Genomic DNA, 71,040 nt, shown 5'->3' with positions numbered 1-71,040 from the left:
CGGGAGGCACTCCAGGCTTTGAAGTGGCTGAATGGTGTGTGGCAAGTCCCCGTCATTTGAGCTCTCCTTCACGTCCCCACTCCTGGAATACTTCTACTCTAGGCCCTGTGGGGACACTCCGACTCGGGCAGGGGAATGTGTGGTTAAGGGAACAGACCCTGGGTCTGCAGAGAAGGACCTCATGCCAGGGGCAATGGAGGAGCAGGAAGGGCCGAGGGAGAGGCTGGCCTGGTGAACAAGGTCGAGGGATGTCCCCCTGGGGACACGGCATCTCTGACTGCTGTCACGTGCCGTCAGCTCACTGGAGCTTCAAAACAAACCCCCATTTTGTAGAGGTCAACATTGAGATGCAGAAGAATAAAGGGGCCAGCTGGGGTGGTGAACTCTGCCCCGCAAGGGCTCCTGGGGGATTTTACACAGGCAGCACCAGGGTCTGCTTTCACCCTTCCAGGAAAGCCTCCCTGTGTGCCTGGGGAGGGGGTGGCACCAGGTGTGGGCAGCAGGCGGCAGGGAGGCCTGGCCCGCTGGGCAGTGATAACAGGAGGGGGAGAGCTGAGGTCGCTGGATCCAATGTTCTTAAAGGTCCCTGGGTAGCAGGTTTGGGTGCTGGGGATAGAGTAATGGGCTAAACTTTGGTGGTCCTTGTCCTCACAGTCTTCCTGCTACAAGTGGAGACACCATGACAGGTGGAGCTTGTTAGATGGCAGCAGGGGAAGGAAGTGCCGTAGGAAAGACACTTAGATAGAGAAGCCCTAGAGGCTGCAGGGAGGGCGACAGGTCAGCAGAAATCAGAGGAAGACAGCCATCTGGGCAGATACCTGGGGACAGAAATTCCAGGTGGAGTGCCAAGGCCCTGTGCAGGCGAGTGCTGGGTGGGCTGGAGAGACAGATGGATTCCAGGGAGAGGGGGAGAGGGGGAGGAGGTGAGGATGATTCTGTGACCGTGGATGTTGGAGATGGTAGAGATGGAGACCGCAGGTCTAGATGGCCCACACCACCTCTGCATCCCTGGCACCTCGCTTGGCACACAGGAAGTGCTCGGTGACTCTTTGCTGAGGGAATGACTGATGTGATCTCGCAGGCGTTCCATGGGTCTGTGGGTGGGCATGTGATTGTCCAGGGCCAGTAGGAAGTCAGAAGTTCCAGGGACTTTGATCAGACACACTAATTTTGTAAGAACTGCATTCACTGCACCCGGGCAGGGGCTAACTCCTGGGGCTACAGGACAGGTTCCCGAGCAGTGGGATCTTTTCTCCTGTCCTAGGAAGCTCTTTACGTTCTTTTCTAATATTAGAAGAGCATTCCCTGGCAAGTGTGGGTAAATCCTGCAATGTGCGTCCTTGACTGAACGCAGGAGTGAGTGAATTCAGGAGGCGGGTACAAAAGAGGGTGAGAACAGTGGGCAAGGGGTGGGCAGGACGCCCTGAAGTTTGTCAATAGGTAACTTGGTCCTGATACTAGAAAAGGGATCCAGGTGTGTGAGATCTCTGCAGCAAGGAGACCTTCTGTTTCCATGCACCATCTGGCCACAAATGTGCACCACTGGATGGTTGAGAAGTTACTGGGTCTCCATGTTGCTTTAATTTAGCTTGAGTAGCCAGGAGAGTGCAGGGTGGGCTTGCAGGGCAGATGGATTCCAGGGAGAGGGGGAGAAGGGGAAGAGGTGAGAGTGATTTTGTGACTGGTGGATGGTGGAGATGGTAGAGATGGAGACTGCAGGTCTAGATGGCCCATACCACCACTGCATCCATGCCACCCAATTTCCTACCATCACTGTGGCCCAAACCGAGGGCTTGGTTTCCTATCTATACCCATCAACCTGCCCAACTGCAAGCTGGAAGTAGGTCCTGTCATCAAGGGTTTAGAGAAACTTGATTCAGGGCTCAGACACACCCAAAGAGACACACATAAGAGTTTATAGCATTGAAATATGAGAGAGAACCCCAATATGTGCCCACCAATAAGAGAGGGCAGACTGAGCAAATGATGGCACCCATTTATAATGGAATATTATATAGCCATGAAATCACGTTTTTCAAGATTTTTAATAACATAAAGACTTTCAGTATAATTCTAAAAGGAAAAAAAAAAAGCCCAGGATATTTAAAAAACAGATTATAGAACTGTGCACACAGCATGATCCTTACTTTGTGAAAGAAAAATCCCTAGAGAATATATTCATACATTGCAAAAGATTAGAAAGGAAATAGAATATACTATTCACAGTTACTGTGCTCTCTGTGTGGTGGTGAGATTAAGGAGGATTTTTATGTTCTTTATATTTTTATAATATTCCCAGTTTTCTATAGGGAATACATATTACTTTTATAGTCTAAAAGATCATTAAAATGAAGATTTTGGATAAAATCTTTTGTGCTAACAAAGTAAAAGGTAATGAAGTGATTAAGTCAGTGTTAGTTAACTCACTGAAAAATTTAAATGCCTTGGAACTTATCATTTGTTACTGAAGAGATTTTTAAAGTGAACTTGACTTCAAATTTAATGATAAGCAGTTTTGTTAAAATATTAGAAAAAAATAGTCTGCATCATTTTTAAACTCAAGCTACCCCCAGTCCTTGAACAAGTCATATTTGCCAAAGATTTGAGAGAATGGTTTCTTTCATAAACTGTAATGTTTTGTTTCCAATAGATCTATATGCTTGGCAAAAATAATAACAATAACAGACTTTGTGTTTATAAGACACTTTATAATTTGCAAAGCACACCAAATGCTAACTATCATTCATTCTAGGCTCTGGGGACATCATAGTGAACAAGATAATCATAGGTCCCTGCTCATGTGATATTAGCAAAACAAGACAACAAATATATGAATAGATCTATACATATTAGGGATGTTGAGGGCTATTCAGAGAAGGGGTAGAATGAATGGAGATTGTACTTTAATTTGATCAAATCAATTTGATTATTGTTTGAATAAAAAAAATAATGATGTCTCTAAAAATTCTATAGCCCCGTGGACAAGGAATATATTCTTCTTCAGTTCCCAGGCATAAAACTGCTGACGATCTCCACTGAGGCATCATCTCAGTAACTAATTACATGTCCTCGAAGTTACGTGTGTTAATTTTTCAATTTTAAGAACTCGTATAAAATTATGATGAGTCACAGTGAAGTGTGAGTATTCTGCATTTAGCTAGAGCTAGATGGCCCTTAACCTTTCCAACCTCAGGGTTCTCTCTGACAGAATGGGGACAGCTAGAGGACCCCAGGATTCCTGTGGACTCCCTTCCCTACCCCCACCGCATCAAAGAACTGTTGTCAGAATTCAATGAGTAAATGTTTATGTTTAGGAAACAGTGTATGCTTGATGCGTGTTCACGATGGAGACAGGGCAGGGCCACTGGCAGAGGGCCACTGGACATTTTGACAAGCTTCCAATGCATTATTTCTTCAGTCCTCACAGTTATCTTGGGAGACTGTGTAAGACTTAGTCTCCATTTCAAGATGGCACTGAGGCTCTGAAAAGTTTAAGTCACCATCCAGAATCACATGCTGTAAACCCGGAAAGTCCAGCTCCAAATAGCTGGGCTCTGGGCCACAACTCTGCCTTGTGATCACTGGCCGAGGGGCTCCTGAAGCCCTCTGGCCTCAGTTTCTCCTTTAGGAGGCTGAGCAGATTTTTTGCTGTCCGCCCCTCACTTTGTGCTCTGGATACTTCCACGGCAAGAGCTTCAGGTAACAGTCCTCTAAGGGTGTCCTGCTAACTATTCCAGACAGACAATCACACCCCTAGCCCTTATCATGTTCCCTATCAGCTGTGTTCCAAATACTGTGTGAACCAGGAGACACAAACCTAATTAGCTTCTAATTAACTCCTTTGGGAAGATGGGGAGTGAGGATTATGGAAGATGCAGAGATGTGACACCCTAATGGGGAAGGGGGTGGGCCATAGAGGAAGAACAGGAGAGGGGAGTCTGTGCAGAAGGAGTGCTGAGAAGGCAGCCATTCTGTGGGTCTCACCAGGTCCCTTCCTGGCAGCAAGTGAGTATGTTTCCTAAACCTGAAATCACTCTCCACCCCTGTTCTGGGCAGCCAGGCCATAGGTGGCCAGGGACCAATATGAGTGTCCACACACTGGACTTCTACTTTCTTTACATCAATGCTACTGATAACCTATACCATCCGTGTCAGCCCAAGGACCCTAGAATCTTCCTTAAGCCCTGGACATCTGTCTACTCTACTTTGGGTCAGAGGTACCAGTTGCAAGAGTGGGGCAGATCCCTTCCTGGGGACCATCCTACTCTGAATCTTAACCTCTCCTTCAGTCCCTGGGTCCACTTCTTTCCTCATCATTTCTGGGAGCCTCAGGACCTAGTCAACTGGAGGAAGACATCATAGTCAAAAAGAGTACAGGCCGGCACCCCTTAGCCCTCCTGGGTGGGTCTCCCTACCTGGGTGGCTCCCCCTGTTACTTCCTGCTGCCTGTCTGAATCATCATCAATGGCAAATCCAAAAGCCATCTGACAGCCAGACCGCTATCCAGGGAAAGCAATCTCCCCTGTGCCCCTAATTCTGGAGTGGAGGGAGGTGTGTAAATTCCCTTCTACAGAATATGAGCAATATGTGGGGCCCCTCTGCCTGGAACAGCAGACCTCAGCCTAAGACAAAGAGGGAAAAGTACCTCTAATGGTCAGGTGAGCCTTTTCCAACCTGGAGGGGGATGGTAGGCAGGAAGGGGAGAGCTGGTCTGGGCAGAGAGCCCTAAGGGAGTGCCTGAGAAAGTGTGAGTTTAAGGAGAAAGTTTTGCTTTGCAATAACATGCTAACAGACCTTAGGGGATTCAAAATCGGAGAGGTGGGGGTTAAAGTGCTCATCATTTCAGGGATATTTACTTTGTCTCAGCATCTACTGGTGCTGGGCATCTCATAAAATGACACCTGTAGCCAAATGCAATTGGGTATTAGCTGTGTGGCATGCACCCCTGGGAATTATCTTATTTAATCCTCCCAATTCACTGTCCCCCAACCCTTGGGAATTATCTTATTTAATCCTCCCAATTCACTGTCCCCCAATTTCAGGTGGGGAAACTGAGACTCAGAGAGGTTAAGTGTCTTGCTTAAGGTCATACAGCTAGTAAGTCACCTAGACCTCCCTCTGGTTCCAAAGCCTTTAAATACCTCGCTCATAATAGAATCCTGCCTACTTTTCAGAGGAGGAAATTGAGGCACAGGGTGGTGAATTCACTGGTTCCAGTTGGGATGTTTGAGGAGAGAGTCCAGAGGGGTATCCTCTTGGCAGGTGCCCTGGGACTACATGGATCAAGACCCAGACTCTGCTATTCAGGCCAAGCCCTTGGAGCCATTGCTTCTCGCACCTGTCACTTGGGACCTCCTCTTCCCATTCTGGACCTGGCCACCTATGTTGGCATCTTAGAAGACCAGGAGGGCAGCCTGGGTCCTCACTGCGCAGCCAGCCACCAAACCACAGAGCCCCAAGGAGAGAAAGAAGGCCGCGCGACTCAGCCGGGGGTGGGGTGGACACGACAAGGTTTTGGAAGGCGACAGGAGAGGTGGCTGTGCCGCTCAGCACCACGCGGCCAGCGGATCTGCCTCCTGGGTCTCAGACTCGGTCCCTCTTGCGGCGCACAGTAAAGTCTGCCCTAAAAGGGGAGAAGGTGCGGCGGAGGAAGCTCCCTCTCCCACCATCGGTGCTGATACAGACCAGAGCAGCTGGCACCGAAGCAGGGGCATGGCCCGGGTGACTCGCCCGTCGGAGGGTCAAACTTCCCGGCTCAAGGGAGTGGGAGAAGGGTTCAAGCTCAAACTCCACAAAACCCTACTTCCTTTCCTACTCCCGCCAAGAGTGTGCCCTAGTTTTCCCTTCTTAGGTGGGCTGCTCATGGATCCCCCAAACCTAGAACTTGGGGTCGGGGAGACCGCCTTAGGTCCCCCCACACTATCTCCCCCGGGGAGATGTTGGTCCCGGGCTTCGGTCAGGTAGGGAGACCTCGCCTTCCCCGCCGCCCGAGGGCGTGCTCAGGGGCAGCTTCCGCGCCAGTCTCCGGTCGGCCTGTCTGGGGGCGCGGGAGCCGGGGCGGGGGTCCGCAGGAGTCCGGGATCCCGCTCCGTTCCGAGCGCGCTGCAGTTCCGCTCCGGACCGCGCATCCACCCGCCTGGCGAGCAGAGGCTCCGCGCGGTGCGCCCCCGGGTGTGTGCGTTCGCCGGTGCCGCGGCGGAGCGCGGGGGAAGCGGGCCGGGACCCCTCCCCGCCCCCCAGCGCCGCCCCCGGCCCCACGCCCCTTACTCGGCTTGGCTGCCGCGCTGCGCTCCGTGCGCCGCAGTGCTGGCTCCAGCTTCGGCTCCAGCTCGGGTTCCCGCTCTGGCTCCGGCTCCCGCTCCGGCTCCCACTCGGATGCCGCCGCTCTCGGGCTCGGGTTCCGGCTCCGGCGTCGCGGGGGGCGCGCCGCTCCTCCTCGGCCTGCTCGGTGCGCAGGGGCGGGGCGGGCCAGGCGGCGCGGGGTCGGGCCGAGCAGAGCTGACCCGCCGCCCGCGATCCCGGCCCAGGAGGCGGCGGCGGCCGCCCAGGACCCGGTCCCGGCCCTGCCCTGCCGCAGCCCCGCCCGGCCGCCCGTCGTCCCCGCGCCGCCGCCCACGCCACCGTCACCCGCTCGAGTCCCCCTCGGCGGTGGCGCGGCTCGCGGGCCTCAGCACCGCTGCGCCGCGGCCCGGGTCATTCCTGAGATGGGGGACGCGGGGGAGGGGGGAGGGCCGAGCCGCGCCCCTCTGCGCACAGCCAGCCCGACACCCACACAGCGGCAGGCGGGGCAGGGCGGCTGGGAGGCCTGGAAATGCAGGGAGGCCGGCGCGCCAGCCAGACCTGAGAAGGGAAGAACAGACATAGAGACGGGGACAGAGGACAGATATACAGACACGTGCAGGAAAGTGTGGACCGACCATACCCCAGTGAAGAACGTAGCCAGGCACAGGCTGGGCACTTGGGCAGGGAAACCCTGTCACAGGCGAAGAGCAAAGGGCAGAAAGGAGGGGTGAGGGGGCAGGAGGGACACAGCATGGCCTGTCCATTGGGAGGGACCCTAGGAAGGAATTCTGTTCCCAGATGCCTGCCGGGGAGTTCTCGGATGCCAGGCCGAGGCCTCCACTCTGAGTGATGAGCTGGCTTATTTCCTGCGCAGCCCACCCACTCTATGCCCTCTGCCCTGGAAGGTCAGCCCTGGCAGATGCAAGCCTGTCCCCCGAGCCTCCAGCAACTGTTCTGCCGGTGCCCTACTTTGGGGCCTTGGACAAATCCCAGCCCATCCCCCAGGACTCCTTTTCTTCATTAACCCCATTTATTGCATCCTTGCTATGTTGGGGTGCTTCATAGTTACTTATGGAGTCCTTTTAAATCTCGACTTGCCTGGGAGCCTCTTAAGGGCAACATCTGGGTGGAGCTGCAGGGGTCTGAACACAGGGTGCCCTCCTAAATTTGATGAATGAATTGATGAGATACATTGTTGCCAGCCCTGTCCTAACCCCACATTTTATTGATAAAGGAACTGGAGCTTAAAGAGGCCAGGGGATTGGAAGCCAGGTTTGTTTCAAAACCCAAAGGTCTGCCACTGCTGGGAAGTGTTTCTCAAAAATAAAACAGGCCAAAGAGCTGAGCCTGTCGATGCTAAACCCTGGGGAGGCAGAGGAGCCCTGGGGATGCTGTGGAAGGAAGTGAGCCATCCACAGGCTCTGCAGGGAGGGTGGGGGCAGAGCAGGCTTCCAGAAGAAACAAACCTCATTCTGCCCCAGCTCTGCCAGGCATCCCCTCTTGGGCTTCCCAGGGGAGGCAGGAGCAACGGGGTGGTCTGGGGCCTCAGTGGTGAGGACCCTCTGGGCCTCCTTTGGCAAGCTCTTCATTCTGGCCTCTGCCTCTAGCACTGCTTCCCTCACCCCTCCCAGGACCCAGACTGGAGCATCCCAGCTCATCTGGGGCCGCCATGGGGACATCTCCAGGTGTAGGGGATGGGGCCAGAATGGAGGGAAGCTTCTCTCAGAGTCCCCAGAAAAGGGCCCTGGAGAGGCTTTTTTGTCCAACCTATGCATTTATTTTGTATATTTACAAATAAAAAAATCAGAGAAAAAAGAGCACAGGTCAAGGCCACAGAGGTAGGGTTAGAGGCTATAAATCTCCTAGGCCAAGGCTCTGCTCCATCTGCAAAGGTGACCTTGATCTCTCTGAGCAGAGACTCACTAATCCTTACAGGATGGGTACTCTAGTTATTCCTTTGGATTGGTGTGTGTGTGTGTGTGTGTGTGTGTGTGTGTGTGTTTGTAGTGGGGGTGGTATGGAGTGGTTCACTTAGAGTGAGTCCTTAGGGAAGACATCAGCCCTAAAAAGTTCATTCTCCTCCATTGGGTGCTTTAGTATCACTGATCTGCCAAGGCCAGCCTGTTCCTCAGACCTAGAACTGTCTTCCCTGGGTCTAGCCTTGGAAGTTGGATTATGGTTGTTTGCCTGCCTGCCTACCTAGATTAATCTTTTTCTTTCTTTTATCTACTATCCATCCATCACAAATATATATTGTATAGGCCACTTGGAAAACTCCAAAGGAGAAAGAAGAAAATAGAATCCAGCCATCACTGAGCCCCTTCCTTCCTTCCTTTCTTTCCAACTCTACAAGTATCCTTAAATGGAGCGGCCTTGCTAACTAAGACATTCCCTCTCTTACCTTCCATTACATTTTGAGGCTATCTAGCACTGTACCAGATGGTTCTACTATGTTTTATTTAACTAATCCCCTATCGCTGGGCGTCTATTTTGTTTCTGTTTTCCATGCTTCGAGACACACTGCAGTGGACATCCTCATGGGTAAGTTTCTGCATGTCCCTGATTATCCTTTATGTCAATGTTTATGTTCATATATTATTGAGGTGTTCTTCTCTATGGGTTTCCATTTGAAGGAAGAGCATCCTCTGGATACCAGACAAGCTCAGTGATTTCCAGTATCTTCTTGTTCAACGGTCAATTAGGGAGGCTAGAGAGGGGACCCTTTAGGAAATCATCTGGCAGTGCTGTGGTTTGAATATGTACCCCAAAGTTCATGTGTTGGAAACTTAATTCCAACTGTAATCATGTTGAAAGGTAAGACCTTTAAGAGATGAGTAGCTCATAAGGGCTCTGCCTCAGAGATCCATCAGTGCCATTATCAAGGGAGTGCTTGTTGCCAGAGTGGGTTCCTTGTGAAAGGTTGAGTTCAGTATTTCACTCTGTCACCCATGGGTGTCTTCTTCTACCATGTTATGATATAACAGGAAGGCCCTCGCCAGGCACTGCCCTTGATCTTGGTTTCCCAGCCTCCAAAACTATAAGCCACATACATTTTCTGCTTATTATAAATCACTAAATCTGTTGCATTCTCTTATAGTAGCATAAAATAAACTAAGATAGGTGACAAATCGGGACTTTGAGATGCCCTGAGAGGCCCCAAGTGCTAGGCTGTGGGGACTCAGCCTAGAGTGTGCTTTATATTATCCCAGTTACTCACAGGGAATCCCCAAGAATGTCCTTTCTGTTTGTAAATAAATGAGGGGTCCATGATGTCATTCATCCCAAACAGAATCCATGGGATGGAGTTGTTGAGCCTCCTGGGCCTGTCCAGCTTATCTCCTACCATCCTTCCTCCCTTCAGACATCTTTGACCACCTTGCCCCTTGGCCCAGTGATGGCCAACTTAACAGTATTTTCGTTGGGGCTAGGAATTGTTCCATACTAAGGGTGGGTGAGGGGAAGGAGGAAGGACTTCAGGGTGGCCTGGCCTCTGGGTGGGATATCTGTCTAAAGAATCCATAAGGCCTTTTGGGAAGATGTATCCCCCTTGCAGGTGTGTCCCTTTTACAGGAGGGTGGTGACTGTCTTCCTAGTCTTGATTTACATTACAAAAGACTTGGTCTTCTCGGTTGCCTTGACCTTGGGGGTGGGGAACAGGAAGGCAGGAAAGTCTACCCCACCAGCTTTGTGACGAGTTTTCCTCTTTCCACCTGATTTTTACCAAAGGTGCCCTAGAGCATGTCCTGATGGTGCTGAGTGGAAGAGACCTTGCTTGGAGGGAGGTGGCGAGGATGGGGAACTGGCACAAGCTAAAGTGCAGGAGCTGAAGCAGAATGAGGAAATACTTGGGACAGAGAGAGATGCATAGTCCTAAAGCAGCTCCTGTCTGCTGAGAGCTTGGAGGGATTTGTGCTTTTGCTTCCATGTTACAGATGATGAGAAATCCCTCAGGATTTAAGCGACTCTCTAGAGATGTAGTGGCTAAGTAGTGCCAGGTATAAGATTAGGATTCTTTTAAAAATAGGCCAAAGAGATTACCAGGTGTCCTTTTAACTGCATATTAGGTATCCTTTTTTTTCTGTGGGGGTTTGTTCCTGTCATGATCTCTGAGCTATGTTATGATTCTGTACATTCTAGAAAACTGGTCATAACACTAACAAAATAGTCCATTGAAATGCAAATGCAGTTTTTCAGGTATATGTCAGTAGATAGCTTGTGGGGAGAGGTGGGGCTTCCATTGTCCACGTGCGCAGCACGCTCTTTGGAGTCCTCTTTGAATTGTGTACATCTTACTGGTTCCCTCATTAGTAAGTTAAATCAAATCCTGGACATGAATGTATTGTATGACATTCATGATTGTATCCTGTAGAAACTTTATCCCTTGACAGTAGTAAGCTTGAAATTTCATCTTGGGCCTGTCTTCCATCACAGATTGGTCCTTTGTTGGAGATCTGAGGGCTTTGGGACCTCAGGAGAGAGGGAGGGAAATGAGTGGGATGGGTCAATTCTAAATGCCTTTCTGGAATAGGAGATGCAGAGAGTACAGAACATTTTCAGAGTGAAACCTGATGAGGAACTGGGCAGCACAGACAACTGTTGGAAAATGAGAGTAATAAAAATCAAAGTGTCCCCCAGGATCACTGAGAGGGAGGAGTGAAATACCGCACACCAGGGTTGAGAACAATAGTTCTTGACACCCAGTAAAGTCTCAATGAACATTGCCTACAAATGTTGAATGTCTACTTGTGAAGGAGCAAAGAGAAACATTTTTTTTTTCTTATGGCTTTTCTATTTGTTTTTTTTTTTTTTTTTTTTTTTTTGCTCTTCTCGCCACACGGCTGAGAGCTCTTTAGTCACAAAAATAGATTCCAGTGTTCAAAATACTGTCAGCTGCCAGAGGCTACATTTGAGTCTAATTTAAAAGTTTAGGAAATAATACTGGCATCTCCTGAACTCAAGCACTTAAACAAATTTTTTTTTTTCAGAGTTAACTCAGATAAAAATACCATGTGCAATCTATGATACTATTTATTTTCCCATCCAAGAATGGATGGACCTGCCCAACTGCAGCAGAGTAAGTGTGGACGAGTTGGATGATGGGATACTCAACACAGTGAGAACAAACCTATTACAGCTACAGGCAATGACACGGGCCACTCACAAACAGGGTGGAGTGACAGTAGCCAGACACCGTTTACTTCCATTTATATCAAGTCTCAAAGCATGATGTTGGGAGTCTGGGCAGTGTTTACACTGGGGGTGATGGAGTGGCAGAGTGGGGGCTTCAGACGCCCTGGGATGCTGTTTTTTTGATCTGGGTGCCAGGTACCCAGGGGTGTTTTATTTGTGCAAATTCTTTGAATAACACCCTATGTACATTTAAATGTATGTGGATTCTACTTTAATAATAAGAAGAAAAGGATGTTCAGTCATTGTGCATGTGCCCCACCGAGGCAAGAGAGCTAGAACCCAGCTTGAAAGTGGAAGAGGAATTTGGGATTTCAAACAGGGCCAGAGGGAAAGGAATTGATATTTATTCAGTCTGTGGGAGAACTTGCTTTCCAGGCTCACTAACAAAAATAGTTTCATTTCTTCTGAAAAACAGTTTGCTTTTTTGTTTAAAATACTCCTCAAATATGGTGACTCTTAAAACAAAGGGCCTCCTTCTGCAATCCCTGCTACTTAAAGTTGGTTTTGTGGGGCCACCCTTTGGCAAGTGTGGGACTTGTGCCTTTCAGGGTCATCTAGAGCTTTTTCTTTTATTTCCTATCCTTATTTTTCCTTTGTCCCAATTCACTCACTTATATTTTTCAAAAAGTTGTAGTGGGTGTGTTTCCTTTGTCCTGATTCACTCCTGATTTTTTTTTTTTTAATCGAGATATGTGTATATTTTCTTTGACCAGATTTACTCGCTGGTTAGAGAAAACATGTTAGTGCATGTGTTTTTAAGCGGCTTTGATTCTTTTGGAAGGAGATGGTGTATAAATAAACAAAACAGTGCAGAAAACATCCATAGAGAGCTTATGTGTGGGTGTGTGTGAGAGAGTCATTTCCAGGGTTCATTTGAGAGCATAAATGGAATAGGGTCACATTCAGGAAGGGTAGAGGCTGGCCTGGTACACAGATGGTGTCCACCCTCGTGAGGCATTGGCCAGCTGAGAGATAAATTCAGAAAGCACAGAGATATGCTCTCAGGGCTGGCTCAGGAGCTCAGGGTTTGGAGCCAGGATACCTAAGTTCAAATCTCCTCTCTGCCACTTACTTATTTGTGTCCTGGGGCAAATCACTTGTCCTTTCCTAATTTCCATCCAGCCGAAAGGGTCTCACTCAGGCACCCCCTGGGACCTGTGTCCCTCCCCCGCCCTACCTGTAGCATCTTCAGACTGTGGCCCCCTCTGCTAGAGTGGCTGCTGGGAAGGGGACTTTTGACCTTGCCTCTTCTTTGTGTTCTGGCCCTCTCTCTCAGAGCTCCTGGTAGTTTGGGGGGAATGCCTGAGAGTCACACTGTCACCTGCACACATCCATGACTCAGAACAGGGAATCCCAGAACCCAATGTGACACAGGGGACGGTGGTGGGGGGGGCATGCTTCCTCTTCAACAGACTCCTAGGAGAACTGCCTGAGTCTGTCTGCCATTCATTTTTTGCTTATTTTTTTTAGTTGTAGATGAACACGATACCTTTACTTTATTAATTTATTTTTATGTGGTGCTAAGGATGGAACCCAGTGCCTCACACACACTAGGCAAGTGCTCTACTACAACCCCAACCCTTGTTTTCATTTTTAATGGACACATGATAATTGTGCATATGTATAGGGTACCCTGTGATGTTGTGATTACCATTCATTTTGAACTGACAATAATAAACTTGAAATGCTACCGAGGGAAATTTTTCCCTAGAAGAACCTTAATGGTGTCACCTGATTGCAGTATAGTGGGTGACCAATTTACATCCTGGACAAAGCAGCTGAACTGCAGGTGGGATGAGGCAGAAAAGACTTGAATTTGGCCTCGTGGCTAAGGACAGCTTTTCTGTGTGGATTATTTCCTTGGTCCTTTGCAGTGTCACACATGTGCTGTCCTGTAACAGGACCTGGACTCAATATCACCTCTCCGTGACTCAGACACTTGAAGGGAAGATACCTCCCTGCTTTGCAGCCTGGGGAGCTTCCTTCTGCCCAGCCCTGAGCTTGATGGAGCCCTTCAGGAGCTTCCCATTGCTGCAGGATGGAGTCCCTCAGCCCTGGGGCAGGAGAGTCCCTTTCTGACTTGGGCTCTGCCCGTTTCTAGTTCCCTCCCAGCCACTGTCTTCCAGTCTGCACCCCTGTGCCGTATGCAAGTTGCACCTGTGATATCCCAACACTCCCTCCTTTGGAGACTTCTCTGGCCTGGCCTTTCCCCAGGTTGAATAAACAGCTATTTCATCTGGGGACCCACAACACCCTTTAGGTTAATTTTCTATAATTAGACAAAATTATAGAAATTGTGAAAGCTGGTTGTTGTTTTTTTTTTTTTTTTTTTTTTTTTTGAGTTTGTGAATATTTGCTGCCAAAGACAGAAACTGAGTCTGGTTCAACACAGTGTGCTCAGTCCAGTTTTATGTGGCCCAGGCCTCCATAAACCTCAGTTGCATATTTGGAGCTGGGTCATAAAGACACCAGCAATTATGCTGGAACAGGGTGTGGGGCATGAGGCAGAAGGTGCTCTGAAGGCTCCCCAGGTGGACAGGCCAGTCTGCCCGGGCACAGGTCAACTCAGAACTGCCTCCTACTACTTTCTCTATCCCTGCCACCAGGCAATTATGTCCCTTCCAGCTCTCTTCCTCTGTGTGTTTGGGACTTCTAAGCTCCTAGGTTTCTTGAGAGAGCAATATACATGATTGAGAAATAAAGATACTATGTTCATGAACAGTCCAGTGAAGCAAAAACAGGTTTGGTGGGAAGGAATTTATTCTTGCCAGGATGTTGCTGGCTGCATAGTTCTTTAAAAGGCAAACAAAACAGCCTTTTAATTTTATTTTTAATAATTTTACACTTACAGGAAAATTACAAAAACAATATGGAGAATTCATACATGCCCTTCATCCATTTCCCCTCAATGCTAGCAATTTAGCTAACCACAGTACAAGGATCAAAATATTGTGCTGTATGCAAGTTGCACTGGTTTTTCTCTAATGCTATTTTTCTGTTCAGAATTTGACTCAGGATTTTGCATTGCTCTTTGCTGTTGTGCCTCCTGGTTCCTTTTTCTTCTCTTGCAGTTGTGGCCTTGACTCCTCTGGTGGGAATTGATCACTTCCATAGAAGCTTTTTTATTTATTTCCGATTCCTGGTTGGTTTCCAGACAATTGAAGTTTCTGGAAGTTTGCCCTAAGGCTGAGCTCTGAATAAGTGCTGCTTTTTCTTTCCTCCTCTCATCCTCCTTGCTTCCCTTGGGATTTTTCCGGAGCAAGAGTCAGTTAGACTGAAACACATTAGAAGGAGGTGATTTGTGTTTCTTGACCTTGTTCGTTCCTCTCCCTTTTGTAGCTAGAGCTCCTGATGCCTGGTGCAGTTGATTTTGTGATTTGCTATGCACATTGACCTTGGGATTAATGCTGACTCCCTGCTCCACCTCTTTTTCTGCATATCTTCATCCAATTCCCCATCTTTGCTAACTGATTGGCAGTGGTAGGTCTGCAGGTCTAGTAAGTGGGTACATCCACTTCCTAGGAGTCGTGGCACTCTGGGACACCTGCCAGGCCTGCAGGAGGAAATGAGCAGTGGATTTGGAAAATGGGGCTGTTTCTATTGCCCCAATGTATTTGCTGATGGGGTCATGGGCTCCATGGGGTTAGGGACAGGAGCAGTGAACTGAGCACAAAATGTCAATCAGTGCAGCATCCCAAATTGCGAACTAAAAGTAAGACTCTTTTCTTTATACATTATCAGGCTTTGGGCATTTTTTTTATAGCAGCAGAAAATGGACTATATATCATAGTAGGGAGAATGAAGTGGGCCCAAACTAAGGGTAGAAAAGTAGAGAAGGAGAGAAGAAGGATTCAAGGGGTGTCAGGAATAGAATTAAGGGAGTTTGGTTGGCACGTTCTTCAATAGATATTTAGGAAAAAAAATGAGTGAATGAATAAGTGAGAAAGTGTGCCTGAGCTGGTGTACCGATGAAATCACCAATAAATTGATCATTTATAAAGTAAGCTAGACCCGATTAAATCTCTCTCCATTTTTAAAAAGTTTTTGTTGGCAATTTTTAAAATTAAAATCATACAGGAACATTCAGTTTTGGAGTATGATTCTCTGATATTGATAAATGTATAAACTTGTATAACCACAACTACAATTAAGATATGAAATAGTTCCATCACCCCAAAATTGTCTTATGCATTTTTTTGGTCAAATTCTCTGTCTTCCCCCAACACCTGGAAATCCTGATCTGTTCTCTGTTGCTAGTTTTGCATTTTTAGAATGTTGTATGAATGCATTCACACTATATGTAGTCTTTTGAGTCTACTGTCCTTCACATAGCAAAATGCATTTGAGATTCACCTAAATTCTTGTATCAGTGTTTTCTTCTTTTTTATTGTTCAATAGTATTTCATTATGTGGTTTTGCCAAAGTTGGTCTGTGCATTTGTATTTTCCATTTGGACTCTATAATAAAATGCCATGGAGTAGGAAGCTTATAAACAGTAGGAATTTATTTCTCATGGACATAGGGGCAGGTAATCCAAGGTCAAGGTGCTAGCAGATTTGGTGTCTGATGAGGGCTCACTTCCTGGTTTATAGATGGCACCTTCTAGCTGTGTCCTCATGTTATGGAAGAGGATCCTCCGGTCTCTTTTAGAAGGCACCAATCGCACTCATGAGGACTCTGCCCTTATGACTTAATTACCTCCCCAAATCCCCACCTCCAAACACCCTCATGTTGGGTTTCAGGTTTCAGCATGCAAATTTCAGGGGACAGGGACATTCAGACCATAGCACCTTTTCTCAGCTGAGAAATATTTGAGTTATTTCTAGTTTTTGTGTTATAAATTCAGCTGATATAAACATATGAATTCAGATTTATGTAATTTTGGGGGGTACTTTACCGCTGAGCTACATCTGCAGTCCTTTTATTTTTTATTTTGAGACGGGATCTCACGAAGTTGCTGAGGCTGGTCTTACTTTAACTTGTGATCGACCTGCCTCAGCCTCCTGTGTTGCTGGGATAACAGGTGTGCACCTCTGTGCCTGACTCAGGTTTATGTGCTAAAGAGGTCATTTCGCTTGAATATTCATTCGGATTGCTGGGTCATGTGGTTAAGTGTCTAACATTATAAGAAACTTCCAAAGTGTTTTCTAAACTGTTTCTAAATTTCCAAACTGTACCATTTTGTATTCCTCAACAACACATGAGAGTTCTAGTTGCTCTGTATCCTCAGCAACACTTACCAGTATTTTCCCCCATTCTAACAGGTATGTACTAGTAGCTTATTGTGGTTTTTTTTGAAAAATATTTTTAAGTTGTCAATGGATTTTATTTTATTTATTTTTATGTGGTGTTGAGAATTGAACCCAGTGCCTCCCACCTGCTAGGCAAGCGCTCAACCACTGAGCCACAACCTTAGCCTTCATTGTGGATTTAATGTACATTCCTCAATGACTAATGATGCTGAGCATCTTCTCCTGTGCTTATTTACCATCCATATATATTTTTGGGTGAAGTGTCTCTTTATATCTTTTGCCCATTTTAAAATTGGATTGCTCATTTTCTTATTTGGAGAATTCTTGGAGAATCCTTTATATATTCTGGATGTACTTTGTCAGTATGTGACCCATGGTAGCTTATCTTTTGATTCTCTTAATAGTGTCTTTCATAGAGTAAATATTTTTAGTTTTAATGAAATCCCATTTACCATTTCTGCCTCACCTCAGGTCATGAAGACCTTGCCTGTTTCCTTCTAGCCATTTTAAGGTTTATATGCTTTACATTTAGGTCTATGACTCTTTTACAATTAATTTGTCAAAATCCAGTTGATCACATATGTGTGGATCTAATTCTGAACTCTCTGTTATGTTCCATGTAGATACATAGATAGGTATACATGAGAATTATCTACACACACACACACACACACACACACACACACTCTGCCAATACTATGCTGGCTTAATGGCCATAGCTTTTTATAAAATCTTGGAACCAGATGGTTTGAATCCTTCCCCACCCCCCTCCTCCTCCTCTTCTTTTAAGGTTGTTTGGCTGTTTTAGGTTCTTTGGATTTCCATATGGATGGATGTTAGAATCAACTTTTCTGTCTGTCTATCTTTCTTTCTATAAAAGGCCTGTTAGACTCAACGCAATCACAATCAATGTTCATGTTGAGTCTATAGATCAACTTGGACAGAATTTACATTTTAATAATTTTTGAGTCTTCAATCATGAACATGGTATATCTCTATTGATGTATGTCTTCTCCAACATTTTCAACGGTATTTTGTGCTTTTCACATACAGATCCTGCACATATTTTCTTAGTTTATAAAACTCAGAAATATCACCTCATGAACTTGCACCTCTCTAGTCTTAACACTTCATCTCCTGACTTGTCACCAAAAATATGTCTTCCTTGGTGAGTCTTTTCTTACTGTAGAATGCTCACTGCAAAGGGAAATTATAACTCTTGCAAAGGACAACCGATTTCATGGGGTTGATGAGAGTGTTTTTGGAGAATTACTGTAATCCACACAGCCGGTGATAAAGGAAAGTCCAGATGAGTTGGGCGAATTAACAACAAAGAGAAATTCGACAAAGAAGATGACAAAAAGTGACTTTAAGGGAGAAAACTTTGATCATCAAAGGATTATGAGATATCTTTGGGAAAACTAATGAGCCTGAAATATTTGTACAGAATTGCTCTGTGTAAATCAAAGATATAATATAAGGAAGCTACATATATACATTTTCCTCTGTATTTTTTGCTGGGAAAATATCATTTTCTAACTTTAGTTAGAAATGGTTGTAGTTAAAGCCTAAATTCTCTTAAATAAAATATGAAAAAATTTTCCATAATTTTTATTTTCATTTCATCCTTCTCTCCCTCCCTTTCTTTCCTGTTAACACTGAATGATTGCTATGTTCCATATTTGATATCTCTTCTCTTTTTCAAGATTTATTTCCTTTAAATTTCACAAAACCTCTGAGAGTGGGCATTGTATTACCTTGTTTTATTTAAGGGTAAGGAAACCAGGGCTCAGAGAAGTTAAGAAATGTGACTCTGTAAGTGGCAGGTTCTGACTCCTGTAGGGTTACCAGCTTCTAGAGCTCTGGCTCACAACTGCCCCATAACCTGGCCTGGGACTGAGAGATTTTCCAGCACTCAGGATTTTAGCTAAACCCAGGAAAGTCCTGTGTAAGCCAGGCTGGGTTTGCCACCTTACAGAACTATCCCAGTAAGGCCCAGAGAATGGTGTCTGCAGTGTTCTGCTATAGATGGCTTTTCCTTGCTCAAGTCCTGCCTGATGCATGCTGATGTTTCCCTTCAGCACTGTTGTCACCAAGTTATGGGTGTTGGTCAGCAAGTGCACCAGATCACTTTGCCAGCTTCCCTGTGCTCTGCAAAATGTTGGCTGCATCATGTGGTACTCCAGGCAGGGCTCTACTAGTTCCTGCTCACTGCCCTGTGCCTATAGCTCTCTCTCTACTCAGCCAGGAAAAGTGTTCTCTGGTTCTTTGAGTTCAGAAGTAGAGTTTGGTTTGCTTGGTAGATTCAGTTCCTGCCCCCTTGCTCAGCACAGCTCCCGTGTAACATCATTGAACATCCTCCCAGCAACCATCGCTCAGGAACATCATAAGTAAACTGCACATCCTATACTCTAAGCTATAAAAGCACACTGCAAAGTCCTGCAAGTCTCTGAGTGTTGGTGGATTCCCAAATTTTCCAGACATCCCAAATGACCTCTGATGAGCTGAAAGAAATTGGTCCTAGCTGTTTCTCTTATGGCCTTGAGACAGAGGAACATTAGGAATTTCTATGCATTGCAGAATCTGTGGGGGTCATCTGCCTGGAAACCAGCTTTCCCTGATCCCATAGATCCAGAAAAATGAGTGGAAATTTTGAGGTTAAAGAACTCTAAAGGGGACTGGGCACTGTGGCGCTTGCCTGAAATCCTAGTGACTTGGGAAGCTGAGGCAGGAGGATTGTGAGTTCGAGGGCTTACTCAGCAACTTAACTAGGTCTTGTCTCAAAAACCAACCAACCAACCCCCTAAAATCCGAAGGCCAAGAGATTTTGATCCTACAGACTAAGTTCTCTAAGTTCTAAATTCTCTCCAACAACAGTTTTTCTGTTGTTTTTCCAAAGTAACAACTTCATAAACAATTTAGTTAACTTAATAAAGGCTTTGTTACATTATTAGTGAACTCAAAACATTTTATGACAAAACTTTCAATATTAAAAATGTAAACTAGGGACAAACTTTGCTTATCAATTCACTGTTTTTCACTTGCAAGCATACTTAAAATGAATGTGTTTTAGTCAGCTTTTTCACTACTGTGACTAAAACCTGATAACTTTAAGGAGCAAAAATTTATTTGGGGACTCATGGTTTCAGAGGTCTCAGTCCATAGCCATCCAGCTCCATTTCTTGGGGCTCAAGGTGAGGCAGAAGTTCCTGGTAGAAGAGTGCGGTGGAGGGAAGCAGCTCACATGAGATTAGGAGAGAGGGGGTAGGGGTGGGGGACTTCACATATCAGATACAAAATACATATTTAAAAGGCACACCCATAATGACCCTCCTCCTTCAGCCACACCCTACCTGCCTTCAGTACCACACCCCACCATCCAGTTAATCCCTTCAGGTGATTAATTCACTGATTAGGTTAATGCTCCCATGACCCAATCATTTCTCCTTCTTACATTGTTTCACACATGAGCTCTTGGGGGACACCTCACATACAAACCGTAACATGATGTTAAAATAACTTCTCTGATCATAAAATTACATGCGGATTATAGAAAACTTGGAAATGCAAATAAGAAGGAAAAGAAAAATTATTCACAATTCCATATCCTAGAGGTACATATCTACTAGAAAAAGAAAATTGTTGGGATCTGACTGTAAATAATGTATTAGGTTTTGCTTCACTTTTTTTTTTTTTTTTTTTTTTTGCTTTACCTTGAATTCAGTTCAAGGTGATCATGTCACATGATGTTTAATGGCTGCCCAGCACTGTTTTATGACTTTGCCATAATTTACCTAACTAATCTTTTATTGTGGGACATTAACATTGTTTCCAGTTTTTTGCTTTGTGAGTAATACTGAACTTAGCATAGAGGCAGATACATCCGTGCTAGCCTCTGAGGCTAATCCTTAGAAGGGGGATTGCTGGGCAGCCTGGAATTGGGTTGTGAGGATCAGAAATTCAATGGGTCACCTCTAGGACAGTGGGATTTAACATAAGGATTCTTGATCTGGGAGGTTCCTAGAACTGAGACAGGTAGGGACTTCAGCTGTTTCTAGCCCAGAGTCGACCCTCCAGGACCGGCTTGGGACACCCCAGAGGGGCAGAACAGCAGAGTTGGATGTGGACCCCGAGGCAGGGGCCCCTGGGGCGGGGAGGGCTGATGGGGGTGGGCTGATGGGGGTGGGCTGGGACTATCACAAGCCCAAGGTCCCAGCGTCCTGGGCCCGTTACTCCTGTGACTTGAAATTCTCCGTGTTAGCTGCAGGAGACCTCAGTACCCCATCCTCTGGAGAGGGATGGGTGACTAGGTCCTGCCTGTCTCTCCCCAGTTAGAACCTGGCACCAAGGAGGAGCAGAACCGGAGCCTAGGCGGGTTGGGCGGTTGGACTCCGCGGCCACCTCTCTGATCCGAGTTGTCTGTCAATGTCCAGGACCCCTAGAGCCTGCAGTCTGTCAAGATGTCCCGGCATAACCCTAACGGCATAACGCAGCTGCGGGAGGAGTAGGAGGTGACTCTGGAGCGGAAGGGGAGGGTTGGTGATGTGGTTCAGGGTTGAGCATTTGTGGACACAGCTCGCCCCCTAGTGGTCATTTCCCCATGATAAGTGCGCCGTGTGCGGAGGGTGAATACTGGTCCAGCCTCCAGCTCCCAGGTCTGGGGAAGCCAGGAGGCCAGATCCAGCCCCAACTCGACTCTAACTTACTGGGTGGGTCTGGCCACATCACACCCATCTCTGGGTCTCATTTTGGTCATCTGTGAAATAGAAAAAGTACTGTCTGCCTTATAGATTTGGCCTGGGGAGGGGAAGGATTCTAGCTGCCATTCCTCTTTGTCCATTGTGATCAGCCTGGGAACCCCGGCATGGTTTGAGCATGCATGTGCTGAAGATCCTAGAGAGCACTGGGTTTGGGCTCTGCCATGGTGCTGGCTAAAGCCTCCAGACTCAGGGTGGGCCCTCAGCCTCCATGAGGATCTCTCCTCCTGCCTCTGGCGAAACAGGAGCCAAACAGAGGAGACGGATGGAGTGGCCAAGAACTCAGAGCCAGGCCCCACGGGAGGGTTGGAAATGACAGGCACTGTCTCATTCGGAGGTGACTTAGGGCCTGGGCGCTTCTGATTTGAAGTTCATTTGATGCAAACAGCCTTTTCTCTTTGGGCATTTGTTGAAAACAATCAGTACTGACTGCTTAACAAGATGGCTGTGTCAGTCAGGGATAGCAGCTGGGCGAACAAGGAGCTGACCAAAAAATTTAAAAGGAAAAGTTGAGGAATGAGCTGTCCATGGAGGGTTTTGAAAACTTTGGCATATTCTTAGGACTCTAGAAGTCCATATATGTGTAAGACTGTGTGTGTGCTAAGGAAAGGCCCTGCCCTATTTGCCAATTGCAAGTGGTTTTGCAGCCCCGGGTACCCGAGGCCTTGCCTTCAGTGTAGACTGTGAGCAGGAGGGCTGGGGTGTGCATAGGGGGTAGGGGAGGGTGGTGGGCAGAGGAGGCTGGACTCAGTGTCCCTTGTTATTTTCTGTGCAATCCATTTTGCAAACCCACTAGGTTCCTTTGATGATGGCGGTGGCAATTGTATGTGTACCCGTGTATATGTATGTGTGCAAGTGTTCATATACGTGTGTGCACACATGTGTATTTGTTTCACATGAGCTCTCCCAGCTTTAGAAATAGAAGAAATTCAAGATTTTTCTTTATTTAGGTATAAAAAAAATACAGTACGTTTCATTCACCAGTGTGGCCAATATATAGTCATTATCTGTAGAGCAATTACTACAATTACAGAAGATAGAAGGTTACAAGAATTGTTTATTCAACTAAAAATCCTGAATTAAAATTGTTAACCTAAATAGCGACCTGCTTATTATGCAAAAACCCTATTCTATATGTTTGTGAGGGCTACGAACTTGTAAGTATTATTAGTAAAATAATCATGAAAAATTAATCATTGGTTTAAAAAGACGTCAGTGTTACCTACAGTGCCTGGCAGTGAGGGGACTTACAAGGGAAGGCGGCTTGATCTGTGATGAAGGGTGAGCTGGAGAGCTTGTGTCCTCCCTTGTCCCTCTCCTCATCTGAACGCCACTTCCACAAGGCATGTTTGCAGTGAAAAGTTCCACACGCAGCTTAAAGTGGGCAATGCTCAGGTGCTGCCAAGCTCGGGCAGGGCAGGGGCCTCGCCTTCCGCAGGGTGTGCCTGGGGGTCAGTTCCCTGAGATGTGGCAACCACGAAGCGTAAAGGCAAACGGCACGGCTCTGTCATGCACTCACATTTGGGTTTGGACATTGGCCAGACTTGTTGAGGGCCCCACGTCTTGGTTGCCTCGAAATCAAGAGATAAGTAGATGGAGAAAATAAAGGGGGAACTCGAGTGACCTGTTGAGGCAGTGACAGGGAGAGCTCGTAGGCTCCAGAAACATCTGCCCCCTCACAGGCAAGCCTGGGTGGGTGTGGATGAGTGTCAAGTTGGGGTGTCACCTACACCAGATGCCCTCCGGAGATGGTAGGTAAATGGAGGTGGCCCTCACCCTATGATCTGTCAATCTTAGTCTTCACTGTCTCTCCAGGATGAATTCACAGTTGCTTCAGGTTCAACAAGCCACTTCCCTGAATTTGGCTGACCGGGTCAATGCTCTGTACAGCACAGTTACTGGAGTGGCAGGCCAGTGAGGTCACCTCAACCCAAGGTCAGGAGCTGCCAGGTGGCCTCTTCTTTCCTCTTGTCAGGCCTGGGGAGGGGCTGGGGAATGGTGGGGCACAGCAGGCAGGCTGTGAGGGCAGGCATGATGGACAGGCTTAGTCTCCTTTGGAACAGGGCTGCAGAGAGTCTTATCCCACAGGTCATGCCATCCAGCCCTGTCGCCAGGCAGACATTCACCAGGATCTCACCAGCCCACTTCCTCAGGGACCTCTGGGGAAGACCTCCCAGCTATTGAGCATGATATGCTTTGCTTGGCAGCTTTGAAGAGCCAGAATAAGTCTTTGGGTTAGATATGTGGTCTGGGGGCCAAGCCCAGAACACTGACTTTCCCAGCATTTGGGGGTAGCCATCACTGAAATATGCTCCTAGATATTTCAGAGACCTGGAGTTTGCTACCCTGGGGATGGTGAGGTCTTTGGTGCCCACCAGAGAGGGTGCTGGACTGGAAAGTCAGTGCCACCCTTGGAAGGCTTGGTGCCTGGTGTCTGAATGGCCTGGGCTGCAGTGGGTTCGGGTCCCCAGGACCAGAGGGCTATAACCTCTAATACACCAGCTCCTCCCGGGGGTCGGAGCCGTACAGCTCCGCCAGCATCTTGAACCTGGGACCCCAGTCATTGAGGAAGTCGTAATCAATATCTGAGTCAGAGGAATCAGTGCCCAGGGAGCTGAGCGACTCGGCGATGGACTCGGAGCCCTCATAGCCATAGATGTGCAGCGTGTCGTAGGGGGGCCCGCCGCCATCCTGGTCCGCCTCGTCCTTCTTCACCTCGATCATGGTGGCCATCTCCCCAGGCCCGCCGTGTCCCCCGGGAGCCAGCCGCGGTGGCTTCTGCACCTGGGTGTAGACGGCGGGCTGGGCGTCCAGCGCGGGCCGTGGGGGCTTGGTCCCGCCGTGGCGCACCGAGTTCAGCACTGACACGTCATAGCTGGTGGTGTCCATCTCGCCGCCACCCTCTTCGTCGTAAGTGACCAGCTGCTCGTGGATCTCTGGCACGCTCTTACCGTGAGCGCGGGCCTGCTTCCGGAGCCGCCTCCGCAGGAAGATGAGCAGGGTGATCACTGCCAGCCAGCAAGAGCGAAGGGCCGTCAGACCAGATCCCGCGCCCGGTGTCCCCACCTCACTCACCTGCTCCTCCCTGCCTCGCTGCAGATTCCAAGGCCAGCCCAGACTCCCAGGGATACCTCCAGGGCTGGGCCAATGTAGGTTTGGATGGGTCCAGGCACCAGGGGGGTCCGCCCCACCCCATGGGATAGTCATCGTCCTCCCCCATGCTCTTGACAGGGTGGTGGGTGGTGTGGTGCGAGCAGAGTAGGAAGCCTGTTCATTCTTTTCTGCTTGTCTCCGTCCTTTTTTACCTGCATCCTCATTTCCTATTTCTTCATACCTGGGTGGCAAATATTTCCATGTCATCTCCAAAAGGCCAGGAGGTTGGGACAGGAGTGGGGAAAGGGGTTGGAATTTTGAATTCTGAGTCATTATTTTGTTGAGCCTGTGATGATGATGATAATGGATAATGGTGGTGCTGGCGGACGTGATACTCATTGCACAGCAGCCACCACTCTATGGAGCACCTACTGTATACATGCTTGGGACTATATTGGGCACGTTCTCATAGGATCTCACTATTTCTATTTTATAGTTTTTCTATTTTATAGCTATTTCTATTTTATAGTCAAGAAAACTGATCTCATGGAGGCTAAGCGACTCACCTAAAGTCCTGTGGATGTCCACCCTGGTGGAAACTCTGAGGGGTGTGACCTTATCAGTGTCTAAGATCCCTGAGAAGGGGGTGGACCATGTAATACAGAGAGTTCCTAAAATTAGGCTCAGGTCATCACCCTGGGCTCTGTCCTGCTCCCCTTGAGTTACTTCACAAGCTCTTCTATACATAAGGGAAGTTGGATGCCCTGGGAGACATCTCCCGGAGTCTCAGTTTTCTTGTCTGTAAAATGGAAATGATAATTTTTTTTTCTGCTCTGCTTATATTTGGGGAGGGTGGTTATGAGGCTGAATGCAATTTTATAGGTGGTGGCAATGCCATTTTGTTCTTATTAGTAAGCATTATTTGAGGGGGAATCTGGGTCTGGACTCTGTACCATGGAAGCCAGGGGTGGGGTACACCCAGGGGAGCCACTATCAGGAAAGGCCTGAGCATATACCATGGTGCTCCACAGCATCCTAGTCCTTGTCACTGCGGTGCAAAGCTGACCTGATCCCCCACTGGCTTCTTGTAGGACTGACCCTAGGCTCATCTGATGGCAGGGGAAGTATAGGAGAATTTATCCCCTTGGGAGGAGCCTCAGTGACTGGCATCACTTTCCCCATCTCCTGTGGAAGGGTGCTAAGGAACTCCATGCTGCTTTCTATTCCTTCAATGGGACAAAGCTTATGGCCATGGGTAATTTCTGTGACAACTGGTCCTTTATGGCTGTCTTCCTTTCTACTCCAATCCCCCTCCTGTTTATGAGGTCTCCAAATAAACTACTTGCACCCAAATCCTTGGCCCAGGGTTTGCTTCCTGCTTGTGGGGGAACCCAAACTAAGGCAAACTCCTGAAACTTATGAGCCCCAAATCAACAAAACAAAACAAAACAAAACAAAACAAAAAACCAAAACCAGAAAACAAAAAACAAAAACCAAAAAACCAAAACCAAAAAACAGATAAATATCAAAGTTCGAGGAGAAATTCTATAAAAGCAAAGAAAATCTCCAGTGACAATCTGGAGGTTTTCAAATGTTCCATTTTAGAACTTTTTAATTAAAATAGGTTTTATGTAAATAAATTCTAAGAACAGTGCTTGGCACACAGTAAGTGCTCAAAATGTATATGTTGAATGAGTGAATGTGTAAATAGAGATTTTTATTTTTATTTATTTTTTGGTGCCGGGGATTGAACCTGGGGCCTCACACATGCTAGGCAAGTGCCTTAACACTGAGCTACATCCAGGTCCAAGCTACTTTGAAAAGGAGTTGGCTTGAAGAGTGGGGAGGGGTCTTGAGCCCTTCCCCACCCTCCCTTCTTCCTTGTGCTGTCCTCCCACCTTAGTACCCAGGTGGGTGGAACTCAGCATCCCTGTATTCTGCACATGGAAACTTGAGGCCCAGGGTGGTACACTGGCCCAGGCTTCCTTGTGGGCTGGATGCAGGACTGAGCCCGGATCCCTGGCTTCTGTGAAGCCCCCTCAGTGTTTCCTCCCCACGCCCTGGGCACTGACCTGTGATGGTGAGGATGCAGAGGAAGATGGCTACTAGAGCCTGGATGCTGACGCCCATCTGGGCGGCCGCCTCCTCACAGAAGGTGAACTCTCCCCACTCGTTGCACTTGCACACGGCTATGGACAGCATGTTGGTGCTGGTCAGGCTCGGGTTCCCATTGTCCGAGATAAGTATGGGCAGGTAATGCATCTTGGCACGTTCCCGGTCAAACTGCCCATACTTGACTGTGACATTGGCTGTGTTATCTGGAAACACCAAGGTGATAGAATGAGGCTGTTTCTAGGAGAGTCCACCCCCTTGCATAATGGAACATGGGAGCCCTCCTCAACTGCACTAGCCCCCTGCTGCCAGGGCTGCTCCTCTGCCCAGTGTCTCTCTGTCTCATTTCCAGTCCTTGGAGCACAGGCCTGTTCCTTCCTAGAGAGGATATTTTGGGCAGTTGCATGGTCCCAACTGAGAAGAGTGGTTCATCTGGAATTTAAAATCCTGTGGGCAACTGATGTGCCAGTCCCCTTCTTTATCTCCAAACCCCTTTCCAAGAGCAGGGGACTTTCTCTTTGGCTCAACTAATTACTGTATTGCTTCAGGCTTCCACAGAAATCAGGAAAAGTAAAGTTTTAAAAAGTCTTTTAGCATTGGGCTAACTCCTAGACCTGTGTCTGCCATCTTAGAGAATCCTTTGTTATAGAGGAGATTTACAATAGCAAAAACGATATCCTGATCCCCAGCAGTGACAGGATGATTGCATTTGCCATTGAGGGTTCTCTGGCCAGTTTACAGCTAGGAATATGCTTTGTCTAAATATTGGCTTCCCCTCCCAGCTCCACTGGTTTCCTGTACATAAGAATCTCCCAGGGAGCTTGCGCACACACACACACACACACACACACACACACACACACACTTTCATTCTCTCTCTCTCTCTCTCTCTCTCTCTCTCTCTCTCTCTCTCCTGATTCAGTGGCTCTTGGCAAAGGATAGAAAACCTCTCTTCTGTAGGTTCCTGGCAAGTGTGATGACAATGGTCAGAGGGTTTACTAAATCAAACAGGGTGGATATACCCAGGAAACCAGTCGAAAGTCAAGGCTTTTCAAATGCAAGGCAATTACATTTCATTATTCATAATTACATTGAATTCTTAAGTCTAAATAAAAAAGATAAATGATATGCCATTGACACTTTGTGGGAGAAATGAGGGATATTGACATTTAGGACATTCATGTGTAATTGAACCTGAGATCCACAGGATTTTACCTTCTGGTTGCAAGTGTCTTTAGGGTGGCATTTAAGCTTCTACCTCATGGCAGGCCCTACCCAGGTGCATTTCAGGTAGACATTAGGAATGGTATTTTTGCCACATTACTTCTTATGAAAGAGAGCCAAGTGTTGAATGGTCTGTCATTAATTGTCAACACATAATCCCCTTCTCATCCCACAGGAGGCTCCTTAAGACAGGTCTGTGGCTGATCCCTGGGTCTGCTCCTCACTGACCGGGGATGTCAGTAGGCTGTTTTAATATAGGAGTCCTCACAGGCTTCTCAATAAGGAATGGCAGAGATCAGCTCCCCTGAAGATCCTGGGTGAAGGATTGCTTTATTTAAACCTTAGGAGGATTTCCTCTATTTTTTTCTGAGGAAGTTGCAGATAAGGTCATGAAAACCTTTGCACTTTTGACTAGAATTAAATCAACTCAGCATCATCGTTGTTGCAGTAAGTGCACATCCATCAGAAGCTCTGATTAGCCACTACTGACCTCGTAGTGGCTGACTTCTGGGTTTTGATTGGTGGGTCAGATGTGCTGTGCTGTGCTGTGATTGGTGGACCAGATCCTGTTTAGGGGCCACCTGACGGTAAGTAGTCATTGTAGCTGAATTAAAACAAAATTCATGATATTCTTGGGATTGAAAGCTTCACAGTTTTTGACTGTTTGGGAGAGATCTCAAAGCTCCATGTGGTAGAGTGATTTGAAATCTTTCTGAGGCACAGAGACCCCCCCCCCCCCCGCCATGTGGAGAGCGATTATTTGACTCATTCGTGAATGGACCTAGCTGCCTGCACCCCCTTCTCTATTCTGCACTCCTCTTGACCAGAGCATCTTAGAGGGGAATGGCAAACTATGTGGATGTGGCAGTTTGGTCAAGGCGGCTCTGACCACTGTATGATTTATATAGTGGAAATTGTACAAAATGTCCTGTAACATAAAAATCCCTGTGGGGGACTGCCCCCATTTTCTGGCTTAGTCCTCGATTCTGGTGCCTCAAGAACTCAAGTAACCCCATTCCGGACCCTGTCACAAGCCTGCTGATTGCTGTGTTGCTCACCATGATTATCCGTGAGGGTGAAGTTGCTGTCCTCAGTACTCAGGGCGTATTTGAACTTGACGTTCCGTGGAGTTATGTCCTTGTCTATTGCAGAGATCTGCACAACCAGCTGGAGTATGGGAGATGGGGGATGGTCAGTGTGGTTTTGGAGTGGCCTGGGGTTCAGGGATGGAGACTTTGGGTTTAGACCTGAGCACAGGGCTGCCTCTCACCTGCAACCCTGACCTACATGGTCTCCACAAAGCCACTCTTTCCTCCACTGTCTTTGACCCTTGACCCAGGGTCTTCATCTACACTTCAGACATTGTCTGAGGCTCAGTTTCTCATTTGTAAAATGGGGATGGTATTACTTTCCCTCAGAGCTGTTGTTACAGAGTACAGGAAACTCAGTGGAACTGCAGCAGGCTGCCCCTCAGCCTGCCTCTAGGGGGCATTGCCTCACCCTCCGCCCAGCCCAGACTCACCTTGCCGGCGGCCACATTCTCACACACTTTGGGCTCATAGGGCTGGGCGAACATTGGAGCGTTGTCATTCTCATCTAAAACTTCAATGTGGACCTGCACAATGGATTCTTTACCTGTGGGGACCCCTGCAGGGGAGAGGATTGGTCACCAAAGTGGGCTCAGCTGATGCCAACCCCTGGGGGATGGAAAAAGACTGGAAGTCACTCTTTTTCAGGAAGAGGGCTCCATAGGGGTAGCATTCTGGATGGAAGAAGTGTGGAGGAGGTGGCCGGTAACTCTGCACAAGAGGAAGTTCGCTGAAGTATTACTTATAAAAAATCAAAAAGGTAAGCAACCTAAGTGCCTCTAAAAAAAGTTTAACAACAAAGTTAATAATTAGAGTAAGTAACATAATTCATTACAATAGAGTAAGAAACATAATTCATTAAAATCCTGTAATTTAATAAGTAATTGTTATTATTCAAATAATAATTCACCCCCTCTCTGGGGGTGAATTATTATTTGAATAATATAATATTATTATTACATTATTGGGACCAGTGGGATCTGGGATTAGCAGGGATATCTATCCTTCCCCTTGAGGGTGGTTGTGATTTTCTCATATAGGTCACGCTGAACCTCCATTTGTCAGAAGTTATACAGTTTTTGGAGAATCTAACAATCTTGAGTTGAAAACTGCTTCAGGTTTTGAATTAAACCCATTAACTGGTGCTAATACTGTTCCCCTCCCCTACAAAAAAAAAGAGTTTACCAAATGTCCTTGATGATAAGAATCACCTGGTTCTTGTTACATGCTCATCCTTGGCCCCGTCTCTGATCACTGCACCAGAACATCGAGAGGGGAGTCCGAGAAACTCTATGTTTAGCAGGCGATGCTCATCACTGAGACATCTACTTAGCCTGTTTTTATAACAGTGCTTCTCAAACTCTGTTGTACACATGAGATTCTGATTCAGTCTGGGGTGAGGCCTGAGATTCTGCACTGCCAGCATGGTCTCAGGTGACATCGATACAGCTGGCCCGAGGACCACACTCAGCCATGGAAGCTTGATAGCATCCCAGCCAGGGATGCTTTGCAAGGAGCTTGTAACACCTCTACAGACCCCAAATGACAGATGATACCAGTTTTGAAAGAACAAGGGAAAAAAGAGAAGAGCCCGGGGCTGGGGGAAGCCTCTGGAGATGGGGACACTCACCACTAGAATCTAGTTCTTTGGCCTCCACAGTCAGGTTGTACCAGGGGTAGGTTTCTCTGTCCACTTCTTTCTCATTGAAAATGTGCCCCTGTTTGGTTATGCGGAAGAATTGGCCTTTGTCACTGGTCCTGCGGATGGCGTATCTGTCCAGGGGAAAGAGTTTCATGGCTTTCCATTATTTTTTTTTAAATATTTTTTTTAGTTGTTGATAGACCCTTATTTTATTTATTTGTATGTGGTGCTGAGAATTGAACCCAGTGCCTCACATATGCCAGGCAAGTGTGCTACTGCTGAGTCACAGCCCTCCATTATTTTTTTGATGAGTCCAAATTCCTCAGCATGACAGACAAGGCCCTTCAGAAGCTTCTCTACATCCTTCTCCATCCCCCTCGCTCACAGTTCTGGTTGTTTTCTACCACCCAGAGCAGTGAGTATACACCATAGAGGGATTCAGGGGAGTGCGACCATGTCTAATCTGAAGGGTGCTGGGGTACCTGAGACTATCAGTAGCCCTCTAGAGCTGAGCAGGTGACACTCTAATCAACCAGATCACAGATGGGCTTCTTTTGTGTGTGTGATCAATGAAAAGATAGGAGGGAAAGAGTCAGGAAAAAATAGAAAAGGAGCTGAAAGAGATAAGAAGTAGCAAAGAAGAAAAAATTTGTGAAATAAAAAATGGAAAAGTTCTCCCAGAAATCAGGAAGTTAGAAAGATATGAATATGTGTGTGTGTGTGTGTACATGTATGTATATATGTCAATATACATATCATATGAATAAAAATAGTTGCTATGACTGAGAAAGATCCCAGAACAAACGGAACAGAAGAAATAACAAAAATATAATAAAAGAAAACTTTCCTGATCTGAAGAAAAACTGGAGACCATAGATTAATAGATGCCATTGATATCAGGCGTGTTTAATTAGGCATATCTTGATGGGACTTTTGAATTTCAAGGCTGTGTGAAGAAACTTTGAAAAAGAGGACAGACTCTCAGGAAAAAAAAAAAAGAATTCCTTATTAATAAAGAGAAATAAGACTCACCCTGGATGCCCCCATAAAATTAAGTGGGAGAAAACATTGATAGTCTTTTTGAAGGAAAGTGTTTATTATCTGAGGATTATATAAGCACACCCAGGTGATACTAAAATAAGAAGAAAAAAAAACATAAGTTTTTCTGTAAATATGCAAGAACTTAGGATGTATATCACCCATAATAATGGGTCCTGAAATTTGTTTTTGAAAACTTACTCTAAGAAATGTCTCAACAGGAAGTAAAAACCTGGCTTAGGAGGAATTAGAATAAAGCTGTTGATTTCTTTATCATACATATGAATGCAATGGTGTGTGTGAGTGTGTGTGTGTGTGTGTGTGTGTGTGTGTGAGTGTGTGTGTGTGTATTGTTTTAACTAGAAAATATAAATCCAGGAAAACATTTAAAATTTTATACATAGAAGTGAATCTGATAGGTAGAAATAAAAATGGATATATTCCACCCAAATATCTAGGAGGGGGAGATAAATAGGCTTATAGCAAGGATGAAGGACAAGAAACAACACCATTACATTTGAGAAATGGGAAGTGTTAAACAAGAACTAAAAGAATTAAGATCAAACATATCACTTATGGTAAAAAACGTAAATAGGTTGAACACAAAGTGTGTCAGTTTAGATGAAAGAGCAAAGCCACGTGCATTTTCCTTTCAAGAGACAACTTAATGTCAAATGACCTAGAAAAGTTAAAAGTAAAGAATGGAAAATTTACATCAGGCCAATAGAAACAACATGAAAACAAACCAAACCAACAAACTCTACGTTAGGCAGCATGGAACCAAAGGCCAAATATTCAAGCAGAACAAATTGGGTAGTTTCATAGCACAGAAGTTACAAGCCATAATGAAGGTAAAATAGTCGTAAATCTTAGTAAGCTGAATAGAAAAATTAAAAGGCACAAAGCAAAAGCTTTGATGTTTTAGAGAAAATAGGCACAAGTATCATTGTTATCACTGTTGTTATGGTTTGGTTGTGAGGTGTCCCCCCAAAGCTTCTGTTAACACAGGAATATTCAGAGGAGAAATGAGTAGATTATGGGTCCTGTAACCTCATCAGTTCATCCTAGTTTGAATGGACTGATTGGGTGGTAACTGTAGGCAGGTGGGCAGGGCTGGAGGAGGTGGATCACTGGGGATGTGCTCTGGAAGGGTTCATCTTCCCTGTGGCTCCCGTCCCCCTCTCTTCTGCTTCCTGGCTCTCATGTCCTGAGCTGTTTTCCCCCTCCAAACCCTTCCGCCATGATGTCACGTCTCACTTCAGGCCCAGAGCTTTGGAGTCAGCTGATCATGACCTGAGCCTCTGAAACAGTGAGCCAAAATAAACTTTTCCTCCTCTAAGTTGTTCTTGTTAGGTGTTTTGGTCACAGGGACTTGAAGCTGACTAAAACAATGACATCACAAAACAAACTAAAACAAGTCCAAAAAAAACCAAAACAAACAAACAAACAAAAAAAAACAAACAAAAACAAAACCCCTACCATTTGTAAATAAAAAGAAAAACAATCCAAGTCAATATCTTAAATGAAACTATGCATCAAAGGAGCAACAAAAAGTGTAATTACAGACTGTGGAATAGAATGGCAAAGAGGAAGTCGTCCCCAAAATTATGAGATGTAACCGAAATGCGGAGACTTGTTTTATCCTTGATAAGAAGGCCTAATACCACAGAAACATTAGCTGTTCCAAAACTGATTCATAAACATAAGTCTTATTGGAATTCAAATGTTTTTAAAAACTAGCTAAAGGATTTTAAAGTTCATATGGAAGGATGAACATTTCAGAATGGATAAAAATTGTATAAAACTAAAAAGGAACAATGGGGGAGAGACTTGCCTTACACATACTAAAATTTAGCAAAAGCTTCCACTATAAAACAGAGTACCAAAGAATTATAGAGAATCCAGAAAGAGATTCAAGTCTACACAAGAACTTAGTGTCCCACCATGCTGGGGAAATAATGACATTTAAAAAAAATTGGTGCTGGCATCGCTGGCCACCCAGGTAGAAAAAAAATAAGATGGGACTGAAGTCATACTTGCTATCAAAAATCACATAGCTCTTTCCAGAGGGTGGAGGAAAGACGTCTAGTTAGGATAGAGTAGCAAGTACTTTGGTTTGAACACATTCCCTACATGTTCATGTGTTGGAAACCTGATCCCCAAATTCATATGTTAATGGCATTTGGAGATAGGACTTTTGGGAAGTAATTAGGATTGGATGAGATCAGGAAGGTGGGGTCCCCGTGATGGCATTAGTGGCTTTAAAGAAAGAGGAAGAGAGAGCTAGGCTGGAAGCCTGCTCTGTCTTGCCAGGAAAGCCCTCTGCCATGTTATGATGCAGCAAGGTCCCCACCAGATGCCACGTTCTTGAACTTCTCAATCTCCAGAACTGTGAACCAACCTCCGTTCTTCATAAACTACTCAAGTCTGTGGTATTCAGTAATAGGAACAGAAAACCAGGTAAGACAGAAAGTGCCAATGAACAGGACATGACACCATCCAATAAAATTAAAAAAAACACAAACAACAGCAAATCCAGTATAAATCTGTCTATGTACCTGTATGATCATAAGGAAAGGTAGGTGGGCAGAGCTGGAGGAGGTGGATCACGGGAGACATGCTCTGAGAGGGTTCATCTACCCTGTGGCTCCCGTCCCCCTCTCTTCTGCTTAACTACAAGCCACTTAACATGAGTTGCCTGGATGTGGGAGTTATCGGTTTTCTTTACAGACCTTTGTATTGTTTCAGTGTGTGAAATAAGCATGTCTTTACTTATGTCATTCTTGGGAGACAAAGTTAGCTAAACATGTTTGGTGAAGGGGCTTCAGGTATGTTATCTGATTGGCTGCTCTTTTACTGTCGGGTCTCTTAGGTGGGACCCGTGGAACTTGTGGTCCAAAGGACAGTCCCTTCAAAGCCAAAGAGAGATCAAACAGAGGGATCAGACGGCTTGGACCATGGGGGTTGCCTGGGAGGCTGAGAGCCCAGCAGGCCAGAGGTGTTGGTGGAAAGGCTTGGGCCACTGGCCCTGATTCTTCCACTTCCCATCCTAGTGCAGGGGGAAGCCAGTTTTCCTCTCTGACTCTTGGTCTCAACCAGCAGCCACAAGAACATCAGTGCTAGGACTGTCACTGTCATCATCATCAACACACCCACTGCCCCTTACTCAATGCTGCGCCGGGCCTTATCCGGATCTATAGCCATCACGGAGCCGATCAGAGGTTTCTTCTGGTTTTCCCGCAGCTGGAAGTGGTAGAAGTGTTGCTGGAAGACGGGGGGCTCGTCCACATCTGTGATGTTGATGATGACGCGGGCTTTGTTGCTGCCCGAGATGCCACTCAGGTATCGGAGGTTGATGGTGGGGTCGGTGGCCTCGATGGTGAACACGTACTGCTGGATGAGTTCATAGTCCAGGGGCTGCGTGAGGGAAAAATATGGTAACGCCGTTCTGAGCCAAGCATCCTGCAAGGTAGGACTACAATGACCACTGTTTGTCACTAGAGCCCAGACCAGTGACATTTCCAGGGTCATCAAGACTGGCCAGGTCTAGTGTCTGTTTCCAGCTGCTCTGTACCTCATTTCAGCAGTCTCAGGGCCACAACCCCAACCCTGGCCCTGTTCCCAGTAAATAGTCTGCTCTTAAGAGGATCACAGACTAGTGGCTTGAGCCTTTGCTCCAAAGGCTTCCCCTGTGCTTGTTATCCCTGAAGCAGCTGTGAGAAGGTAATCAGAGGCCCTCTCAGAAGCCCTCCCAACTGGTCATGCTCTCTGCCTTCTGTTGCTGGGTAGCGATAAACACAGTGGCTGTACTTTTTTTTGCTTGTGGGTCTTTTCTTCCCCACTTGCTGAGAGCTTTGTTGACCCGGGAGGCTGGTTGTCTCCCCCTGGGTCTCTGATCTCCAATGTGGGGCTTGGCCATAGAAGAACTCAGGCTCAGGACCCCCGATTCTCTGCATGGTCATTCTGGAGGCACTTGTAGCCCCCTGACAGGACCTCTCCCTCCTCTTCCATATGTAGTCTGACATTAGCAGCTACTGTCCATGGCCACCTGTGTCCTCATGCACTCATTGTTTCTACTGGCCAGCACACAGGGAAGAACAGAGAGTGTCAGAGCAGTGCTCTGTCAACACTTGGTATATACATCCCCCCACTCCCACCCCCTGCTGCAACTCTGAGATGCGATCTTACTGACCTCTAGATGCCCTCCATGGGATGGGGCCCCATTTGCCCACCTGCTCATGAATGAGCTTAGAATTAGCTTCCTTCTTTTCACCTGAAATTGCTCCCAGGGCTTCAGGATCACTTTCTTTGAATAAGCAACACACACCCAAATCCTTGCCTCCAGGTCTGCTTCTGGGGCAACCCTGCCTGAGACACTGGGTCTCAGTCTTCTCAGGCACATAGCCAGTTCTGGGCTGATCCAGAACATTGTCCTTTGATGGTCTCTGGCCCAGGAGAAGCCCCAGGGTAGATCCTATGGCCACTGCAAGCCCCAAGCCCTACGTTTGAGGCTGTGGCTGCAGACCCACAAACCTTCATGGGCTTGATGATGCCCTCGTTGCGGGTGGGATCCGTCTCGATGGTGAAGGTGTCCCTGTATTCGCCCTGCACGATGCTGTACTTGGTCATCCTGTTCTGAGGCTCGTCTGGGTCATGAACAGACAGAAAGCCCAGAGGGCTGCCCACACGGATGTCTTCAGGCACCGTAAAGGTGTACTTGGCTGATGAAAATAGAAAACCCCAAAAGGCATTGGATTAATGAGATGGATGAGGTTAGTGCTCTTTCATATCATCCTACCATATTTTGATCCAGAAAATGGACACAATAAAATAATGATGATGAGAATAATAATACTCCTTAGGTTTGGGATCTTAAGGCAAAGGGGTCTATTCTATCTGTTGATTCATCCATTTGTCCATCCCTCTGTCCATCCAACACATGGTTATTGAGCACTGACTACACGCCAGGCACTTTGCTAGGGACCTATTAGTTGATAAGAGAGATAAGTTGTGCCTTCAGGGAGCTCATGTCACACAAAACAAGGTCACTGCAGGAGAACTGGCTGGTTCTGCAGCTGGCTGAGCTTCTGATTTACATCAGCACTGAAGGATACAATGAGTACAGCCAACCAACTCTCTTGCCCAGACCCACCAAGGACACGGGACAGGCTCTTATAAGATATTTTTCTGGGACAGGATTCAGTTTTAGGTGGGGTAAGGCTCAACCCCAGCTGTAGATCCCTGCTGACTGGCTCATGGGGATTTCCTAGCTGGGGCCGAGTCTTAGGGTCTGGGTTCTCCTGAACCCATGGGATCTGAGTGAAATTACTCCTATGTCTTAATGGGACCCTACGCACAGTGATCCCATCTAGCAGGGCCTGTGATTTCCCTCTGGTCTATGAAGAGACCATCACCAGGGGCAGCTGGACAGCCTTGGGAGTGTGGAGCAGGACCCATCTTGCACCCCAACATCTTCTCTGGGACTTAGGCCCACCTGGGGTTGGGGGAGAGGTGGAGGAATTTGGGACACCTCCCTCAGAGTTCCCAAGTCACTGAGTATCCCAACCCCCCACCCCCACCCCCCCCATCCCACACACAGGGCCCTAGGGAGGGGCTCACTCTGAGTGAAGATGGGGAAGTTGTCATTGACGTCTTGCAGAGTGATTAGCACGGTGGCTGTGCCTGATTCTCCCTGGAGGCCCTGGGCATCTCGTGCCTCTACCACGATCTCGTACCTGGCCTGCTTCTCTCGGTCCAGGTTTTTGGTTGTGGTGAAAATGAGTCCTGCAAAAAGTAGCCCATGTTACTGGAGGAACTTTGAATAAATATAGATGTCTGGGCTGTACGTAGAGAATCTATAGGTGATTCCACTGTTCAGCCAGGCTGAGAACCACGTGTCTACAGGCTACTGTTTTGTGTACTACCCCTGCTCCATTAAAAATGACCAAACAGGATGATCTAATATTGGTCTAGCCTGCTGGAGCATTGTGTTGAGAAATACCATGAGGCCACATGCAGGCTCAATGTGGAAGCGTTCTGTGATGGATTAATGATGTTTGCCTTGGTACACCATAGGGCAGTGTCTGCTATGTATTTATTATTACTCTGAAAGACACTGGAGCAGCCCGAACAGCTGGCCTTCTTGCTCCCAAGATTCAGTCTTTACTGTTTTGTTTTTTTTTTTTAAATCTGTTAAATCAAACTAAGTTTGACCTGAGAATTCCTCTGTACTTGCATATTTAGGTCCTTATGTAACCGAAACACAATCTAACTTAGCATGTAAATGAATTGAAACCTAAATGTGCTTCGGTCAATCCCAGGCTGCCAGATGTTCAAATGTTTGAGCTGTAACCAGTCTAGCTTTTTCTGGGCCTCACTTCTGTTTTCTGAATATTGCTTTCCTTTCTTTGTCCATAAATGTTATCCAGACCTGGAGTTTCTCCAATCCTATTTTGATTCTGGGATTGCCTGATTTGTGAATTTTTTTCCCCTCAATTTAACTCTGTTAAATTAAATTTGTCTAAAGCTTTTTTCTTTTAAAAATTCATGAAACGCTATGTGGCTATGCTCTCCCTAGATTTATCTAACTCCAGCTTTGTGGCTATCAGAGGTGATGATGAACAGTCCTATTTTCTGGATGAGGGAAGTAAGACTTCCAGAGGTTAATAGTCTTAGCCAAGGTCTCTAGAGAAGGGAAGTAGCTGAGTTTGGAACGCAGGTCAGATCTATTAACCAGAACTCTCTGCTGCCTCTTGCTCACTGCTTGGGTACCAAGATCCCGAGGTCCCCTGGGTTTGAGCCCATGTCTTGGGTACCTATTTGCTTCCTGCTCCCATAAACCATCTCTACTTTATCTTTCTGCAGGCTATCAATCAATTCCATGGGATAGTGCTGTTTAGTAGTTGTTGACACACGTCAGGCTGGACTTCCCTCAGTATCTGTACCCAGAACATTCATGTCCCCTACTCCCCCAAGCTGGTGCCTGCCCTGGAGGGTTAATCACACAGACCAGAATTATCGATGGCAAAATACTCTTCCCCCTTCAGGACTTGGTACGTGACGGTGGCATGGTCTGACACCGTGGGGTCATCTGCATCCACTGCCGTCACACGTGTGACGGAGGTTCCTGTGGAGAGAGAATTCGAGGGTTTCTATCTCATGCCAATGGGCCCTCTCTCCATTCCTGGGTAAAGGAAGATGTGATTCTGTTGTTCCTCTGTCCCCATGGGCTGAGGTGGGGGAAGCCTGCTTTGTTTTCTGAGGAGCCTGACTCAGGACAAAAGGCTGCAGTGGTGGGACCCACCCAGGCCAACCTGGAGGGGGCCAAGAGCACAGGTGTTTGTGCCTTGAGGGGAGAAATCAGGGTCAGGAGTAGAAGCCCAGGAGAGCAACGGCTGCTTCTCCCTCTCCTGAAAAAAAGTGAGAACAAGGAACTGGGAATGCACACAAAGGAGTGGTGACACATTTCTCATCCCTTTGAATTTCAGGGACCTCACCCTTAACAGGAAGTTCTGCCCCCAGGGCTCTGATTGGGGATCCTGGACTGAGTGGGTAGAGAGGAAAGCTCTTTCCTAGCACCTTCTGGACACTGGGACAGGACTGAGGAAGGAGTAGTGACCTTCTTAGGCTGGTGACACACTTTGGGTCCGGGTCTCTGTCCCCCACCTCCGCTCCTACATGACCCCTAGAGATGATTCTTCTTACTTTGGTGACAGAACCTGTCACACACTCTCAGTGTGTCAGTCCTGGGATTCAGAGGCAGTGGGTAGCATGTGTCCCAAAGAGTAGTGAGACATATGTATGTCTCTGATGGCCAGGTCTCAGCGCACGGCTGGGATCAGGGATCAGTCTGTGACTGATCAGAACTCAGGCTGGGGCCAGGTCATAGTGTAGCCTTTAAGGATCAGTTTTTTTCAAATCATATAAAGTGACAATTATAACTCCTGCCCTGAACCCACTTCATCCTGATCATGACAGTGAAATGGCTGATATGACAGGAGCCTCAGCCTGGGGAGGAGGGAGGAAGGAGGGAGAGAGACAGATTGGGCACATACCCACAGCTGACATCTCAGGCACAGATGCGTTGAACAACCGGTGCGTGAACACAGGCCAGTTGTCATTTACATCATGAACTTTGATAGTGAAGCTGGAAGGAGGTTCCAGGTTATTGTTGGTTTCCTTGTCTACAATGAGGGCAGTGAGCTTGTATTCGGTGACTTTCTCCCGGTCCAGTCTCTCAAAAGCATACACATCCCCTGTCTCTGCATTGACCCGGAAGACCTTGCCAGCGGAGTCTCCTTGGAGCACATACTTGGTGTTCTTGCGATTCACGCTAGATTTGATCTAGGAAGGAACAGAATATGAGCTGGGGGGTGGGGAGGAGCAATGGTGGCTGGGTATATGTACACATGTGTGTGCATGTACAGAGTGTGTGCACACAGGAGCATGTACATGTAGGCATCTGCATGTGAGTAAGTATGTGTGCAGGTCTGTGCTCATGTGCACGCATGTGTGTGTATTCATGTGTGTATGTAGGTGCTGGTCAGAGATCCTAACTGTGACACTGAGGTTTTTAACAAGAACTGGTTATTCTCAGCCAGGTCACTGCAAACACCAGCTGGTGTAAGTTGCCTAGCAGAGCCCAATCACCAAAATGGTGCTGAGGGCACAGCCGGGGCTTAGGAGGTAGCTTTTTGAGTGAAAGAATTTGGTGAATTAGAAGACAAAGAGCATTTTTGCCCCTTAGAAGGCACCTAGCCTCAATGACTTGGGATGACCTCATCTGTAAAATGTGGCTGCTGCTGCTTCTGAGGTTGACTTGCCCTTGTGAGCAGAGCACTCTTTTGAAAGCGAGTCCCGGGAAACCTCCTCCTTTGCCCGTGGCTTTTGAGCATCAGCTTAAGTGTTCAGAAATATTTGTGAGCCGACTATTAAACACAGCCATTGTTAAAAAACGAAATCTTATAGACTTACCATTAAATAAATCATATTCAAAATAAAGACCACAAACACTCAGAATTTTTCACTTCCTAATTATTTTAATATGTTCTTAAGATTAGGTGTGTCTTTTGTATGAGCATGGTGGGAATACTGAGAAAGCACACGTCCATGTAGGCCTTCTCCCAACTCTGATTTCAATGGTATCCTGTTGGTAACTAAATCACTTTGCTGAAAGCTTTTACACCATGGAAATTGGCAAATGCTACACAATTGGGTCCTTTTCCCCTGAAGAGCCAGTTTCAAATAGTTATCAGCCCTCCACTGATCCCCAGTGGATTCAATTTTGGAATGGCACATAAAAAGTTCTCTTCTTGGGGGTTTTCAATGTCCAGTCCTGGAGAAAAAACTCCCATGAACTTTGTTAAATTCAGGATTTCCTGCACCCCTTAAACCATTGAACCATTTTTCTTATAACACGTGCTGTTAGTCTACCAAGAATTTGATTGGAGAATAGTGTGGGTCAAGTATCTTGCACAGAACAGAGCTCTCAATGAATGACAGTTATTATTAATGATACATCCGCAAATTAAAGAATACCATTAGAAGTTTAGAAGTGCTGAACATTTCATTTATAGAATCTTAGAGAAAATCAGCACCACAAGACTAGGTAGTATGTATGCACGTAAAATGGTACGCTTCTGGGATGTTAGAAAGTCCAGAAAAATAGAATTTAAATTTAAATGTAAAAAATATAAAATTGGATGGCTACAAGATGTCAGGCCCTCTGTAGGCACACAGGGATAGCACAAACCTATGCTGGCTCTCAGGGCTGAGGCTCAAATCCTCAGGGACTGGAACTCCAAGGAGGGACATCCCTTAAGGGTCAGATGGAGCAAGGGCCTTGGAATGTGTCCGAGGAGGACTCATCAGGAAGGCCGGAAAACTGAGAGCTTGTGGGGCCTCAGGAGAGAAGAGGGAGATTCAAGAAGGTGTGGTCCCATCCCATGAAGTCTTCAAGGTGTCCCTAGCATTTACCAGCTGTATAGTCACTGAAGTCCTTGGTGAGAGCAGTTATACATCTGGCAGTGGGCTGAGAAGAGTCTGGAAGGTGACGGAGTGCAGATAGGGAGAGAGGACCCTTTCCCTCTGGTGGGCAGTGGGAGGGGGAGGCTGCAGCAGCAGGTGACAACAACCATCCTGGAGCAGGGCTGGGGTGGGCAGGGGCACGTGGGTCCGTGGGCAGGTTCCTAAGGTCCAGGAGCTAGGACATGATGAACAGCTGGAGAGGGCAAGAAGCCTCCTCTGAGCTCTGTAACCAGGGTCTTGTGACAGTGGGGACTCAAGGAGAAGGGACCTTCTGGGGCTCTGAGGGAATTGCTCAGGTTGGGATAAGATGGCAGTCTTCAAACTGGGTCCCTGGTGGATGCCTGAGGACCCAGCAGACAGGAAAGAGGAACAAGTCAGCTGGGGATTAGAAGGATGCATGAGATTTCGTGTGCACACAAATTTCTGTTTCCTTCCTCCGAATTTTTCTTAAATAGTTTTCAGTTTTTAAAACAGTTTTTAGATTTCCAGGAAAAGGGAGAAGCTATTCTATAGAACTCCAGTCAGCTGCTCCCCTTGGCCCCTGATGTCAACATTTTACGCGAATGAGGTACAGTTCATAATAAAGGATCAGCCTGACACATGATTATTAACTAGAGCTAATAACTTATTTAGATTGCCTTGGTTTTTTTACCCAATGTCCTTTTTCTGTTTCAAGATCCTGTTGAGGATATTGCGCCACATTTAGTCATGGTGTTTCTTGGAGCTCTTTTTGGCTGTGATGGTTTCTCGGACATTCATTGTGTTTGGTGGACGTTGACGGTTTTGAGGAGTTCCAATCAGGAATGTCCCAGGATGGCCTTCTATTGGGATCAGTCTGATGGTTTTCCTATGGTTAGGCTGGGGGAACAGATTTTGGGGAGACACCGTTTCTGACATCACTGTATTTTGATGGAACATCTCAACAGCACAAATCACGCCTACCCACATTTGTGGGTGCAGAGACTGCTCAGGGTTCACTCCCATTGTCCACCCAGCTCTGTAAACAAAGGCTTCAGGCTCTGACCTCGATACACAGGGACTTCCTTCCCTGGGATTATGTCCTTGGGAGCTGGGAGCCAGGAGGTGGTCCTTGAAGCCCTGTGCTTCCCTCTCCCAAGCACCTTGGTTTCCTCCCAGCATGGGGACCACACGTGGCTCCTCTGTCCCCAACACTCGGCCCTTTGGTCTCATGCCAGGTGTCCAGTGACTTGATGCAGTCACTCAGATTGGCATCAAGCTCTCAGTCTTGACGCTCTTCCTGTTGTTTGCAGACCTTTGGGTGAGCCCCCAACCGTTGTCCTGGTAAGAGCTGGCATGATGCAGGTGGCCCCCACTTTCCGCTGACTCTCCCTGACTCACTGCAAAGATTTTCCTTGGGGGCAGTCCTTCTCCTCAGAAGATGATTCATGGCACAGTTATTCCACTAGGAAGGATGTAGGTGGGTTGATGACATTTCCCTCTATGACACAGGGTTCACATTGGTGTTGGGAGTCAGGAGCCCCAGGTTCTCCGAGGGCTCTGTACTGGTCTCATTATGTGACCCTGGACCTGGGTCTCCCCTCTGATGGGCCATGCTGTAAGATTTACTTCTCCCAGTCAGCCATTCAGGAGAGACAGAAGAGCCATGGGCTAGGTGGCCGTGGCCGTGGAGAGTCTCCAGTTGTCCTCAGCCCCTTCCTTTGTCTGTGGGGACAGTTCTGGTGTCATAGTCATACTGGGCCTGATCATCCAAAGTCCCTCTTCAGCCTGTTTCTCCATCACCAGTGAGCTTCCATCATTACCATTTGCAGATCAGCTGTTCCTCTAGACCAGGGTGGGTAAACTCTTTCGGTTAAGGGTCAGAAGGTAAATATTTTCGGCTTTGTTGGGCCATATGGCCTTTGTCACAACTATTCAACTCTGCTATTGGAGCAGGAAAGCAACCAACTTGTAAATAAGTGGATGTGATTGCTTTTCAATCAAACTGTATTTGCAAGTCCAGGCAGGGGGCCAGATTTGACCCACAGGATCCCTGCTCTAGACCACCATCTCCATGAGAGTTGGGTCCCCATCTATCTTTGTCTTTGTTTACTGCTCTTTCTATTACTCAGTCCAGATCTTGGAGCTGTCTGTCCTTTTCCCAGGACATTTGACCTACTATTCTCTCTTGTAGTTGATAGGTAGATTCCAAGAAGTTGGCAAGGTGAGATTTTAATGCACTTAGAAATGTTCTTCCTCACAGAAAACTTTCAAAACACCTAGGCCATCTACTTTTGTGTAAGATTCCATCAGGTGTGCCATTACTTTGGATTAGAGTGGACAGTTTTGAGGTCTGTGACACATGGACATGGTGAGACAATTCAGCAGTCACTCAGGTTGGCATCAAGCTCTCAGAATGGGGATGGTCACATCTTATAGGAGGACAAAGGATCAGAGCCGTAGGCTCTACCCTGGAGGTCAGGCTTGGGTAGGCACCTTGTGATAGATGTCCTGCTTTCGGGGAGCTGTGTGAATCAAAGGCCTTGACCAGGATTGGCAATTATAGCCTGAATGATTAACCCTGTAACCAGCACCGTTTTGTTGAAGGCTGCTCAGTCTCCTCCTGATCTCTCAAATGGGAACACTTAATAGTGACCATGGCTGGTTCTACCATAAGCCCAAAGCTCCTAGGCCAGGCTGGGTTCCTTAGCCTGAGCATGGGATGGCACTTTTGTTAGTGAAATCTGGTTTGTAAAGCAAGGTCTTAGAGAAAATGAGCCATAGTATTCATCACCACCACCATCGTTGACACCACCACTTCTACTACTATTGCCTCCATTATCACCTACTTCTTCACCATCACCATCATTACCATCACTACCAATATCACCCCCACAACCACTAGCACCTCCACCATCACCAATCCTCACACCATCATTACTTCCCTTACCTCCCCTTCATTGTTATGGCCACCTCCATTACTACCCTAATACTTCCATGATCACCACCATTATCACCTTCTATATTACAATCACTATTATCACCATTGTCACTGCCAATAATACCACCATCACCACCGCCAACACCACTATACCACCATACTACCTCTTTAATCACCACCCCCAATATCGCCCTCAATTTCCCCTTCTTTATTCCCACCAGTGCCTCAGTCATCACTACCGTCTCTACCACTATCACCTTCCTCACTTTCCCCTTCACTATCTCTATTATCATCAGCATTACCAACACTATTACCACCAGAACAATCACCAGTACACCATTACTACCACCATCACCTTCCTATTTAGTCAGCTTTCCATGTGATGACAAAATACCTGATATAAAAAAACTTAGAAGACAGAAAAGTTTCAGTGCATGGTTGCTTGGCCCTGTTGCTTTGGGAGTGTGGCAAGATAGAGCATCATGGTGGAAGTGTGTGGTGGGGTTCTGTGTCTCTCATGGAATCTGCGAAGCAAAGAGAGAGGAGGGGCCAGAGTGCCAATATCCCTTTCACAACTCTGGGGATTTAAATTCTTTCCACAAGTCCCCATCTCCTAAGATCCAAACCATAACATTCTACCCCAGCCCCTAAAGGCTCATGCCCATCTAATAATTCAAAATGCATTTAGTCCATTTCTAAGAGTCCCCAAAGTTTCAACAGTTCCATCATTGCTCAAAAATTTCAAGTCCAAAGTCTCCTCAGAGACTCAAGGCAACCTCTAGCTGTGAGCACCTTTAAAACAAAACAAACAAACAAAAAACCAAACAAACAAGATACATACTTCCAAGACACAGTAGCAAAGGGTAAATAAAAGTTGCTTGGTTACATTGCTTGGCCTGTGACAAATGGTAAGGAGTCAATGATGGATCAAAGCTACTCACTTCATGGCAACTGGGAAGCAAAGAGAGAAGTCCTAATATCCTCCTAAAGAGCACCACCCCAATGACATAACTTCCTTTCATTTGTTTCCACCTCCTGAAGTTTCCACCACTCCCAATGGTGCCACAGGCTGAGGACAAAGCCATTAGCATAACACACACTCAAGATTCAAATCATAATACTCTCTTACCTTCCCCATCACTAGCACCACTACCTTCTCCATTACCACCACCATTACCACCAATACCATCACCACCACTACCACCACCATTAGCACTACTATCATCACAACAACCACTTTCACTACCTCCACCATTACTTCCCTCACCTTCCCCTTCACTCTTACCACCATTGCCATTATCACCACCACCAGTGCCAGTATTCCTTTCCCCACCTTCCTCTTCACTGTCACTGCCACCATCACTCCTATTACCACCACCACTAATACTATTACCCCTACTACCATCACCATCACCACCTCCCTCACATTCTCCTTTACTGTTACTATCACCACCAGTATTATCATTACCACCATTATCTCCCTCACTTTTTCTTTCACTGTTACTGCCACCACCACCACCACCACCATTACCACCATCACCACTACAATGACCACCACAGTTATCACCATCATCACCACCATTAGCACAACCATTACCAGCACCATTATCACCACCACCACCACTTTTACCACTATCATCACCACCATTACTACCACCATAACCATTACCACCATCACCACCACACCACCACCTTTACTACCATCACCACCACCTTACTACCACTATCATCACCACCATTACTACCGCCATCACCATTACCACCATCACCACCACCACCACCACCACCACCTTTACCATCATCATCACCACCATTACCACCAATATCATCACCACCCTTACTACCACCATCATCATTACCACCACCACCACCACCACCACCATCTTTACCACCATCACCACCATCATTACCACCACTATCATCACCACCATTACTATCACCATCACCATTACTATCACCATCACCATTACCACAACCACCATCATCTTTACCACCATCACCACCACCATTACCACCACTATCATCACCACCATTACTACCACCATTGCCATTACCACTACCACCACTACCACCACCACCATTACCACCACCTTTACCACCATCACCACCACCATTACCACCACTATCATCACCACCATTACTACCACCATCACCATTACCACCACCACCATCATCTTTACCACCATCACCACCACCATCATCACCACCATTACTACCACCATCACCATTACCACCACCACTACCACCATCTTTACCACCATCACCACCACCATTATCACCACTATCATTACCACCGTTACTACCACCATCACCATTACCACCACCACCATCATCATCTTTACCACCACCACCATCATCATCTTTACCACCATCACCACCACCATTACCACCACTATCATCACCACCATTACTACCACCATCACCATTACCACCACTACCACCACCACCACTACCACCACCTTTACCACCATCACCACCACCCTTACCACCACTATCATCACCACCATTATTAACACCATCACCATTACCACCACCACCATCAGCACAATTACCACCACCACCACCATAACCACCATCACTACCATCATCACCACTACCGTTACCACCACCACCACCATTATCACCACCATTATGACTTCTGCCACCATTATGACCTCTGTCACCATTATCACCACCACCACCATTACCACCATTACCATCACCATTATCACTACCACTATCACCACCACCACCATCAATATCACCACCATCACCATTACCACCACCACCACTATTACCACCCTCTTCACCATTATCACTACCACCACCACCACCACCATCACTATTTCCATTACCATCACCACCACCACCATTACCATCATCACCATTACCATTATCACTACCACCATTACCACCACCACCACCACCACCACCATCACCACCACCATCATCGCCATCACCACCACCAGCACCATTGCCACTACCACCATTATGACCTCTGTTACCATTATCACCACCACCACCAATGCTACCACCATCACCAATACCAACACCACCACCACCATCAGCACAATTACCACCACCACCACTATTACCACCACCATCAACACCATTACTACCACTATTACCATTGCCATTACCACCACCACCACCATCACCACCACCACAAACATCACCAGCACCATTAACACCACCACCACCACCATTATCACCACCACCACCATCACTATTACCATTACCATCACCACCACCATTACCACCATCACCATTACCATTATCACTACCACCACCACCATTACCACTATCATCACCATTACCACTACCACCATTACCACCATCACCATTACCACCACCAGCACCATTACCACCACCATTATCACTACCACCATTACCACCACCACCATCAGCATAACCATTACCACCACCACCATTACCACCACCATCACCATAACCACCACCACCACCACTACCATCACCATTACCACCACCAGGACCATTACCACTTCCACCATTATGACCTTTGTCACCATTATCACCACCACCACCATTACCATTACCTCTACCACCATTACCACCATCATCACCACCTTTATCATTACCACCATTACCACCACCATCACCATTACCACCACCACCATCAGCACAACCATTACCACCATCAGCACAACCATTACCACCACCACCACCATTACAACCTCTACCATTACCACCACCATTATCACTACCACCATTACCACCACCACCATAACCACCACCACCACCACCACCACCACCATGATCACCACCACCCCCCTCACCATTACCACCACCACCACCATCAGCACCACCATTACATCCACTACCACCACTGCCACTACAACCACCATTACCTCCCTTATTGTCTCCTTTACTGTCACTGCCACCATCACCATTACCACCACCATAACCACCATCACCACCACCATTACCACCACTACCATCAGCACCACCATTATAACAACCCCCACCCCCACCCCCTACATTACCTCCCTCACCTTCCCCTTCACTGCTCCTGCTACCATCACCACCATTGTCACCAGCATCATTACCATTAACACCACCATTACCACCAGCACCATCACCATCACTACCACCACCTCCACCAGTACCACCATTACTTTCCTCACCTTCCTCTTTGATATAACTACCAGCACCTGTTACCATTTCTCCTTTCTTAGCACCACTACCACCACACTCACGAGCACCACAATCACCATTGCCGCCACTACTACCACTACCAGTTCTACCACCTCCCCCAGCTCCAATTCTGTTGCCATCACCCTCACAACTATTGCCTCCACTCCTACAACTACCCTGGTATCTATTACCATTTCTGCCACCAAGACCATTGCTCTGGGCCAGCTGCAGAGGGTTTCTCCTCCCATGGAGCCTGAGCCTTACCTTGCCCACATGGTGGGGCAATGAGGAGTTTTTCTCTTCCTCAATGTGCATCTGGTTCCAAATCCAGGCTCTTTTCTGGCGCTGGAGAATAGGCAGAATGCCAGGAGTGTCGGGTTGGGTAGGGTTAGAGCCTGCCACTGCTGCTGTCACCAGCAGGCCTAGGTAGGCACCCAAAGCAGCCACCAGCATCGTGAGCCTCTGCATCCCCTGGGGAGGAGCCAGTCTGGGGAAAGAGGAGAGACACCATCAGGACATGGCCATTATCCTAGGGTCTGAGTAGTTCCCGTAGAGAAATGAGCTCCCTTTATCTGTTCATGCCTTCATCCATCACTCTGCAGACAGAGGAATCAGACCCTGTTCCTGACCCAGGGGAGCTGGGAGTCTGGGAGGAGAAGGCAGACACAGAAATGATTCCTAGTGCATGCTTGTACATGGGCTAAAATGGAAGCAGGTGCGCGGGGTATGGAGAGCCTCAGAGGCTGCTGGGGGGTCTCCTGAAGGAGTGGGAGATGCTGATGTTAATCACAGTTCCACGAGCTCACCCAGGAGGCATTTGGGCAATCGCCATTTTACCAATGAGGAAACTCAGTCATGAGGAGGTGAAGTCCATGTAGGCATCAGCAGCGGGGCTGAGAACAGAGCCAGGCTTCTGACCTCCATCACCAACCTTTATTGAGAACTTGATATTTGCCTGACTTTCTTTCAAGAGCTGTATGTATGTTAACTCATGTAATCTTCCTAATATCCCTTGAGGTTGGAATAATTGTGATCCTCATCTTACAGATAAGCTCATAATCAGAGAGGTTTAGTAACTTCCTGAGATTACCCAGACTGTAAGGAGGAGAGACAGGACTGGAACTGACTCTATCTGTCTCAAAAGCTCAGACTGTTTTTCCTATCCCAAAGCTGCGATGGGGAGGGATTTTAAGATTCCTCTGAACAAACATCCCCTCCCGGCCAGTATGCCGTTTGGTAGGTTTGCTCTGTTGCTATCCTCAGAAGGTCCCCAGGAAAACACCAATGTTTGAACTCAGAGGTTGGCACCTCACTCTAGGATGCCCAGGAGGTAGTCTCCTGAGGATCTGTCATAAAAGCAAGGCTTGGCATGTGAGGGCTTGAGAGTCTCGCTTCATGGATTCATAATTGGCAGACCCCATGCAAAATAGAAATGTGGGTCCTTCATTCGAAAGTTATGAAGACTTTTTGAGACAGACGAATACTAAGCTAAGCACTTTGAAATGCAAGCCCTGTGCAGTTGTGCAGGTTGTACACTCTTGAGGGCAACCCCATGGGCCAGGAATATGGGTCACCCAGAGATCAAGCCTGGCCTCTGCCTAAATTTCAGAAATACACATTTTCTCCATTTCCCCAAGGTAATTGGAGGCCATGCCCTTGGCCATCAACCTGCCTTCTCAACTCTGACTCTACCTGTCCACCACCCATTCTGGGTCCCTTGTATCACTGACCTGTAGCTCCTGAGACGGTGGAGGGAAGACAGTCAGTGAGTGGGAGTGGGGACCAGTGTGCATGCTTGGCAGGACCCAAGGACTCACAGGGTGTGGGGTGGGACTGCCTCTTGCTCCACCCTGCCCGTGGGGGAGGCTGGACTCTATACCTCACAGGAGGCTTCTGAACTCTAGTAACATTTCCTCTGAGCCACTGGCGCCAGGCTGGCCTCAGCAGGGCCCAGGGAGTCTGTGCTGGGCTAGCTCATCTCGGGCCTGCTGACCCTAGCATCCAAGGGCCCTGCCTCTGTCCCAGGAGGAAGTGACCTCCCAGGGTCCCGGAGTCGGGGTGGATCCTAGATGCAGGTGTTATGTTTTGGGGGAGCCCTGCCTCCTCTAGGCCTCAGCTTCTCGGCCACCAATGAGGGGGTCTAGCTGGAGGACTCTGGTGCCTTGGAAGTAGGGTGCTCCAGGCAGGAGGAAGGCGGTGGACAAAGGATCGGAGGAGGGAGGGGGAGGCTGGAAGTCCTGGCCAGGAAGCTGTCCTGACTCAGGGAGGCAGCGGGCAGATGTCGCAGCTGCTGCATCCCCAGCCCCACGCCCGGCAGCCCCCCAGGGCTCTAAGGGCCATTTCCTTCCTCCCAGAAAGAAACAGCAAATCTTGGTTCTTTCTGCCTCCCTCATGTGAGAAGTGACTCTAAAACGCAAAAACAAAACAAACAAGTGAAATCAGGAAACAGCAGGAGAGAGTTCTCAGGCCTCCGGGCAGGACAGGATGAGTCTTGCTCAGTGTGGCATCTGTGCTTCTAGGCACTGGGGACAGGACTCTGGGTGAGGGGTGTCTGACTGAGACTGAATCCAGGGAAAACTTTGGGGAGGTTTTGGATTTTTTTTGGTGCTGGGGATGGAACTCAGGGCTTCCTGCATGCCAAGCAAGCACTTTACCACGGATACACCCCCAGCCCACTCGGAAAGCTATGTGAGCCCACGTCTGAGGGTCAGCTTTAGGGATGGCAGAAGGAGGAAGAGAATATTAGGCAGAAGCACCGACAGGTGCAAAGGCCCTGAGGTGAGACACAGTTAATGTACCTGAGGAACCAAGGAGTACCCAGGGTCAGAGGAAATGAGCAATAGGGGCTGGGCACAGGAGAGGTGGCCAGATCTGCGTAATAGGCTGAATGACTGCCTCACCCCCAAGGGTCCGCGTCTTATTCCCTGGGATATTACCTGACATGGCAAAAAGGGACTTTCGGCAGACCCTTATTGGACCCCAATAATCATATCATCCTTGAGGGGGAAGGCAGAGGGCCAGAGTCAGAAAAAAAAAGACAAAGTAATGACAGGAGGCTTGATGTGAGGGGAGCCACCAGCCAAGGAAGGCCAGTGGCCCCTGGGGGCTGGAAGAGGCGGGGCAGGGATTCCCTTGGGCCTCCAAGGGGACCACAGCACTGACTTCAGCCCACTGAGCCCCATTTCAGCCTTCTGAGCCGCAGAACGGGGAGTTCACCAATCAATGAGCTCGTGTTGCTTTAGGCCCTAGATTTGTGGCAGGTTGTCCCTGCAGCCTTGAGGGGGGGTCTTTTCCCACTCCTGGGCCTCAGCTTCCAATCACTTGCTGGGGGGACATGCATGCTCTTCTGCTTTCCCTTCCGTCCCTGCCAGATCCCACCCTGCCCCACCAGCCTCTGCTCTGGGTCTTGGGGGCTGCCCTGGGCTCCTGTCTCTCAGCTCTGCGTCATGAGGCCTGCTCTGGGCTTGCGTCCTTGGCCTCTGGTTATTTGGTCAGGAGCTGCTCCCGCAGGCCCTCCAAGGACCAGAGGAGGGATGTGGACAATTTCTTCCCTGCTCCTCTCCGCTCTGGCTCCTGTTTTTAGCTGTGGTCACATCGCTCCATGATGCCAGCTGCTGGCGGGCAGCCCCTGGGTCCTCCCTCTGTCCCTCTGGTCCTGAGACACTAACAGCTTCCCCTGTCTCTGGCCTCTGGGTGCCTCCACATCCCGCTTGGCCCTGTACCCAGTTCCGGCTCTCCTTTCACAAAGTCTCTTTGTGGGACCCCAGGTTTTCTGACGGGGCTCCGACAGAGGACAGGTCATGGTTTTCTTTATTTATCACCCAAATTAATAGATGACTCCACGAGACCTCAATAAAGCCAAGTCCACTGGCCCCGGGCTCTGACCACATGGTTCACGTGGGGCATTAACTCCTCAGTGGGCCAAGGAGTTAAAGTTCTTGGGGGGAGTAGAGAAGCCCTCTGCATTCTATTCTGTGTCCGTCAAAGGCCCAACGGTGAGCCCTGAAAGAAAGGCCTTGGTCCACACGGGTCAACTTCAAGCTCCTCCCAGTCAACTATATCAGTATGTCCCTTGTCAAGGGAGGGGAAGACCCTGGCGATGAGGGCTTTTAGGAGATGGGATCGTGTAATTATCCCCACGTGACACTGAAGAGTTGGACACTCTGAAACAGTGTTTTCTTGTCTGACATCCCTGAGAACCTCCCCCAAGGCACATTATCTCACTAATATCTTGCAACAACCTTTGATGTAGTTGTCAACCATCCAATTTTGCAGGAAGAAGGAGGCTCAGAAAGGTGGAGTGAGCCAACCCAGGTCACACAGTAGCAAGAGATGGAGCCAGAATTTGAACCTGCCCTCAATGGTGCATCATGCCCCCCTTTCTCTCTCTCTCTCTCCCTCTCTCTCTCTCTCTCTCTGCAGTGACACTCACATGGAATATTAATAAACCACTTCCAGTGCTTGGCTTTCAGAGGCACCACCTCATTTAGTTTTTGCAGTATCCCCAGTCTCCTGAAGAGGTAGGAATTGTCATTCCCATTTCACAAAATAAGAGCCAGAGGCTCAGAGACAGACAGCTTATCAGTGGTAGACCTGGACCTCTCTGCCCAATCTGTCTTTTTCTAAACCCTGGGTTCCTTCTACACACAATCTCAGAGGAACCCGAGGGAACTCATCATCTGAAAAATCACACTCCACTTCTTTGTGATTTTTGCTTTTGTGTTAGAAATCTGGCCACCAAAACAGGGCCAAGGGGAAGGGTTTTGTAGACAATCACTCATCCTCCTCCTGCCCATGGAGAGGAAGGCAGGCGGGTCAGATTGGCCGTGGCCACAGCCGGAAACAGAGTGTTCCTGGGCTGCAGTTTGGAGGTGTGGCCAGCAGACAGTTGGGGTCAGGCTTATTTTAGGCTTTTTGCTTTTAGCAAGCCCAGTCACGCCTCTTCTACGGTTCTCACCACTTTTTGGAGAGATTTTGGGTGTCTCTGGGCAGATTTGGGGACTGTGGACTTCCAGAGCACCTGAGGACCTTGGGCATGGTTTTGGGGCTGAGCAGTTCCTGGCTGAGCAGTCTGGGAACCTGCCTGAGCTCAGGATAGGTGGAGAGGGGGTCTTTTGGCAACTCAGCTGTGGGTACTGGACACCCAGAGGCCAGGGCCCTGCCCATGTCCCTGTCATCCTGAATCTGTGCTGATGTCATCTCTGAAGCCATGTTAGTTTTGTAAGCCATTCCAAATGGATGAAGGGGACCCCTTTGTGGCACATACTAGGAGAGAGGGACTTAGAAAGCTGTGACAGGGAATGGGGGAGGGCCCAGTGGGTGAAGCCTAGTCCATGGAGGGAGCCCTGCCTCTGTCACTCATCCCCATGAGGCTCAGGAAAAGTCCCCTTTGGTCCTTCTCTTGGTGGCCCTATCCATCTCAGGGCTTGTTTTGCAGTGGGCTCAGCTCCATGCTCTCTAAATCATACGCCGGAAGGAGGGGAGGGGACATGGCTGAAGAGGGGAACTGTTGGGTAGGGAGGGGCTGAGCCTTCTCTTGGGATTCCCCGGGCCCTCTGCCTTTGCGGTTAAGTAGATGGTAGGAAATTTGGACCCAATTGGGAGCCCATGGGTGGGGCCCTGAACAAAGGCCTAGGCTGGTTCTGCTTCTGACCACAGGGCAGAGCCCTACCCCTCCATCTGAGCAGAGCCCACTCAAGTTTTAGATTTCAGGGGCCAAGTCTGGGCTTTGGGGTGATGTTGAACAGGTCTCTGGGGCTGTGTGGAGGAAGGCTCCAGGTCAGATGCACTTGCAGCATCCTCAGGCCACACAGACCCCCAGACCTCACAGACGCCTGCATGAGGACAGAGCCCTGGGCACAGACACTGCCCACGCTGTCTGAGACCCTCTGCTCCTTCCCCGCACACGGCCTTCAGCCAGGATGGGATCTAGCAGCCGAGCCCGGCTCCAGGGACAACCTCTGGAGAAGGACGGAATGCTAGTCCCAGCCCAGCCTCCCACCGGCTCTGGACTCCAGCCCAGAGGCCCTGGGTCAGGGATGAGGGTCAGGGCGGTGGGAGGGGATGGCCCAAAATACGCAGGGGGTGTGCTTGCAGGCAGGGTGCCTGGAGCCCCAGCTCCGTGGGTGGCCTTGGAGGCTCTCTATCACCCGCTTGTCCCACTCCACGAGCCTCTGTCTAGGACAGAGCGGGACCCACTGATCCACAAACTCCCCCAGAGACCCCCACACTATCTGCTCAAATGCTGGCACTTACAGCTGGGCCTTGGGAGCTGCCCATATTGGGAGGACAGAGGCCAAGGCCCTGGGAGCCTTGGGGACAGGGTGAGGCCCCACAGCTATGAGCTGGCTTTTGGTGCTTTCCTTTGTTTGTGGCTCAGCTCAATCCGGGGCCTCCTCCTGGGGGGCCCAGACTGCTCCTCTCCTTGCAGAGTTCTGCCAACAGCCTCCCTGTCTAAACTGGACCCCTGCAGGTTGAAGTCCAGCCCCTGAGCCAGTCTTCAAGGACCAGCACGGAGCGTCGCCTGCCCACCCCTCCAGCTCTCCTCTCTTCCGCCCTTCTGCCCCTACCAGCCACGAGGAGAATGAGAAGTCTCTGGAATGCACGATGCTCTTCCGGTCACCAGCAGGGTTTTCACACAGGGGCCTGGAATGCCCTTTGTCCTCTGGGTGATGGTTTAATATTTTCCAAGCCCAGTCTCCCCTCTCCTTGGTCTTCCGTTGGCCACCAGGATGGCCTAGGCCTTCTGGACTGAGTGTCTCTGCCCAAACAATTTCTGGGTCCAGGTCTCTACTTCCTTCTAGCATCCAAGTATGAGAACTCAAGGGCCCAGACCTGGGGGTGTCAAAGTCCCCCTCCATGGCTGTCAGTCTGGCTCAGTCTCCAGTTCTGGTCTTGCTACTGATTCCCTTGCCGCTTCCAGGATTTAGAAACCAATCTCCTGAGTTGGGGGCCTCTTGAGGTAGGACTGGCAAGACAGAATTCAGAGGTGACCTCTCACCTCTGCCCTCACCCATGGCAGACATCACCAATCAATCAAAATATTCATAACCACCAAACTTGAACTCAGTCCCTGAATCCTCAGTGCAATCTGTGAGGGAGGGATTACCAAACAACCAGAACTAATTTATGATTTGAAACAAATTGGCAGCCTGGCCCGTGGGTTTCTGGGCTCCGGGTCATCGGTGCCATCTTCCTGTCCTAAGGAGACAGGAAGGAGCTTCGTGCATCTGCCTGTCTGAACCTGCCTGACTGCTCACGAGCTGTGCCACCTTGGGCCCATCCCTTGCTCTCTCTGAGCCTCAGCTTCCTCATCTGCAATGGAGGCAACAGTAGCGGCCCTCCCTGGTTGGGAGAATAAGTCAGGTCACAGGTGTAAGCCCAGCACACAGTAGGTGCTCAATCAGTGAATGTGTGTGTCTTGACGGCCATCTGCCCACCCATTTGGTCTGGCAGCTGTGGCTTGGACTGCCGGCTAGCCCCCGACCTCATTTCCTGCTTCTGCCCCCCTCGTTCCTCTCCAGAAGGAAATCACATTCGGCAGGGCCCAGCCAGCGGGTCTGTGTTCCCGCCGGGGTCTGATAAGCTGGAGGTGCCTGCGTAAGGTTCAGGACTAGCTCTGCCCTGGAGAGATGGGGAGACTGAGGCAAAGGGAGGGCGATGTCCGAGGCCTCCCTGGCATCTCGGGCTCCGGCTCTTCCTCCAGGAACCCTCTGTGGACTTCTCCACCCAACACCCCAGGGTTCTCCGCATCTTTCCAGGCAGAAGCAAGTTCCTGCATGCAGAGCCCATCTCCTAGAACATTCTTTCCCCAGGGTCGCTGTTCTCCTGGCTGGTTCTTGGGCCTGCTTCTTCCTCTCTGAGCTTCACTGTGGGCTGTAATCGGTATGGGGCCCAAAGGACTGTCCTCATCAATGTTCTGCTTTTACTTTGTACTAGCTGTGTGACCTTGGATTGATCTCATGATCTCTCTGGGCCTCAGTGATCCCATATATCAAATGGAAATTCACGTAGCCTCACGTGAGAAGAGGGGCTACGGAGGGGTGGTGGAGGTAACAGGTATGGGTCCATGTGAGGACAGGGCCTGAGATTTTTTCCTAGAGTGGTGGCCACAGTGTCCACTGCTTGTCCCTAAGGCAGCAGTGGAAGTGTGAGTCATCTAACTTTGGAAGAAAATGAGTGTAGCCCCTTCTGGCTTCCTGCCCCATGTCCGGCCCTTGTTTAGCTTCACAATGGTTGGGTCTGAGGCTGTAGGGTGGCAGCTTAACCCCTTTGGGGCTGGCAGACACCTCCCCTAACTTTCGGCACTGTGATCTAGAGCTGGTAGGGCTGCTGGGGGTGGCTCCTGGGCTCCTGGTGGGGGGTACCCTCTGACCTTCAGCCTGGGGCCCACAGATGGCTAGACTCGGCCAGACAGGGGAGGAGCCTGTGGCTGCCCCCACTGAGGATGAGCCAGGGCTCCTGGGCCTCAGGCCACTGGTCCTCTTGCTGCTTGGCCTCTACTCCCTGCTCCCCAGGCCCTCTGAGCTGCCCAGACATCCCTCCTCCTGGGATGCCTTTCATCTCCTGTCAGAATCCCACCACCCAGGGCCAGGGGGGCATGGAGTAGGTGCCCAGAGGTGCTTGCCACCCCTCCCCCTCCCACCCCCGGGGGCTGACCCCTTGCAGCCGGAGATAGAGTGGGATGGGGGGCTTGGTGCAATGCCTTGGAGTCACAACATTATGCCTTCAAAGCCACCAACGGCTGGAGGGTGGCGGGTGAGTTCAGCCTCACCAAGGTCCTCCCAGATCCCCTACTATGAGCCATTTCCGAGGCCAAATGTGAGCATCTCAAGTAAATGACCAAGAAAAAGACGGTTTTCCCCGTTTACACCTGAGAATCCTGAGGTGGGGGGAGCCACAGGTGCTGGAGAGAGCCTGGGCTCTGCAGGCCAAGATCTCGGCTCAGATCTCACCCCCGCCCCCACCCCAGCTCTCCAGATCTCCTGGGCTTCACCAGATGTGAGGAAAGAATCTGCCCCCTGGGACCGCTCCTGGGCAAATAGAGAATCCAATTGCTCAAGAGCTTTCGAGGCGCATCATTTCTAGTTCTTAAAATAAATGGCAGAGACCCACTAGCCCCATCGCCCAGACAAGCAGACTGAGGTTTGGAGACTGGGTAAGGTCTCCAAGGTAACACAGGAGCGGCCAAGCTGGAGTCTGTTCCCACGGTGGGTGAACATCTCCAAGCCTCCGAACCCCCACCCTGGCTGAGCTCCAGCCCTCATGGCTGGCCATCTGGGGGGCTTCCCCCGAGATCTGGGGCCATTGGCTCCTGATCTCTAGGCTTTGGTATCTGGGTGTTGGGGAGGAAGAGTATCAATGAAAGCCAGTAGGTCTGGGTTCATGCTGAGGGTCTGCTTTTGGGGGAACCAAGCCCTACTCCCCCTCAGCCCCGAGACATCCACTTGTGCTCATGGCCCCACCACTGGACGCACCTTGCCCAGCCCTGTCTTGACCCCAGAGGAGACCCAGTCCTCCCAGGAAGGGCTGCTCCCCACTGGTCACCCCACAGTCCCATTCTATAGACAAGGAAACCAGGACCCACCCCCCGCCAGGGCACACACCTGGGTCAGAGGTGGAGAAGATCCAGCGTCCCCACTCACCGTGCCTGTGGGCTGAGAGCTCTCTCTGTTCTGTCTGGCTGTCTGTCCAAGGCCGAGTGAGGAGCTCTGCTGACTGCCTCGAGGGCAGCCACACCCAGCCAGCAAGGGAGGCCTAGCCACCGCCCCTCAGGTTTTCCAGCTGGCCCTGGCCCACTTCCCCCCGGGATGGTTTCCTGTTATTGTTCTTTTGTGAGGGCCAGGCTGCCTGCAGATAGGCAGGCCCCACGGTGGGCGGCTGCTTTGGCCCAGCGAGAGTGTCCCCACAGAGACCTGGCCCTGGCCCCACTCGGGATGCTAAACTCGGAGCCCAGATCCAGGCCTCAGCTCTGGACCTCTGAGCCCAGCACCTGCTAAGGGCCTGGCCTGGACCAGCACACAGATTCCCTCTTTGGGGCCCCAAAGGCAGGGGCTGTCATTGCCATTTACAGCCTGGGAAGCGGAGGCTCTGTGGATCTGAGCTGCTCGTCTGTCCAGCCGGAGGGAGAGCAGTGATCCAGAGCCCAGCCGCGGTCCACCTCGCCCACAGCTGGGTTTCCCATAACTCTGTGACACTGTGGTGACGCCATAGCCTATGTGGTGGGTCCCTGAGGGGACTTCAGAGGTCTCAGGGTGGGGCAAGTGAGAGACAGAAACAGACAGCAGCTCTGGGCACAGGAGGACCAGGTCGCCTTCCCTCTGGGAGCAGTGCGTGTGTGTATTCGAGTCTGAGGCACCAGTCTGGGTCTATGGGGGCCATCTGGGTCCAGAAATATTAGGTGAAGTCATGAGTCCTGGCTCTGCTTCTGATAGGACTGTGGCCCAGTCATGTTCCTGCAGAGCCTTGATTTCCTCATCCGTACCTTATCTGCATGGGAATAATTGTGACCTAAAGGGTCAAAGATAGACAGAGTACCCCAGAACCAAGAGGCTGGAGGAGGTGAGGACCCAAATTCTGTGCATCATGAGAACCACAGAGGGAGCTTTAAAAACTGGAGAGACCTGGGCCCACCCAGGACCCACTGACTTGGAATCCCCCCAGGGCGAAATTGGAAACTCTGTCCTTAGAGAGCTGCCCTGGTTTTCAGCGGGGCCCACTAGAGGGCGCCCTGCTCAGGAGCAGTCAGCAATCAGAGATGGGGAAGGGGTTTGAAGAAGCCTTTAGGGAGAAGAGGAGATAAAGGTCTCTCCGTGTTGGACAGGTTGAATCAGAGGTGCTTACGGGATACCTGAGTGGAGCTGGGGGGTTAGTACCTGGGGATGGAGTCAGATCTGGTTTGGGGATGAGGCTGGCAAGCCAGAAGTTTATGGCTGAACCTTAAGTCCATGAGAATGAAGGTGCTTACAGGGAAGGAGGCCCAAAGAAGAGGGTCCAGTTAGAGGGAGGCCGTGAAAGCCAGCAGAGGACAGAGGGGTGGTCAGCAGGGTCAGGCTGCAGCAGCAGAGACTTGCTGCTGGATTTGGAAAATGAGGTCACTGACTTTGACAGAGCAGGTTAAACAGAAAAGAGTGAACGAGAGCAGAGCGATTGGAGGGGTGACAGAGGGGGGCCAGGAAGAGGAGCCACAGTGATGATTTCTCTCTTCCCAAGTTTCGCAGTGAACAGGAGCAGGGGCGTGTGTTCTTAAAAGCTTGGTGGCATGTTTGTGTCCTGAGGGAGTGTCCCGCAGTTACTGGTGTGAGCAGGGCCACCTGCTGGCAGCAGAACAGTCCTTGGGGTGGGTTGAGCCCCAGTGCCGTCCATCACAGCGTACTAGATGACAAACAGCGGCTCAGTGGCTCCCTTCTGCCTCCTCCGGCCTGCGAGATTCAGGCCTGGCCAGCGCATTATTCCCTGGTGCTCCTGCCCTGTCCCCCCTCACAGACTGCCTGCCCTCCTGGCCTACGTGCTCACGGGAACTCGCTGGCCTGGGCACCACTTCCTGCTGCGTCTCAGACTTGGCACTGGTGGCCGATGGGGACAGGCCCTGTTCTGGCAGCATCTGCCAATTCCCTTTGTCTTCCCAGTCCTTGTGGAAGTTGGCTCTGCCCTGAACGCCGCTGTTCCTGAGATCCGTAAACAAGGGAATGGCCGGCCAGGCACGTGCCCTGGGCGTGGGCTCTGGGGTGGGCATTGAGGCCAACAGAGCAGAGGAAGTTCAGCCCCAGGAGGGGAGACTAGAGCCCCCCCCACCCCGGTCCCCCGAGGGTCTCATCCCTGATCTCTTGGCACCGCCTGGCCCTGCTCCAGCCCATCCAGAGGAGACAGGAGGAGGGTCCAGGGGCAGGAAGTGCCATCGGGAGCAAAGGGCAGTGTGGGCCATGGCTGGCAGGAAGCGGGATGGTCTGCAAGACCAGATTAGCAGCCCGAGGAGGAAGCGGGGCTGGGGCTCGGGGTGGAGTGGAAGAATGAGGCAGGGGAAACCCACCGGGCCTCTGCCGGGATGAAGGCTGGCCAGGGAGGGGTCCCAGGGTAGAAAACTCCAGACCGGCAGCCCCAGGGCCTGATCAGGTCCTCCTGTGGCCAGTCGAGGCCTGCGTGACCCCGGGCAACCACTTTACCTCCCTGAGTTTTTCCCTCATCTCCGTAATGGGAGGAGGAGCTTGGCAGGGCTGTCTGGAGGATCAAAGGGACAGAGGGAATAAACAGAGGTCACAGGTCTACCTAAGGCCTGTTTCTCTTCAAGCATCTGCCTTGGAATCACTTGGGTGGGCAAAGGGACTTGCCCCAGGCTGATGGAAGCAGAAGGGCTGGTGGAGGAGGCTCCCTAGGTTATGGAGGACCAGGGAAGGCCAGGCCAGGAGTCAGGTATGCCCCGAGATCTCAGAACTTGTTGGTATGGAATGGAAATTCACAGCCCACCTCGTCTCCAGAGGCTATCTCCTTGCCAGTCCTGCTTTCTTGTCCCTCTACAGCCTTGCAGGTAACGCTGAGCATAGTAGTTGCTCATTCAACAAAGATCGCCTTTCCTTCTGCTCCTCAGCATGGGACATCCAAGGTCTGGGCAGGTAGATCTGCGCTCCAGGGCAGGCGGCATGCTGCACCCCCCTTTGTCCCTCCTCCTTTGCTTGCACAGGGCCCCTCCACCTCCCTCCTCAGATCTCTCCTCCTCTGCGCTTCCAGAGCACAGGCACCCATCAACTCGCACCTGCTGCCCCGCCTCCCGTCCCACCTGGGTGGGTCTTGTTTGTGTGCCGGTCCCTGCAGTGTGGACATGTTTCAATGTGGAATGGAAACTGTGTGCTCCCTAGTTCACGCCTCGCCCACAGTGGGAACATCTGCAGCTTCCCCAGGGCTTCCTAGGGACTGGGGACTCTACGTCTGCTCTGCACCTGCCCTGGCTGCAGCTCTCAGCAGAGCGGGCTCAGAGAGGCCCCTCTTCACGCCCACCTGCTCTGCCCACCCTGGCCCTGCGTGCACCGCCTGGAATCACACTGTCCCTTCTTGCTGTGGCTAGCATGCTTGCAGCCGCTCTATTTGAAGCACCTACTATGTGCCTCCCTGCCCCAGACTCTGTACTTATCTCTAAGGCTCACGGTGGCCTAAAGGGGGGTTATGTATCTGCCCATTTCACAGCATTAAGTAACTAGCTCAGTCAGTGTCCAACTGACCAGTTCAAACCAGGTGTACATGTGTCTGCTGAGCCTTCTGGAATCCACTGGATCCAGCCTGGAACTGAGCGGTTCCAGCTTCTGCCTCCCAGCCTGCCCAGGCTGCCCTTGCCCCACAGATGCCCTCCCTCCCGTCCTTCCCGATGCCATTTGGCCACCCTCACCCTTCGGTGCCCTTCAGCTCCAACTCACCTCTGCTCCCTCAGCTTCCTATTCTTTAATGGGAACCCCCCCCCCCCCCGCCCTGCCTCTGGGGTATTTGTGCCACACTACGCCCCTCCCCCACCTGCCCCCCACTGTTCAGTTTCAAATCTCCTTGGGCCCTTCCCCCATTTCTCCTGCAACCATCTTCACAACAGTCTGGGGGTTTCCATTCCAGAAAGGCTGTGTCACCCACCTAACCAGCTCCACTGTGTCCCTCTCTCGCTCCGTTTGCTTTTGAGGCACCTCCCCTGAGCACCTACTCTGTGCCATCCCGTCCCAGGCTCTGAAGCTTTTGTGCTCAATGCCCACAGTTACCTTGGATTCCGGGAACCGAGGTCCTGATGCCTAAGTATGTTTGTGTCAAGGAAAAGGTGAGCCCTCAGGACAGATGGCCCGATAGCCAGGTGGACCCTCTGAGCAGAAACGATCACCCCACGATCAAACGGAGGCTGACCCAATGCAGGACCAGCCATCCCACTGGGAACCGAATCGCCCAGGAGTAGCGTCACAGAACCAGTCCTGAGATAGTGACCCACCAGGACACGTCTGACCAGGATGACCTCCTCTGCCAGCTGTGTAAACCCCCAGCCACACAAGCCCCCAACCCTTGCTTTTATTCCCCTTCAACACCTTAAAGTTTCTGCCAGTCCCGTGAAGACAGGTCTTTGGTCACTGTACCCCTGTATCTGTTCTTTCTGGTATGGCCAAAGCTCCCTTCCTGCCCTTGGTCTCTGCCCATTTCTTTGATTGGTATATTGGGATGAGTGGCTGAGCCAGGTCTGTTGGGACTGCTGGGCCCACAGCCTTCGCTCCAGGATCCTGGTAATATCCTGAAGAGGGAGCTGAGCTTCAGAGAGGCTGAGTAACTAACTTGCCCAAGGTCACACCGGAATAGTAGAGTCAGGGTTCTCACCCTCACCTCCCTGGTATTCCTGATAAACTGTGATTGTTTTAAGTGCATTTATTTTAAAAATACACTTGATGATACCCAGCTCTATGCAGGGCATGGGGACATAGAGATAACCCAGGTCATATCTTAACCCTTGTCTTCCATTCTAGTGGAAGAGATAGACATGCCCACATGAGCATGAGCCACATTGGGTGGGGCCAGGCTGGTGACAGAGGTGTGTGACCCATGCTAGGGATGCCCAGAGGAAGTGGCCTGGGTTTCCAAGCTGTTCTGAAATGATGGTCAGGAGCTCACCTAGCACAGACGGGGGAAGGGATCACAGGCAGAGGGACAGGCAGGTCACAGGCACAGAGAGAGACTGGCGGGCTGGGGGAGTGTGGAGGTGCTGGGGTGAGGGGCAGAGAGGGCTAGAGATAGGGCCAGGTGGGGTTGGGCCAGGGAGAGCACAGGCAGGAGGCTGCAAGCCCCGCAGGCGCCCAGGGTCAGCTTGTCCAGGCCACCAGGTCCTCTGTGGCCGCTGGTGTGGGTTGTGGTCAGGCCCTGGAACAACGCAGGCTGGGGCAGCACAGGACACCAGCTGAGGATGCAGCCAAGGAGCACAGCGTGGCCCCCAGGGCCAGGAAGGGGCCCAGAGCAGGAACTGCCTTCCTGACAGAGAACAATGCCTGTCTGCAGCGGGAGGGAGCCGGGCAGCGAGCGCTTTCCCAGATGGATCTCACTTTTCCCCACAGCATCCTCCCGGCTCTGGCTCTGGGCACTCAGGGAAGTGGAGCTGCAAATTCTGCCAAGTAGGAGCAGCTAGACCAGGAGGGTCCGGCGTGGTGCCCTGTGGGTGCCCGCTGGGGCACAGCTGCTTTTTCCATTTTGGTTCAACTGATCTTGAACCCATCACAGGTCCTTTGGTGCCTCAGTTTCCCCTGAGTGCCTTCCTCATGGGGATGTTGGAAGGAGAAATTGAGAAGATTCATGTAAAGTGTACAGAACAATTCCTGGTATACAGTAGGTGCTTAATACCCGTTGGTCATGAAAATGGTGCAGTAGAGGTTAACGGCAAGGCTACCTGCCAGTGTGTGAACACACCTGTGTGCAGGCTGTTTGGCGGCCTGGTGGTGACGCCATTGTGTTAGCACATGTATGGACCAGGCCAGGTGTCCCTGTGGTGTGACCATATGGGCGTTTTTGGTGCAAGAGTGAGCTGAGGGTGCTGCCAAGCTCAGGGAGGGCCAGGTCTTGGGCAGCTCCTTCCTCTTCCGTGATCTGGAGTCATCTGCCCATGTCACACCACCGACTAAGCCTCTTGTACCCTCATCTCCTGAAGAGAGCAAGGCTTGGCTCAGAGCAGCCCAGCAAGCTGGGCAGGGTGGAATGGAAGGGTAGGCCCGGATCTAGGCCTCTGGAAGCTGACACTTCCTATGTCAGGGCCTCCCAGTCCTTGCACCTTCTGTCAAGGCGTCCTGCAGAACAATGGTGGGGGCCTTGCCATTTGTGCAGCAGGAAGGCGGGTCAGGGGCCAGTCCACCTTGATGGGACAAACAGATCCAGCTCTGGCCCCGGGCTCAGCTGTGTACAGCAGGTTCCCACCAGGCAAGCCCAGGATGTCTGCCTCTTGCCCGCCCTCTTCTCCAGGCCATTTCTAGACCCATCAGCACACACTGCTCCCGGGGGCCGGAAGTGGGTCTTTTGAGCAAAAGCTAGGAAGGTTGAGTCAGCTGGTCCGGGGGTGGGGGGGGAGCTGCTAGGGAGATCCAATCTCGTCGACTGGTGGAGGTCTCCGGGAACCTCCAGCCTCACCCACCTTCATGCCACGGTGACTGTGAGGGAAACTACAGGCTCCACCAGTCAAAAGAAATCCTTCTACGCTCCTGTGCTAAGGCCCCAGATGCAGGCCATCTCTGTGTCTGCATGGAGCTGGCTCTTAGTCTGTTTGTAGTTCTAGCAAGCTTGGTTCTCCAGGGCAGAGGGCACAGTCTGGCATCAGTGAAGGGGAGCCGGGAGCCCTCATGCTGAATTTAGGCCTTGGCACAGGCTGCCAATCACTTTCCTTCTTTGTGACATGACTGGGACAGGCCATGTCCCGTTGAACTCATAGGTGTCCTGAGAGGCCACATAACAGATCTCTAAGTACTTTGTAAACCCTCCTTCTCCTCCTCCTTCAGGACTGCACTACTCCAACTGTCACCAAACCCAGGGGTCGAGACCACAGGGAAAGGGGCAGAATTTAAAGCAGGAGAGCAGCCTGGGGTGGGGGCCCAGCATGAGAGAGCCCAGGTGGTGGGAAAGAGCAGGCCGGGTGGTTGCCATCTTGCAGGAACTCAGGCCTCTCTGGAGGAAGAAGCTGGGCGTCTTTGTTCTGTGCAAATGACTTCTCTGAGTCTGGAGCTCTCTCTGACCCTCCTGACCCCTGGCTCTCAGGGTTGCCATCAGGGTTTCCATGCCTTGGGCTGAGACACCACCCTGAGAACAGCCCCCGGGACAGCCTGCACATCTGGGGAAGTAGCCTCCTGCTCACTCTCTGCTGGGCCAGACACCCACGTGATGGTCCTGATCTGAGCAAGGGTCGGCTGGGGGCCCAGCAGGGTCTGGAGTCTCGAGTTTTCCTGGGTGAACTCTGGGGGCCTCTGAGGTCCAGGGAAGCTTGATGGGGCGGTTTGCTGCTTTCTCTGCCCCAAGGGTCCGTCCTGCAAGGTCTTCAGCTCTGTCAGAGGACCCTGGTGGCCCTCTTTCATCTGGGTGGGGGGGTCATCCATAGCTTCACCCTATCCCAGCTCAATTCTCACCAACCTGCTGCTATTCCTGCCTTGGCGCTGCCATCTCTCTCTCCCTGGGGCAAGATCTAATCTCAGCCTAGTATTCAAGGCCCTGCTGCCCTCTGTGGACCCTCTACAACTGCAGGGCCTTGGCACATGCCACCCCTGGACATCTCACACAAATGGAGTCCCGGCGTGTGGCCTTTTGAGTCTGGCTGCCTGCACTTGACAGGGCGTTTTCAAGGTGGTCCAGGCCGTAGCAGGTGCCAGCGTTTCATTCCTTTCTGTGGCTGCGTAACGTCCAGTGTCTGGATGTACCACGTTTTGCTTACCCACCTGCTGGCTGATGGACGTTGGAGTTGGGTCTGCTTTTTTGCTACATAAACAAAGCTGCTCTGCACAAGTTTTTGTGTGAACATAACTTGAATTCTCTTGCACACACAGATCCAGGAATGGAATAGCCGGATGCTATGGTAGCTCCAGTGTTTGTCTTTCAGGGAACTGTCAAACTGTTGTCCGAAATAGCAGCACTGTTTGACCATTTTCCTGCACCCTCCAAACATATGTGATTACCTATCCTTTGGAGGATGTTCCTCTGAGTGGGGGTGATGTCCTACTTTGTTGTGGTTTTGATTTGCATTTCTCAAATAACTAATGCTGCTGAACATCTTTTCGTGCTTATGGACCATCTGTGTGTCTTCTTTGGGAAAATACCTGTTCAAATCACTTGTCCATTTTAAATTTTAATTGAATCATTTGCCTGTTTGTTGTTGCATTTTAAGAATTTTTGTGTGTCTTGGATATAAGCCTCTCATCGAATATATACTTTGCAAATGTTTTCTTCCAATTTCTGGGGTGTCTTTTTTTTTTTTTCTGGTACTGGAGATTGAACCCAGAGTCGCTTAACCACTGAGTCACAGCCGCAGCCCTTCTTTGAGACAGGCTCTCACTAAGTTGCTTAGGGCCTTGCTAAGTTGCTGAGGCTGTCCTCAAATTTGTGATCCTCCTGTCTCAGCCTCCTAAATCACTGGGATTACAGGCGTGTGCTGTCACACCTAGACTGGGCTGTCTTCTTTACTTTGTGATGGTGTCTTTGAAATACAAAAGCTTTTAGTTTTAATGAAGTCCAATTTATCTATTTTCAGTCTCTTTTGCTTTTGATATTATGGGGGGAAACAGAACTATCTGTCTTCCATCTTAGGTTCATGGTTGAGGGCCCTATAACAAAAGATAGATTAATAAGAGAAAAGCATTCACTTTGATTTAATATAATTTTAATGCGATGCAGGAGCCTTCAGAAATGAAGACCCCCAAGAAACAGGGAAACCTGTGTAATTTATGCTTAGGTTTGATGGAGAGTGGACATCTGGGGGAGCCATGATTGGTCAAGGGAGGTACAGTCTAAAGGCCATAAAATAAGGGGACTTAGCAAGGCCTGTGTGTTCAGACACTTTGGGGTCCCTGTGTCTCCAGAGATACGATGTTCTTTTTCTCTGGGATAAGCAGGGGATTTCTCCCCCACACGTTTTTTTTTTTTTTTTTATTGGTGCATTAGAGTTGTACATGGTGACAGGATTTGTGGTTACATGTTTGTACATGCACACAATATAACAATATATAATTTGTCCAGTATCAGGTGGGAGAAGGTCAGAGAGGGACCTTCCTGTTTCTGCTGATTTCTCCAATGCCAAGACGTTGTATTTGGGGGTCGTGTGTTCTGAACCTCACCACTATCAAACCTGAGAAGCCATGGCCTCATCTGAGGGATGTCCAGATGACGTTGGCGAATCGAAGAACGGAAAAACAAAAATCCACTCGGCTCCTTTGGGCCAGGCCCAATGGCTCCTGCTTCATGTTTGATGCCTGGCAGTTCACCCATCCCCCTTCTCTCCAGGACAGCTTCCCCAAGTGTGGCTTGATCAGTAGCATTAGCAGATCCTGCAGTCCCACTGGGAGGTGCTGAACAGCAACTCTGTGGGGAAGCCCAGAGATCTGTGTTATAAAGGTCACCCGCTGTTCTGATGCCCACTCAGCCTGGGGAGCCCTGGCCCTGAAGCAGAGATTCTCACCCCGGGTTGTACATCAGAGCCCCAACTCTGCCTGACCATCCCTAAGGATTAGAAGAGGAGAAGTCACATCTAGAGGTTCTGATTTAATTGGCAGGGGTGGGGGCTGGACTTCACTGTTTGTGCACCCAGGCTTCAGTCCCTTGCTTTAGGAGGCAGGTGTCACCCGATTATCAAAATGTGGAGGTGCAGAAGCACTGGGACATTAAAGGATATTCTCAGAAGATACAGCCAGGTAGAGGGAGGAATTCTGCTTTTCCATCTCCCCTTCCTCTCATCCTTTCCTTTGGGTTTAACCAGGAACCACATAAAAGTTTTCTTTGGAAAAGCAAATGGTTCCTGACATCGCCATCTAGTGGCCAGAAGTGAGAACTGACAAGCATCTTCGGGGCACACAAGGGGTCAGAGCCAAAGTGACTATTCAGTTTCTGGAACAGATATTTTTGGGAGACTTGGGTCTAATTTTCAAAAAAGCGTTCTTTAAGAAGGAAAGGGGGATTGTGGCAGGGTTCGTGGTTGAGGGCTGTGGATGGGAGCTCCCTCCTGGCTTTTGGAGTGGCAGGACAGATTGGGTCCCTGTAGGGACAGATGGAGAGTCACCCAGGCAGGACAGCCTGGCTCACCCTCAGGGGCTGCCAGACCTTTGTTTGCAACCTTGATTCAGTTAACAGACAGCCTGAGGGAGGCACTGGCTTTCAGACACCATGGGGAGAGGCATAGAATATTCTGGTTGCTCAGTCCCCCATGTTCTAAGCAGGTCCATTTTTGAGGAAAAGAGTCTTCTCTGGAGGCAGGTGGGGTGAGAAGGAGGGGGTGCTCCCTGCTCAGATGGGGGTGTAGGAATGGTTGAGGGAGGGGGACAGCCCCTTGGAGCTGGTGCCCAGGGTCTGGATAGGAGCACACAGAGCTGAATTGAAACTGGCTGCTGCTGTCCACTGTGCTGGCTCCTGGGGGCCAGACGAGAGCCCCAGGAAGTGTCTCAGGACTGCTATGCACGGGCTTCTCGCCAGGGCAGGGCATAGGAAAAAAGAAGGCCTTGGAGGAAAGTGGGGGTCACTGGAGATTATGAGTTCAGGGAGCTCCTAGGATAGAACTCTATAAAAATGATCTAGTAGACGGAACCGGTTTAAGGACTTGTGCCTTTGGAAGGTGAGCAGCCGTGTGCAAGTGATCACGAGAGGGTGTGTTGTCTTTTCACACTGATGCTGTTTTTGCTAAAACAGATGTGCTTTACCCACATCTGACTGCCAACTCCTTATTCCCAGACACATGTGGCATCCCAGGGGAGGCAAAAGTCCAAGGAACACAGTTTGGGGAACATTGACACAGAAGGAGGTGTCCATTGGTAAGCCACAGGGCTCTGTCCCAGGCCCATCTAGATCAGCATGACTCAGTCACCAATGGGATCAGCGGCTATGCAGAGCCTGCTGGGATGGGGAGCGGATGGGGCAGTGGGATCCAAAGGTTTTGAAAGGGTAAACAAGTGGTTTAGAATATTAACATGTAATGTTACAATTTTACAAGTGTGAGTTGAAGGCCCTGAACTTGGGCTCAACAAACAAATAAACAAACAAAAATGTCAAGATCAGCTGCCCCCAAATAGAAACAACAACAACAACAACAACAACAACAAAAACAAACAAACAAACAAACAAAAAAACAGGTGAGAGAAATGGAGGGAACTTGGTCATTGGCTGGAATAACAATAGCAATACTATTAATAAAAATAATGACAGGGAACATAGATGACCTTATTTGGCCTTCACAACAATGTGTCGGGTCGCTGTTTTTAGTGATCCCCACTCCACAGCTGAGGAGGTTTAGACTTGTAGAGGTGGGATCATTGTCAAGCCACTCACTGAGCATTATAAAGGGAGAGGTCCCCCAGGGCCTGCCAGCTCTGGCCTGGCTAGACCGTGACTGGAACACTCTCTGTCTTCCTTTCAGGATAGTGTGGGGTGCTAACGTGCCATAGAAGGCCAGGTAGGAAGTGGGCTCCCCGCCCTTGGGGGTGCTCAAGCAGGGGCTGGACCAGCCTGTCCTAGCGTTGCGATGATCCCTCATCAGATGGGAACTAGAAAAAACTACATTTATGGTTCTTCCTTCCTCTGCAATTCTATAGTTCTGCCGCAGTGACTTACAACTTTCAAAGTCAGGTTTATGATGCAGGAGAAGTGTAATTTTTGCACATGGAATGTATGTAGTATTTATGATACTTGGGGTTTCTCCTATGATAAACAGATACACTATGTTTATTCCCGAGTCCTAGGACTTGTGACAAATTTCAAATGACCATTTTAAGGATTACTTTCTGGCTGAGTATTAAGGTATTCATAGTTATGTGCTTATCCCTGGTACCTTCTTCCTTAATGAGGAAAGCAAGGCACAGAGAAGTCGAGAAGCTCACTCAGGTCACACAGCTAAGTCAGGTTTGTCTGCCTCTAAGTATATGAGACGTCCCTGAGCCTAGTGGCTTTCATATTACCCCGCCCAGGTCAATTTGTCACAGAATGGGTTTTCATAAAACAGGACACATGTTTGGATAAACGGGACCAACCCTTCCTTGCATGGCCTTGCCCTGTGCCTGGCTTGGCACCTGGAGGGTATTCAGAGATAAGCCTCCATCTCTTTTGTCCTCCTTGCGACACAGGTGCCACCGTGGGAACCCTGACTTCTGAAGGTCAAGGCTGCTCTCCCAGGGGGTCTCCAGCCTCCAGGTGCTTCCCAGGAATCCTCTCACCAAGAAGCGTCTTTTCAGCCAACCTTAGAATTTGGCTCTGGGCTTCTGAACTAAGCTAGTTCCACCTTAAATACGAGAAATCAATGCTCACAGCTGAGCTGTGGCTACGACATTGATTTGGCATAAATTTCGAGACAGCCTGGCCAATAAGTAAGCTGAAAGGCTGTAAACACCAGGGAGTATTATTCCGAGGGGATTGGGATAGGTAGCTGCAGATGAGGGGTGGGGTGGTTGGCTCCACACCCCCACCCAATTCTGAGACCCTTTTCACCTGGAGGATGTCAGCAGCAGTCGACACTCAGGCAGTTCACTCCGGTTTGCGGTGAATTTGGGTAAGTAGTGGAGATTCTGGGGTCTCCCTGGGCCTCTCCATGGTGGAGACAGCCTGGCAGAGCGAGGGAGGACCAGCCCTTCTTCTGGCCCTG

At 49.4% G+C, this 71,040-nt stretch overlaps 2 protein-coding genes across 6 annotated transcripts; both read right to left on the bottom strand.

Moving 5' to 3' along the window:
- Window positions 1-22,392: 22,392 nt before the first annotated feature.
- Window positions 22,393-58,472, bottom strand: Cdh5 (cadherin 5). Of its 5 annotated transcripts, none has more exons than XM_076839539.2 (13): window positions 58,343-58,472; window positions 49,002-49,224; window positions 39,733-40,021; window positions 38,688-38,804; window positions 37,298-37,462; window positions 36,212-36,399; window positions 34,845-35,095; window positions 30,629-30,771; window positions 29,433-29,557; window positions 28,969-29,077; window positions 28,401-28,514; window positions 26,647-26,892; window positions 22,393-24,489 (listed from the first exon to the last, which is right to left on the bottom strand). In XM_076839539.2, exons 2-13 carry the CDS (start codon window positions 49,203-49,205, stop codon window positions 23,972-23,974), a joined length of 2,469 nt encoding a protein of 822 aa, XP_076695654.1. In that variant the 5' UTR covers window positions 49,206-49,224; window positions 58,343-58,472; the 3' UTR covers window positions 22,393-23,971. The 5 variants fall into 5 exon arrangements, with proteins under 5 accessions (XP_076695654.1, XP_076695657.1, XP_076695655.1 ...); XM_076839542.2 differs by having other exon boundaries at window positions 58,382-58,471; XM_076839540.2 differs by lacking the exon at window positions 28,401-28,514.
- LOC143383958 (uncharacterized) lies at window positions 40,064-48,301 on the bottom strand. Its single transcript, XM_076838982.1, has 2 exons — window positions 45,937-48,301; window positions 40,064-45,732 (listed from the first exon to the last, which is right to left on the bottom strand). Exon 1 carries the CDS (start codon window positions 48,296-48,298, stop codon window positions 46,307-46,309), a length of 1,992 nt encoding a protein of 663 aa, XP_076695097.1. The 5' UTR covers window positions 48,299-48,301; the 3' UTR covers window positions 40,064-45,732; window positions 45,937-46,306.
- Window positions 58,473-71,040: the final 12,568 nt, after the last annotated feature.

The sequence above is a fragment of the Callospermophilus lateralis genome, chromosome 18 (assembly GCF_048772815.1).
Source record: "Callospermophilus lateralis isolate mCalLat2 chromosome 18, mCalLat2.hap1, whole genome shotgun sequence".
Taxonomy (NCBI): Eukaryota; Metazoa; Chordata; class Mammalia; order Rodentia; family Sciuridae; genus Callospermophilus; species Callospermophilus lateralis.
The sequence above is the reverse complement of the archived record's forward strand: the minus strand, read 5'-3'. Positions and strand labels throughout refer to the sequence as shown.

Bases quoted from the DNA above. Each gene is read 5' to 3' on its own strand.
- LOC143383958 (XM_076838982.1), bottom strand. From the start codon at position 48,298: ATGGTGGTGGTAATGGTAGAGGTTGTAATGGTGGTGGTGGTGGTAATG.
- Cdh5 (XM_076839539.2), bottom strand. From the start codon at position 49,205: ATGCAGAGGCTCACGATGCTGGTGGCTGCTTTGGGTGCCTACCTAGGC. The intron at 38,805-39,732 runs GTATGTGCCCAA...CTCTCTCCACAG, and splicing joins GCCTGAGATGTCAGCTGTGG to GAACCTCCGTCACACGTGTG. The intron at 29,558-30,628 runs GTGAGTGTCCCC...TCTCCCCTGCAG, and splicing joins CAAAGAACTAGATTCTAGTG to GGGTCCCCACAGGTAAAGAA.